Source organism: Lissotriton vulgaris, chromosome 2_1 (genome assembly GCF_964263255.1).
Source record: "Lissotriton vulgaris chromosome 2_1, aLisVul1.2, whole genome shotgun sequence".
In the NCBI taxonomy this organism is placed as follows: domain Eukaryota; kingdom Metazoa; phylum Chordata; class Amphibia; order Caudata; family Salamandridae; genus Lissotriton; species Lissotriton vulgaris.
In genome coordinates, this window is record NC_141687.1 from 970,701,266 (window position 1) to 970,773,354 (window position 72,089).

At 46.6% G+C, this 72,089-nt stretch overlaps 1 protein-coding gene across 1 annotated transcript; it reads right to left on the minus strand.

Moving 5' to 3' along the window:
• Positions 1 to 52,856: 52,856 nt before the first annotated feature.
• On the minus strand, positions 52,857 to 58,704 carry LOC147731500 (uncharacterized). The gene is made up of 2 exons (XM_086958754.1): positions 56,407 to 58,704; positions 52,857 to 53,637 (listed from the first exon to the last, which is right to left on the minus strand). Exons 1-2 carry the CDS (start codon positions 57,904 to 57,906, stop codon positions 53,368 to 53,370), a joined length of 1,770 nt encoding a protein of 589 aa, XP_086814880.1. The 5' UTR covers positions 57,907 to 58,704; the 3' UTR covers positions 52,857 to 53,367.
• Positions 58,705 to 72,089: the final 13,385 nt, after the last annotated feature.

The window sequence follows — 72,089 nt, forward strand, 5'->3', positions numbered from 1 at the left end:
ATGATGGGATTAGTAAGTGTGCAGAGAGAGTGGTGAGAAATTGTATGGTATGCCTGATGCATAATCCTGGCAAGGGAATCCCCACACCCGCTGCTCACTTCGCTCCTCCTTCTTGCCCCTTTGAAGTGATTCAGTTAGACTTCATTCACATGGATCGTTGCAACAATCTAAAGTACGTCCTAGTGGTAGTTTGTGCTTTTTCCAGATGGATTGAAGCATATCCACTGAAGGACAACACTGCTTTGTCTACTTCCAAAATTCTTCTCAAAGAATACTTCCCCAGGTATGGCATGCCACGGATTGTATGGTCAGATAATGGAAGTGAGTTTGTAGGGAAAGTTATGCAGAGTGTGTGTGCCGGTCTAGGGATTAAACAAAAGTTCCACAGTGCGAACCATCCCCAGTCTGCTGGTTTAGTTGAGGGTTACAATGGTACCCTCAAACTAAAACTTGCTAAGATACAAGCATCCACGGGTTTGCCCTGGCCAGATGCACTACCTTTGGCTCTGCTATCCACGAGAGCGACTGTACATTCTAGAGTAGGACTCAGTCCATATGAAATAGTGTTCGGTCGTCCCGCCAATGTTTGGGGGGTACCTAGGCCAAAGGAATTTAGACAGCTGGAATATCCAATGTTAATTGATTACCTTTTCGATTTGACTGCTAAATTGAGTCTTATTCACCAACAGGTTTTCGATGCATTGCCAAAACCACCGGAGAGTCCAGGTCATCAGCTGAAACCTGGGGACCACGTCGTCATTCGTAATTTTGCAAGAACGAAAAATCTTCAGCCCAGATACGTTGGCCCCTTCCAGGTGTTATTGGCGACGAGAACTGCTATTCGTGTGGCCGGACGAAAAAACTGGATCCACACGACACACGTCAAACGTGTGCCCCTGCCACTTCCTTACGACAACTGGGTGAAGAAAGGAATCGGTGCCTCTGAATCTGAACAAATACCCAGGTTTATCCCTTTCAGCGATGCAGAACTAATCACTGACACATCGAACTCTGGCTCTCCTCCTGAAACTGCTCTTTTGAACTCTGAACATTTGACACCTGCAACAAAAGAACATTTGCCATCTGCGAACTTGAACATTGCAACATCTGCTGTTTCCAGATCAAACAGCTCCTGCAAAACTGAGATACAATTTACGATCTCGTAATATGGACAAATAAAGCAGGAAACTGCCTATGTTATACATTTGAATTTTGATACATTGCCTCCAGCCAGGAAGTTTGCTAACACTTGCTAACACTTTGCATTGTTTTGTTGTTTTAAAATTGCCTTGCCGTCTGGGTAGCCGTAGGGTCGTGGCTGTGTGCCTAGTTGAATCTGCGGGGGTCAGACACTAGGTCGATCTTTCTGTTAGTTCTGGGAACTCCCAGGGCTGATAGAGGTATTTTCATCTACGTACACATCATCAGTGGTCGCGAGCGGATTGTAGAAGATGGAGCTTCCTGAGCTGCAACGAGAGAATGTAATTTATGTTCGCAGAAACAGACTTTACAAAATTCTTCACAGCAAATGTTTTCTAATGCAATGTGCCATTACATTTTTGATTGTTTTGATAATGTTGGTGGGTGGAATCGTCTTAGGCGTGCATTTAATTTTTACACCGGTAACAACTACAGTACCTCCCCTGGATCCTGTTTCTTCCACTGTTTCTTCTGTACATTCTTTTCACTCATTTCCTGAACACGAACAAGCTCGACGCTCGGAATTCATTAATAACACATTTGTACAGCTCTTGCACCAACACCAACTGGTAGTTAACACTACAGACTGCTGGGTGTGTGGCTTGATACCCCACACTATGGATAAAGGCATTCCCTATCTAGTCTTGCCTTTTAGCTATAATGGATCATTTCAGGCCTTTCAGACCATTTTTGCCTATGCCCTTGAGACGTATCCTCCGCGTCCACCACGTTCCACTAAATACAACTCTGATTAGAGACGTCAATAATACTCCATCTTACCCTAGAGATGAATTACGGGTATATTTGAGTTGGAATTCTACAGAGTATCGCCTTAGTTTGGGAGAAAGCAAGCGTAAAAGCTCCACTCCAGTCTGGGTCGTTCCTCACCGAGGTCAAGTCTGTTTGCAGGGAAATGGGAGGAATCCGAGAGCTCAGCTAGGGAAGAGTGAGTGCGTTGAGACTTACGTGTTTCCGTCTAACTCTTCCCCTGCCTTTCTTACTGCTAGGGGTACCTACTTCATCTGTCAAGACAGAGCGTATACATGGTTGCCTGCTGACTTTTCAGGTTCATGTTATATTGCTCGACTGTTGCCTCCAACGTACACTGCTTCTTCAGATTATCACAAGACCAGAGTAGACGTCAGCTAACACGGGTAGTTGAATCTACTATTACCGAAACTGCTGGTGCCCTTAGCAACTTGACAGCTGAGCTTCAGGCGGATCGTCTCATGACGTTGCAGAACCGTATGGTTCTAGACGTAATACTTGCAGATCGAGGTGGGGTATGCAGAATGATCCAATCGAGCTGCTGTGTTTTTATTCCCAATAACGCTCCAACTGTCTATGAGGCGATCTCTAAGCTACACAAGATTTCCGACTCTATACACGTAGACAAGGGAAACTGGTCCTTAATGGAGTGGTTTTGGACTCTGCTATCAGCGTGGGGATGGAAGGTTCTGATGGTCATTGGTGTCATCTTAGTATTCCTGTTCTTGTGCTGTCTGATTATCCAGTGTGGTCCAGCTTTGTGTAGTCTCTGTGCTGCAACCTGTTTCAGAAAACCACCTGCGTTTGGAGAAAAGGCGCGAGAAAGGATGATGATACAGCAACATGTCATTGACCTGATGAGCATAGAGTTAGACTCTGACATAGACTAAGTAATTGCCTATGTAAGGGCAAAAGGAGGGCCTGAGGTTCCCTGACGATTTGAACCCGTGTTTTCAACATTGTCGTAAATACATAATTTTGGTATCAGTGAACCGCAAATGATCCATTTAGCATATCCTGGTGTTTTCGCTATGCTACGAGCAAGAGTACCCCTGTTACAAACACATTTCTGATCTACCCATGGCATCCATCTTAGATTATGGCAGCCATTTTGTATTTCTTGCCCTCACATAGACAATGGACACGCAATGACCTCTGACTACTTCATTTCGATTAAGGACACGTAGGCTTTAGCCGGCGATTCACCTCTCTAGTGACACGTGCACCTTAGGACAGAACACGCCATGGCTGCATGACTCGACAGAAGCTGCCTCCTCTGCCTGAGGCCAGTCCTGCTATACTGGTTCTCGTGTTCGTTGGCCTGATCATGATTAGGCGGCCGAAGCTGGTAGCCTTGCCCATTTACGACCCACAAACATCTCTTATCCTGCTTTTCTATCTTCTACACCTGGCTCTGCTCCTTTCCTTCTGGGCCTTTATTAGGGGGAGGTAACGAAATTTACGATGAGGCGGTCCGGCTCTTGAATGAAAAGTTGACATGGGATTATGATGGAACAGTGGGAACCCCTCGTTCGTAATGTTCTGACATCAGATATTGTTGACGATTCCTGTGCAACGCCAAATATTTATTGTTTAGGACGCAAAGGTTTAGGAATGTACTATCGTGTAAAGAATTTGCCTGAAGCCTAATATTTAGTATATAAGGAGCAACCCTCTTTGTACAAATTGAACAGGCTCCTAGATTCTGCCCGTGTGTAGTTTCTGTGACTTCTGTGTCCCTGCAGTAATAAACCTTTGGTCTTTGACGCCACCATCGAGAAGCCCGTGTTTCTGTTTATTTGTGCACCGAGACAGGTAGAACTCCGGGGTCTTCGGGTGTTATCCCTGACACCTCTGGACGGAACCAAAAAGTCCAGAACTCCAGAAATAGCAGGATCCGGCCCATGAAGGTGGTGGTCCCCAGGGCCAAGAACGGCCTAGGAGGTGCTTTAAAGAAAATTATTTGGCCTCTGGGAGGTGGTGTCTTTGAGGCCTCCCCGTTACACATAAAATATCTCAGAGGAAGTGGTGGTCTCTGGGGCACAGGGTTCGTGAAACCCCCTGTTTTTTTTGTAATAAACCTCAGGAGATGGCGCACAACATGGGGCATGAGGGGTCAGTGAGTCCCCCTATTTCTTTTCAATAGGTCCTGCGGAGGTGGTGTCCCCGTGCCACAAGGTGGGGGCCTGTGCACTCCTCCTATATTACTTCATTCACGCCTGCATGCCACCATGACCTGGCTCAGTTGGGGACCAAATAATAGAGAAGCAAAGGGAGTCTGTGATTCTTTTTAAAAATATTTTTTTTTTTACTGTCTGGGTCCCCACAAGGGGCTCAGGGAATTCCTACAATTACCTACTGCCGACCGGCCGTAGATTGTGTATATATATATTTATATATATATATATATATAAATATGCAAGAGAACATGCGTCACCAGCGCCGAGAGGAAGAGGATGCGGACAAGGCAAGACAAGGGGAAATGCCGCAACCGCAAGAAATGACTCAAACAATGCTGGGAATACCGACAAAACAAAGGGGCGCCATGGGAAGCCGAACAACTCGCTCAAACAAGACGTACTAATGGATGCTGAAATGGTAAACAAAACAATTGTTAACTTATCCAAAAAACATTTGACTGACTATGAAAAGAGAACTCTTTGCTTGGGGCTTTCCTTCTGTCCCTCCACACGTTTTAATTATACGGACAGAAGGATAGAAACTTTTAAGTTTGTGCGCAAACTTAAATTAAAGAAATGGCGCAAACCTAAAAGATTGGGGCATAATGCAAGAACTGTATTTAATGAGGACACTGGCATGAATAACCTTGATATTGGTGATGTGGATGCTTTAATGACCATAGCAGAATAGGATAATACCAACGTTAATCAGAACACACACACCAGTACGACTCAGGTACTAAATAACATGGAATTAGAACAGAGCGCAGCAGCCAGACCTGATTTTAGAGTGAAATCTTCCTTCATGCCCATACTCCCACATGACAGCATAGACACCTTTCATGAATGTGTGATCAAGGGCCTCACTGATCTCAGACTTAAACATGGGAGAGATGATAAGAGGAATAACAATAATCTGTCTGTAAATCAACGTAAGTTTCTTAAAACCCTTTATGATGACACCACCATAATAATCCGCCCAGCAGATAACGGAGGTAATATTGTGATTCTAGAAAGGGACGATTACATCAATGAGGCTATGCGGCAATTGACTGATAACAATTTTTACATACCTGTGACCACTCCTATCTACAACCAGAGCATCACTTCTATCTGGGACAAACTTACGGAATGGAAAGATAAAGGCCTACTCTCATGGGAGGAGTACTGCTATCTCAAGAGAGACTATCTCAAACTCCTGATTCTGTATCGTTTGCCCAAGATACACAAACATGATACTAAACCTCCAGGACGACCTATTGTGCCCTCCATAGGGAGTGTTGGGGAACACATTTCCAAATACGTTGACTTTTTTTACGAGAATTTGTTTGCCAGCTACCCAGTTACATCAGGGATACTAAAGACTTTTTGTGTAGAATTGAGAACCTCATCTTGTGTCCTAATTATTTGTTTGTGGTTCTTGATGTCCATTCCCTTTACACTATCATAGAGTGCCAACAGGGCATTGAAGCGTGTGAACATTTTCTGTCCAATCAAGCCCTCAGATATCGAGAACATACTAAAATGATTGTTGAAATGATACTCTTTTGTCTCCAAAACAACATTTTTTCCTTCAATGGCGCCCTCTACAGGCAGATCAAGGGTACTGCGATGGGGTCGTGCTTTGCACCCAGTTTTGCGAATCTCTTCATGGGGTTCTGGGAACAGGAAATATTTGCAAGCACGACCCTCTCAGATGACCTGACCAAAATCATCATGTGGCTACGCTACATTGATGATTTGTTCATCGTGTGGAATGGCACTAGGGAGGAAGCCAAGTCTTTCATTGACAAATTGAATAATAACAAATACAACATCCTCCTGACAGGCAACATCAGTGATACCATGACTGAATATCTGGATGTCAAACTTGAGATAGTTAATGATAAGGTTTGCACTTCCCTGTTCCGTAAAGCCACTGCGGGCAACAGTGTCCTACATGGCCTCAGCATCCACCCTGAACCATTGAAATGGAGTATTCCATATGGTGAGCTGCTGAGGGCCAAGAGAAATTGCAATTCTAACACTACATTCAAGGAAGAGAGTGCCAACATTGTAGACAGATTTCTGAAACGGGGTTACCCCCAGTGGGTTCTTACCAAAGCACTCAAACGGGTGGCAGGTGCAAACAGAAGTGACACCCTCTGTGACAAACCGGATGATAATTCATCCGATGACACGAATATCACACGCATGATCCTGACCTTCAATTTTGACTCTCAGAAAGTTAAGAAAATCATTACCAAGAACTGGGACATCCTCAAAACCGATGGTACCCTAGGGAACTCAATACCTGACAGACCCAATATCACGTACAGACGCAGCAAAAACATACGAGACCTAGTGGTACGAAATGATGTGACAATTTACTCATCTAGTACACAACATGAGTTAGTTGGCTTCCATCCTTGCGGCCATTGCAAAGCTTGCAAAAATAGTAAATACAAAGATACAGTGACCTACAATGGCGTGACAAAAAAACTGACACAATTTTTGACTTGTGGTGTGACTTTTGTCATTTATGTAATCATGTGTCCATGCGGATTGTGGTACGTCAGAAGCACCACCTGTGCTGCCAAAAAACGTATCTTGGAACATCTACAAGCCATAACTAACCATGATCCTAAATATCCTGTTGCTAGACATTTTGAACAGCACCATTTTTCCAACACTTCAGACTGTAGTTACATGATTTTGGAACATATCCCAGCGAAACTAAGAGGAGGTGACAGGACTCTTGCCCTCAGAAAGAAAGAATCACGCTATATAATTGACTTTCAAAGCAAGACCCATGGGGGTCTTAACATGGATGAGGAACTGGCAATACATTTAAAAGAATGACCATAATTATATTAAGTTTTGATATTTTTGCTTTTTTTTCGTTGGAAGGTTTTCTAAAACTGTATTTACTTAACAGATAGACAATGTTTTTTAACTGATATTGCATAACTTCTTTATTCTCTCTCTTATTCCTTTCTAATCTTCTTTTCTTCTTTCTCTACAGGAGGTAAGAAGGGGCCCATTCACGAACATTCACTTTCACAGGCGTACCTACCCTTTGCACTCCTATTCAGAGATCACGTATGTCACGTTTATTTTCACTATTGTGAACATCTTTTTGACTGATACTCTGACTTATGTTTTTGGACCTTTGCCTGAATCACTCCACTCATGGGTGCAGTCAATGTATTTATTGTCGACCAGAGAGTCAACCTGAGTTACACACACAGTGTTGTAGTTCGTAACAGTATGTTAATTTCATTGACATATCAATTTTCCTCTGATCATTAGGGCACTTGCCATTGAGTCTGTGAGGCATTATGTTAGTTTACGGTGTTATATTTAATTTGGTTATCATCTATATTTCTACTGGTCAATAACAGCGACAATGTGTGTTTAACTAAGAATTTGTGGAGTAGTTTAATTAGTACATACAACTCTTTACGTTTGATTCTCAGTTATAGCCTTTTTTACCACTCTAAGATGGCTGCCATGCAATGTACCTTTGGTCCTTCTTTGATGTTCTCACATAACTTTATTACTGTGGTTTGGTCTCTGACACCTCTACACGTGAACAAGCTGCAAGGCGAAACGCGTTGTGTGGATTAAACCTGTGTTTCAACTGAACCGTGTTTTTGGACTCATTTCCTGAGAGCGTACTAACGACTCTTGGCAAAGGTTTGGATATATATATATATATATATATATATATATATATATATATATATATATATATATATATGAGCAAACAGTTCCAAAAGGACACTGCGCACTGCAGCTGTAATTTTCAAAGATTATTTATTACATGAATGCAACTCTGGGCAACCTGACAAACACGTATCAGTCTCCTCGCCTTTGTCAATGTCAGTATTTTTACAAAAAAGGCTGCCTTATAACAACAATTAATTTCATTGGTGTAGCAGCTGAAAAGAAACATCATGAAGGGACTGTTTATTATGACAGCACTCACAGTGTGAAAAGTTGTCGGCCATCTTACCATTGGCAATGGATAATACAATGAATCGGTATTGAACAATGATCCCCTCATATATTGAAGCATTTACAAATACATGATGGCAGTTTTAAACGCAATCGGAAAATAATGCAAATCATGTTACACAAAAACTGTATGTAATTCATAAATACAGCCTTGCTCTGGATGAGCTGTGTAAGAGTTTTATTGATCGATTACCCATAGATACTAGATCAATTCAGACAATAAAAGGCAAATGCCCGAGCATGATCAAATAGATTCATCACAAACATCTATCTAAATCTCAACCCACCTTACATGGTGGTCTCCTATCAAGCTCTGTGTGAGCCTAGTTAATTCTATTCAATCTAATCATGTTTACCTCACTTAATCAATATCGCCTCAATAGTGGGATGCCATATTAAATTAATTGTGTGTCCATGGTTCAATTTTATTATTTAACAAACCTCATTAGCCTAGCCGAAGAATGACCACAGCCCTTCTTCGCTGTTCAGATCCCCATGGAGCCCGGGTGCGTAAATCCACTATGTATTTAGCCTCCAACTGCCTCAAGAGTCTCACCCTGTCTCCTCCTCTCTCTTTTATGGGAATTTGATCAATACAAGATTATAGCAATGTATCACTCTTGGCCTAGTGTGCCGTGGAGAAATGCCTCGCCTCCAGATAAGGTCAATCCTGATTGGTTATTGGCCTTTTGTGCTCAAGAAATCGTTTTTAGCCGGGTGTATCGTGCTACCAATATACTGTAGTCCACTTGGACATAGTAGACAGTACACAACAAAATTTTAATTGTAGTTGAGCAGCTTGTTGCTGCGCATATTCTCTTTCTTCCCAGGCACATCATATTCCTTTACTTTTCAGCAGTTCTTGCAGGCTTTGCACGTGGTGCACGGGGAAAAACCTTTGTTGGCTGACAAGTTTGATGGTTTGTCATCAAAATTACGCTGTACAAGAATATCCTTCAGGGAGGCACTCCTCCTAAATGTAACTTCTGGTCTATCGGAAATCTATTGGCCAATTATCCCATCTGTCTTGAGAATATTCCAATGTTTCTGTAAAAGATCCCTGATCCTCAGGAACTCTGGAGAGAAAGTCAGGATTAACCTGACCTTTGACTGCTGATCCTCTGAAAGTAAATCCACAGAGGGTCTGCCTGCTAATAAATCCTGCCTTTCCTTCAACGTGACCTTATTCACCCCCTCCCATAGAACAGTATTGCCATAGCCCCTTTTAGAAAATCCTACCAGGGACTCTCTTTTAATATATATACCTATATAGTATTATAATTGCATTTATATAGCGCTTACTACCCCTGATGAGGCGCCAAATCGCTTTTTTGGCGAGTAGCACTCTACTCCGGGACCATAAAGGATTAGTGTTGAATTAGTATATTGAAATATGAAAGTAATTAAAGTGATGGATAGGTTAGTTAGTTATTTGGATTCAGAAGGATCGGCGAAGATAGAAGAGGAAAACAGGTTTGTCTTTATATAGCGCTTGGTACCCCTGATGGGTAGTAGCACGCTTCGCCGGAAAGCCATAAAGGATTAGTGGTGAATTAGTATGGTGAAATATTAAAGTAATTTGCGTGGTGGATATTAGTCAGTTATTTTGAGTGAGAAGGATAGCGGAGGGATAGAAAGGGGAGAAAGATTTGCATTCATATAGCGCTTGTTACCCCTGAAGGGGTGTTGAAGCGCTTTTATGGTGAGTAGCACGTTACTCCGGAACCCATAAAAGGATTAGTATTGAAAATTAGTATAGTGAAATATGAAGTCATTTGAGTGGTGGATATGTTATTCAGGTATTTGGATAGAGAATGGTGGCGGCAGGATAGAAGAGGGTAAGAGGTTTGTATTTATATGGCACTTGCTACCCCTGATGGGGTTTGAAGAGCTTTTTTGGGGGGGGTGAATAGCACGCTACTGTAGAACCCCATAATGATTAGTGTTGAATTAGTATAGTGAATTATGAAAGTAATTTGAGTGGTGGATATGTTAGCCAGTTATTTGGATTCAGAAGGGTTGGTGGGAGTAGAAAAGGGAAAAGGTTTGCATTTTTATTGCGCTTGTAACCCTGATGGTGTGTTGAAGCGTTTTATTGGCGAGTAGCACGCTACGCCGGAACCCATAAAGGATTAGTGTTGAAAATTAGTATAGTGAAATATGAAAGTAGTTTGAGTTGTGGATTGTTATTCAGCTGGATATAGAAAGGTAGTTGATGGATAGAAGAGGGAAAAAGGTTTGCATTTATATAATGCTTGCTTACCTTCGATGAGAGGTATATGCTTCACCTTCCCTATAAAGCCAGGAAAAAAAGCCTATCCCCTGGTTGTGGCTTGTGTGTGGAGGCGTCCCAGCACCATACACCCATAGACAAAACACTCCCAGCTTCCAAAGTTTAAAATGAGGAACACTATCAAACAATAAGGCATGAAGTTTACTAATTTAGCAGGCATCCAAGATTATGTATTTCAACCCCTCCTGGGTCTTGATCACATGATATAATGGATGATCAGCTGATTGGCTTTTTAAAACATGAACAGAACACATAAACAGTGAAGAACTGGGGTCTATGTTAAAGCCAATATATGGTTCATTGACTTCCAAAAAGATTGTACTCAACCCATCTCTTTGAGCCCCTGCTTGAGTATGATCTCACCTCCTCAACCAGTAACCCAATTTCTCACACATCCACTAATTATGCAGGCATCTTGCAGCCTGAAACGAGTTTTGCCAGGCTGAAGATCTAACAGTTCTCTGGACAGCGACATCATCATGATGGCAAAATTCTGTGAGAATCCTCCAACAGATAATGAGGAGCAGGGTCAATGATAGAGTCAGACCTGAAACGCCCAGCTCTCACGGTATTTTAGTGACGCCTCACACCACCCTTTCCCAACTCCTACAGAGTGAGGTGGGATCAGCTAATCTTATTGACCCCACCACACTCGAGTGACGAGTTAGAAAGGTCCTCCTCTCATTGACTGAACAATGTCAAAGGTGGCCAATGACAGGGGTGGCAGGATCCTCTATTTATTCTTCCCTCCCCAAAGCCTCAAAATCGTTCCTCGGATATTGTGCTTGTCCTTACTAACACCCGATGGTGTTGCATTTACTGCTGCAGTCCAGGAAGTGCTTCATTGAATGTTCTGGTGCCTGTGTGTATGTATGCTTGTAAATGAATTCACACATTTCTGCTGTGAATGGGTGTCTGAATTTCTGTGCGTGTGTGCCTGTGATTGCATGGGTGTGAGCATTTGTGTACGCGTGTGCTTGTGAGTGCATGGATGGGCGTATCTGAGAGTGTGCATCTTTGTGAATAGTTGGGTGTGTGTGTGACCTCCCCACTACTTCTCTAATTAGTCAGCCACCACGACCCTAAATGTTTTGTGTATTCCAGCTGGAAGGGCAGATGGCTCTACCATGGGAGGATTATTTTATCCTCATGCACATAGAGATACAAAAGGCAGTCCGTCGTTACACGTGTGCGAGTGAGGAAGAGGATGCTGTCTTCTGAAGGAAACCTAGATAATATTAAGGGCCCCACAGCGGTAATGTGTGGACGACTATATCTGGGAGCCATTCGCACATCTGTGCTTGCAGGAAGATGCTTAAGAAGCAGACTACAAACTGCTTTCCAACCTCTAATTTGCAGCACAATGGTGCACGTCCCCGCTAAGTGAGTACTTAACAGACTGAAATAGCCAGAAATCCGCGAACAGCTCCGCTGTGCCAGTTTCATTTGCATGTTAAAGTTTTACACGCTAATTGCCACCGCAGAGAAAACATCTTTTATCCCTCCCTGCTGAAAACCTCAGGAGCAGTTTGACCGCGCGGGGGCTCACTAAGTGTTCCTCGAGTCTCTGTATTTGTCTTCCCTCCTCCGGAGACGAGCGTCCTACCTTTAATACGTCTCTTTTACAGTCCTGCGGCAGGACACCGGCTGCTGTCTCTTAATGACCGCTGTCCCTTTCGCCGCCGAGCGCTCCGGAAGAGTCAGCCTCGCGACGCCGAGCATTCTACGCGGATGGAGCTGGGGCCCGGGCGCCTCTTGACAGCTGCCTTCGGGAGCTGAGATTTCTGTCAAGCGCGTGCAGCCGTCAAACCAGCAGAGGAGATTGGAGAGGGAGACAGAATGAGGGGGGTCAAGGGGCGAGAAGAAAGAAACAAAGATGCAAGTTAAAGTGAGGACAACACGTGATGTAGTGGAAGGCAAATAGGAAGCAACGTGGCAACAGATGAGAATTAACTTGTTATGCATGGCTCTGGTAGAGAGCCACTCTCGTTTATATCAGTTTCCGAAACTGATAACTCACTGTTATGATGTAGCAACAGTTCATATCAAAACTGATTACCCACTGTTGCTACGTCATTAGGGCCTTCCAGGCCAGGCTGCCACGCTTCTTGTCTGCTTTGAATGGAAGCAGAAAGCACAGATGCAGGAGGAGGAAGTAAGGCAGGGAAGAAGGTGTGGTTGGTTGAGGGTGGCAGGTGAGGCATTTTATTTCACTTTTGTGACAGACTGGAGAAGCTACGTTATATATGGCTCCTCATCACTCCTCTGCCTCAGTGTAGTAACAGTTGAAATCAGGGGCAGCTGATTTTGATGGCAAAACATAACATATAATTATAAATGGTCAAAAAGTGAATTACGGAGATGTTTTTCAGTTAGGAGTTCTGAATGCCATCGTAGACAACTCAAGCTTCGCTCTCTTTGTCTATGTGACTGTAAAAGGAGTCGAAGACAACCAGTGACCAAAGACCCTTTTTGTGTTGCCCGGCGATATCGCCTCTATGACCCACCAATATTTACTCAATGAAGAAGCAGGCGCTGGAGACTGAAAGACAGGAAACGAGGGTTTATTCTCTCCGGAGGAGAACACATCAATTCAGACAGCAAGTATCGTCACGAGGTGCTCTACCTGCATCTCTGAGGCCTGGCCTCTTATACTCAGGTTTATGATCTTTATTGCACGTAACACATTCTTGCAACACTTTGATATATGAAAGAACATCCTCGTAATCTCCCCCTCAGACCCGTTCCCACATATATTTACAGTTGAATTCCCCACCCCGGTCACAACAGGTGATGATTATCGCGCAGCAGGACATTCCGCCGATTCACGGAATGTGTGAAGTTTGATCGGATCTCGTAGGGTGGGGGCTTTGATCGGCTCAAGGGTCTTTTGATGGGAGGGGGAGGCTTCCTACTGCACGGGGTAATAAACAGTATCCGCAGGGCCAGGTGGTGGCTTGGGAACAAGGAAGACAGACGGGCACACAGGAAAGGGAGGTTTGCGTCAAAGGGCCTGAAACTATGAAAGGAATGAAGGGAGGTGTCGCGCTGGGAACAGGATGGGATTCTGAGGCAGATCTGCGCTGAAGAGGGGTTTATGACCCAAGGAGAGCGAGGGGGTTGTCAGCGTGCGGGGGATGCCTGCGAGGTTAGGAGAGAGAGAGACGCGCTGGCTATCAGCGAGGGGTAGAAAGGTCATGGTGCCTAAAATGGCTGCCGCCTACGCGCACGAATGAGCTTGAAAGGGGCAAGATGGCGCCGATAATGTTGACGTTTGCAGTCTAATCTTTAACAGTCCTCCCTTTTCAACATATCTTAGCCAATCTTGCTTACTCAATGTCAATCTTCATCAAATTCCTAACCTCGGCATCATATAGTGCTCTCATACGTTCGTTTCCAGAGTCCACAGTCTTAGGGCAAATACAATTTACGCATAATGTACACAGAGGTGGCAGACATTGAACTCCTAAGCATAAACCGCATACCACAACTACAGGAATCAGGATAATGGTGAATAGTCTCCAGCCCCAGTTCTTAACGGTGTTCCAGAACCACCCACCAAGCGACCATTCTTCTTGTTCTTGGTGGACTTCTGAAGAGAGTCTATGAAGATGTTCGATGGCTTTGTACACTGAGGGTGAGTTGTCTGGTATGTACGTACAGCAGCTGGACCCAATAATGCGGCATGCTCCACCACGGTCCGCAAGAACAACATCTAGGACAAGGCAGTTCTGGAGAGCCACCAAGCGGACCGCTTGAAGCTCGGCGGTGTTATTAGCAAGGATCCCAGCTGTGATGTTCATTGTTGTCTCGACTGCTTGGGTCAGATGTCGGATGGCACGGCTGTTTGCCATCGGGCCCCAGAGGGGGACAAGTCCCTTCATAGCATCGAGGAACTGTGCTCCCGTGGAGTCGGCTTGTTTAATGTCCTTGGCTCGTTTTTGTCTGTGATGATTTGTTGGTGCCACATATGTCGGAGGAAGGATGAAGGAAATGAAACAAGTGCCCCCCCAGCCTTTGGGGAGCCAGGTGTAAGCCTTCGTGCCGCAGACGAAATACATGTTTGGGGATGCCACAAAGGAAGGTGGGTCGGTGGAGTCCAGAGTTCTGGAAAACCGGCAAGCACTGTGGCCTACCAGCAGAGTCCCAAGCCCTTCTATGCACATGTGGCCGGTGACGTTGATAACTGACAGGGCCACAGTCAGAGTGGCAGCCATTCGTTTTCGCAGGTAGGAGAAGGTGGTTCTAGTTGGATTATTGAACACCTGCATTTCAATTTGCTCTTCAGCAGGAATGTCCAAGTGGATTGTGTTGTTGGTGGTCTGCGGGCAGAAGTGTGTCTTTGTTCTGTTCCGCCAGGCCCCATGGTAGAAATGCGTTACGGTTTTGCTGGAGGTGGCATTGTCCTTATAGCTTTCTTGCAGAAGGATCAGCCAAGCAAGACAAGAGCCGTGAACTGAGAAAGGTGAAGGGATGAATGGTATCGAGTGTCCAGTGGCGTGGGGTAGCAACCCACAGATCCAACAGTTGGTGGCATTGGTGGCAAGGTTGTGCTGGTGAAGTAGTTGTATGAAAGAGTTATTCCAAAATTCCTTTCGCCTCTCTCTGAGTTGGGGAGAGAGCGAAATCAAATAATGCTCCTTCATGGTGGTAGGCTGAGCAGTAGTCAGGAATGTTTCGTGAGCAGGTGTATTTTCTTCCACAATCCAGAGTGTGGTCATGAGGAGAAAGCAGAAAAGGATTGTGATGAAGAGTGCAATTGTCTTTGAGCTGAGGAGTCTGTCTGCTCTTGGGTTTCTGTAGTGGGTATTTCCTGTTGCTTCCATCATCTTCTTATCTGGTGCTTCCATCATCTTCAAGGTGCTCGGTGGTGGGCAGAACCTCAGACTTCGTTTAGCTTCTCTCCCGGTAACCCTTGGTTGTGTTTAGGTCACCGTTCTGAGATTCAACTTAGTCCGTGGTCTGCTTAACCGGAGCTCCCTCCCTTCGACGCAGGAAATACCCTTCTCTGGATGGTACAGTAGGATCAGAGAATTTTGAGAGTTCAAGTGCTTCGGTATCAGGATAGCAGGTCAGTGACGGTCGGTCCTTGTTCAGGAGCTCTTCTTGGTTGTCGATGTTTTCTGTCGTGGCCAGGGTCGAGGAGATCTTCTTACAGTGGTGCGCATGCACCCAGTTGCGTTTTCCCTCCACTCGAAGTGCTGTTCGGGTGGTGATGAGGACTTGCCAGGGGCCCGTCCACCTGGGTTCCAGACTCTTGGCACGCTGGAAGTTCCGGATCAGGACGAACTCCCCAGGTTGGATGGTGTGTCCGGGACCCCTGGAAGTGTCAGGGATGGCATGCAGCACCTGTTGATGGATAACGGACAGTGTTTTAGTCAGTTGGCATAAGTAATCAGACATTAGGACGTCCGGGACGTCATGAATGGAAGTTGGTTTCGGTGCAGACCAGACATTCATAGGTCGGCCGAATACAACTTCGTATGGTGTCAAGTGGTGTTTGGTAGGGGTGGAACGCATTGAAAGTAATGCCAGTGGGAGTGCGTCCGGCCATTTCAGTCCTGTGGTAGCCACTATTTTGGCCAATTTTAGTTTCAGTGTGGCATTATGTCGTTCAACTAGACCAGCAGATTGGGGGTGGAAGACTGCGTGGAACTTTTGTTTTACACCCAACCCTTTCAAAATAAGTTGGATAACTTCGGCTACGAAGTGGGGGCCATTGTCGCTCCACAAAATTCGACAAAGGCCGTAACGGGGGAAAAACTCCTTCAACAGAACCTTTGCTGTGGCCATAGCAGTGTTGTCACGGGTTGGGTATGCCTCCACCCATTTGCTAAATGCGCATACCACAACAAGTACATATTTCAGGCCTTGATATCTGTCTAGTTGGATGTAGTCCATCTGCAGGACTTCAAACGGGTGATTTGGGACCCCAAACCCTCCCCGGGGTACTACAGTTCCCTTCCCGGGGTTGTGTTGTAGGCATATCAAGCATTGTTGGACCAGACGTTTGGCGGAGTCCGTGATTTTATCGTTGTGCCAAACTCTGGAGACAAGTTCAATCATGGGGGCTGATCCTATGTGGGCAGGGGAGTGTGCCATAGTCAGTATGGGAATCAGGTACGAGTCAGGTAGCAACCATTTGTTTGTGTCTTTTGTCCGCCAGCAGCCTTCGTCATCTTTTAATCCCACCCGTGTCCATTCTGTTAGTTCGTGCTGTGTGCTAGCCATTTGAATGTCCCTAATAGTGTCCCTAGCATCAGTCCATTTTTCTGCTTGTGACCTGGTCACGTACATATGTGTTGTCGTCCTACTTTCAGCTGTCGTTCGGGCAGTGATGTCAGCTAGTGCATTTCCTTGTCCTATAATGTCCGTCACCTTCTTGTGTGCCTGGCATTTGATGACTGCAAGCTTTTTGGGGAGAAGGACGGCTTCGATCAAGGCGGAGACTAGGTCCCCGTGCAGAATGGGGGTGCCGTGTGAGGTCAAGAATCCCCTCTCCCTCCAAAGGAGCCCAAAATGGTGAACCACCCCGAAGGCATACTGGCTGTCGGTGTAAATGTTCGTTGTGGTTCCTGCTGCTAGAATGCAGGCTCGTGTTAGGGCAATCAGTTCCGCTGCCTGGGCAGATCGTTGCGTGATGCGGGCTGTCTCGACCACAGTTCGAGCCGTGGTGACTGCATAGGCAGCTGAAGTGGTGCCGTCGGGGAGTTTGATGCAAGAACCGTCCACCCACAGCTCTCCGTCAGGGTCAGGAAAAGCCGTGTCTCTGAGGTCAACCCTGCTTCTAGTCTGTTCGTCCGTAAGGGTCACGCAGTCATGCACAGGGTGCGCATTGGGATCGTTTTCTGGTACGGGCAGCAGAGTTGCCAGGTTCAGTGTGGTGCATCTCTTCAGAGTGATGTGGGGTGCGAGCAGAGTCAGTTCGTATCCAGTCAGTCGGGCACTCGTCAGGTGTTGCGTCTTGGTTTGGTTTAGGAGGGTGTCAACTGCATGGGGTACTAATACCGTGAGGGAATTCGAGAGCACGATCCCCTCACTCTGTCGGATAGAGATCGCAGCAGCAGCTACAGCTCGAAGGCAGGCAGGCAAGGCTCTGGCTACAGGGTCAAGAGTGGCAGAGAAGTAAGCGCACGGTCGTTGCTTTGGGCCAATGGATTGGGTCAGGACAGATAAAGCGCACCCTTCCCTTTCGTGAGTGTAAAGGGAGAAGGGCTTCGTGTAATCGGGAGTACCTAACACAGGGGCCGAACAAAGGGCGTCTCGTAGTTGCGTGAAGGAGGTCTGACACTCAGAGGTCCAAGGGAGTGGGAAAGGGACGTCTTTAGCTAGCAGTGCAAGCAGCGATTTTACTGTGAGGCTAAAGTTGGGAAACCACTGTCGGCAGAAGGAGGTGAGGCCAAGTAGGGAGCGAACCTGTTTTTGGGTCTTAGGGATAGGAGTTTCAAGAATGGTCTGGATCCGGTTGGGGGTGAGTTTCCTTCCGTCTTTGGACAAAAGGTGGCCTAGGTAGGTGACCTGGGGTTGGCAGAATTGCAACTTCTTCTTGGAGACCTTGTGGCCATTTTCCGCAAGGAAGTGTAGGAGTTGGATGGTGGCTGTGACAGCTAATGGAGTGGTATCGGCTGCCAAAAGGATGTCATCGACATATTGCACTAACACCACTCCGTCGGGTAACTGGACTTGATCCAGTTGTCTCTTGAGGGCTTGGCTGTAGATGCTGGGGCTCTCTGTGTAGCCCTGGGGTGCTCGGCAGAACCTATATGAGCGGGTTTTGAGGGTAAAGCCGAAGAGATATCGGCTGTCTGGGTGGATGGGGATGGAAAAGAATGCGTTTTTAAGGTCAATGACAGTGAAGGCGGTGGCAGTAGAGGGAATCAAAGTCAGGATGGTGGTGATGTCTGAGGCCACGGGGTACTGGGGTACCACCACCTTGTTGATCTCTCGAAGGTCAATGATAAAGCGGTACGCTTTCTCATCTCCCTCTCCTTGCTTTTTGATGATGGGCAAGATTGGGCTGTTGCAAACGTTGCTAACCACTTCCTCTACCACTCCTGCATCTATCAGTGACTGAATGATCTTTACCAATGCCTTCTCGCCCTCGGGCGATATCCGATATTGTGGAAGTCTTGGGAGTGTTGCATCTGGCCGGACAGTAATGTGCACTGGGTCAATCATCATGCGCCCTACATCCGAATCCGTTTTGGCCCACAGATACGGAGGCAGAGTGTCAAGCAGGGATGTGTCAGCATCGGTGATGGAAAACATGCGTCTGGGAGGGCAATGTCTAAGCAGAACGGGGTTGTCGTAAAGGAAAACTCGAACTCCGTCTTGAGAACATCTAATTGTGGCTCGGAAGTGTTTCAATAAGTCGAGTCCCATAATTGCGTCAGGGCTATTGGAGGAAAGCAAAAACGTGGTGTCAGTGGTGTTGTTTTCTAAGTCAAAGAGGATCGGGGCGGACAAAGGGTTAGTGGAGGGCGTTCCATCGAAACCTGTCGATGTTATTAGTGAGCCAGACAAGGGTGCCCTTGGAATCAGTCGTTTAGATAACGCACTACGTGTTGCGCCAGTGTCTACCAGGAATGGTGACTTTGTACCCAAGACCTTAGCAGTGACGTAAGGGCCTTGCTGGTCAACATGGAGCTCGACTGGATCCCTCCCTTGCCCTAGGCAGTCCTATGCAAAGTCATGAACATCATCGTAGTCGGATTGTTGGCATTGGTTCTGTCTGGGTCGGTCAAATGTGTTTGGCCTGCCTGATCTATCGTTAGTTGCGTCGTTTGGGGGCCCTCGCTGCGGTCCCCTATTTCTCGGTCCACTTGTTATATCCCTAGGATCTCTATTTCTGATGATTTCCAAAAGAACTGGGCACTGAGATTTCCAGTGGCCCGTTCCTTTACAGAAAGCACACTGGTCCTCTCTAATGTCTGTACGCCCAATGTGGGGAGTCGAAGTGCGGTCCTTGGGAGGTGCAGTTTTAGGGACGTTCACCTGATGGTTTCCCCGATATTGGTCTCGTCCTATAGTCACCCCTTGCAGTTGAGCAATCATCACCCTCTCCTTTAAGTCTTTCTTCTTTCTCTCTGTTGCTCTATCGTTTTCGTTTTTCTGATGTTCATAATATTGGGCCATCTGGAGGATAGCCGTAGGTTTGGAGGCTGCCCAGCTACTCTCGCTGGCCTGCAGTTTCTGTGAGACCTCTGGTGATAGACCCTTAACGTAATTCTGGACAAACAGATGGTGTCCGGTTGCAGTGGTCAAGTCCTGGCCGCTGTAATCAGAGAACACCGTTTCAAACCGGGAGAAGTATTCCGATACATCCTCCTGAGGTTTCTGGCGACAGGCCGTTACTATCGACCAGTCCACTTTCTTTTCGGGGATCAGGGTTTTTAATTTCTGTACGATTTTATCCGGGAGGTCTAAAATGGCTTTCAAAGGCTTTTGTCCGGGTTCTCGTTGTTTATCTATGCCATCGAGTTGTGACCAGTTATGTCCAAACAGCTCAACGTGTTCGACTTTCCGGATTTGCTTCCACACATCAGCTGGTAGGCATAACCCGAAAAACAAGTCGATGTCAGCCAGGGTCATAATCGTTGATCCTAGGGCTGTACCCAACTCAGTATAGAAGGCAGTGGGGTTTTTACGTAGGTCAGGCAGAGATTTCCGGAATGTCAGAATCTCTTGCCGGTCCCAGGGCTGGTAGACCCAGTTGTACACTACCCTCCCTCTTGCATCTTTGTTGTTTGCATCATCGTGAGTCCCTTCACCTCGTGGAGGGACCCAGTAAGGGGCAGCCTCTCGTATCGGCATCATGGCGTTAGATTGTTCAGTCTGAGGTTCGGTCACTACAGGCGCCGTAGGTTCAGTCGTCGGTTTTCGTTCAGTGAGGTGGCGGAAAACCTCAAGCGTACGCGTAAGGAGGTCCGTCACATCACACTCGCCCTCATCTCCGATATCGACCTTCCGGTACAGAGTCGTTAGGCTCTGGGGACCTTTGTCTCGATACCGGTCCTCGTACGCGTTCAAGACATGGTAGCACAGTTGTACAGTAAAGTGTCGCCTGTAACTCCCTGTATACGAGTTGAACACATCCGTGATGTATTCTTCATCTTCCCTCCTTTCCACCAGTGTCCTTGCTATCTTATTAACCCCTGCTCGCTCATCTTTGCTTAGCCTGTTTGTTCTTGCAGAACCAACCCTTTGGGCCTCGGGGTCGCCTAACGTTGTTGTTTGCGTAGTATCTAATGCAAGGGGTCCGGCCGGCACAGAGGCCCTGGGGGCCGAAGCTGTGGCGCTACTCTCGCTTGTACCTGGGGGTGGCGGGTGTTGAGCTAAGGGTTGGGAAGGGGCATATGGAGGGGGCATGTAGATGATCGGAGGACCTAGCAGCAGATCATCGTTGGCTCGTTGTTTCGAGGGTAATTCAGGGTAGAGCGTGGAGGATGTTCTCCTCTGGCTTGACATTTCTATTTCTAGTTTCAATTTGGCTTCCTCTCTTTCTTTTATCTCTTCTTCTAATTTCTGAGCCGCTAGGTGGGCTGCTTTCCGCAGTTCCTTTCCCAACCTACTCTCAGTTCTCTTTTTACGTTGTTCAGTTTCTTTGCGCCACATGCCGAAACTATCAAGCATAGTGGGCGTCGTCTTGTTTTTACCAAGGGCTGTTTCTAGTGCGTTTAATTTATCATCATCGAAGGATCCTATCAGTGGCCATTGACTTTCTCGATCCCTTTTCGTATATTTATGCCACAGCTTGCTATAGGCTATAGCGATCAATCCATGCTTCATGAACATGTCCTTATTAGGGGTGCCTTCCAGCGGAGCCGGATGGTTCATCTCTAATAAGCGGTCCGGGTTAAACAGGCTACTAACCAGTGGGGAGAAGACAGGCATGGCGGATCGCAATGGGGATAATAGTCAGCACTACCTATCTTATCACTGCGTGCAAAGACTAGACAGAATATTTCTATTCTACGTTGTTTGTAGGCAGTGAATACCTCAAGAACCAATATCGGGCAATCAATGTTTGGTCAATAAATAAAATAAAAAAAATGGTCAATGGGGAGAATGAGTAGGCCCGCAAAGGTCTGCGTCACCTACCCTTTCACTATCTGCAAAGAGGGGGGCCTATTCGTTCCTGTTTGCAGACAGAGAATCTCCAGAAAACAATCCGTAACAGTTAATCAATGGGGAAGGGCAATTGATCAGTGGGGGAGAAAGATAGGTCCAACGGACGCGTACCTATCCTTCACTGTTTGTAAAGGAAGAGCCTGTTGTTTCTCCGTTTGCAGACAGCGAATCTCCAAATAAATTAACAAAAAGTAATACTAGTATTTTCCATCAATTATCAATTATTTCGCGATTTGTCGTGTTTACACGACCTTACCCGGACCGCATGGACAGTTTCTTGTCTTCCGAATCCAGCGCCCGATCGTCCTCTTCTCTTCGTGCTCCTCGTGGCACTCCTGATGGTTCCCAGTCAGGACCGTAGATCACTCAAGAGAGGTCCGTTCGGAACCAGTGAAGTTCGGATGATCGGCTGTCAGACGAGGGTCTATCGGACAGGGTACCTTCCGATCGTTGCAGTCGTTCACTCTGTCGTCAGGACCTCTCCCACTGGATCCACGAGTCGCTGATGGGCCCCACGCTTGGGACGCCAATTGTAAAAGGGGTCGAAGACAACCAGTGACCAAAGACCCTTTTTGTGTTGCCCGGCGGTATCGCCTCTATGACCCACCAATATTTACTCAATGAAGAAGCAGGCGCTGGAGACTGAAAGACAGGAAACGAGGGTTTATTCTCTCCGGAGGAGAACACATCAATTCAGACAGCAAGTATCGTCACAAGGTGCTCTACCTGCATCTCTGAGGCCTGGCCTCTTATACTCAGGTTTATGATCTTTATTGCACGTAACACATTCTTGCAACACTTTGATATATGAAAGAACATCCTCGTAATCTCCCCCTCAGACCCGTTCCCACATATATTTACAGTTGAATTCCCCACCCCGGTCACAACAGGTGATGATTATCGCGCAGCAGGACATTCCGCCGATTCACGGAATGTGTGAAGTTTGATCGGATCTCGTAGGGTGGGGGCTTTGATCGGCTCGAGGGTCTTTTGATGGGAAGGGGAGGCTTCCTACTGCACGGGGTAATAAACAGTATCCGCAGGGCCAGGTGGTGGCTTGGGAACAAGGAAGACAGACGGGCACACAGGAAAGGGAGGTTTGCGTCAAAGGGCCTGAAACTATGAAAGGAATGAAGGGAGGTGTCGCGCTGGGAACAGGATGGGATTCTGAGGCAGATCTGCGCTGAAGAGGGGTTTATGACCCAAGGAGAGCGAGGGGGTTGTCAGCGTGCGGGGGATGCCTGCGACGTTAGGAGAGAGAGAGACGCGCTGGCTATCAGCGAGGGGTAGAAAGGTCATGGTGCCTAAAATGGCTGCCGCCTACGCGCACGAATGAGCTTGAAAGGGGCAAGATGGCGCCGATAATGTTGACGTTTGCAGTCTAATCTTTAACATGACATTGTTGGAAAGGGGAGTCTCTGGTTGGCGCAGTGCAGCACTGGCGACAAGCAGGGACCCTCTCTTCCACGTCAGGGCTAAGGGTTACCTTCAAGACAACCTCTGCTTACCCTCTAGGTAGTGTGGCGCAAGCAGTCTAGGCTAATCTCTGGGGCACATGGGGTTAAACATTTGCAATACCGTACCACCACAACCAACCCACCATACAATGACACCAAACTGTATTTGTAAAAATATATTCTCTTTATATACTTTTTAGAAGCAGGCTTGTAAATACAGTCTTGGTTACTTTAAAAACGGTTCCAGTGATTCTTAGCAAAAAGTCACAGTGTCTTAAAGAATGCAATGTTTTGGGCCTCCTGCCCGGTTCTTAGCAAGATTCAGTGCTTTCTAGCGCTTCAAGGCGCTTTCCCCCGTCTCCGCTCACTTCCTCGGAGAAAATCGGGCCCGGCCTGCCAAAGCTCACGCTTCCCGCGTGAGCAGCGAAAAGGCACGACCAGGTCCGCTTTTGCGATGAGTCACCCTTCGGGGCGCGACTCGAGTGGAGGGGGCCGCGGGCCACAGGGAGCGTTAGGAGGGGCCTCGGGGCCAGAAGCAGTGCGAGCCTCTGTCTCAGGGGCGGCTTGCGCTGCAGGGCAGACAGCAGCTGCGGGGCTCCCGGGGTGCCCAAGTTCACACAGCGCGGTGCGAGCTAAGATTGCAGGACGCTCGCACCGCGAGGGGGGGGGGCAAAAGCACAGTACCTTGGAATTCTTTGGGTATCCTGAAGCGGACGGCTGCAAGGGGAGCTGTCCCACGTTGCGTTGCTTCCCTGGCGGGCGGCGGTGCTCGATGGGGTCACAGGCCCTCTTCTTAGTGTTCGCTTCGGTCCTGACGGCGGCGGCTGAGTGTGGCGCAGTGGCAGTACGGTCCCCAAGTGCGGGCCGTACCCAGCCAAAGTGCCGGTCGCAGTGATGCCCTTTCAGCGGGGCAGACGGGCAGGACGCTGTTAGAGGGAGAGGACAAAGGGCGGCAGTTCGTCTTTGCGGGGGAATCTACTGCGCTTGAGCCCAGTAGACTTCGATGCTTGGACCGGACGGGTCCTCCGTTACTTTGCTCTCGTGGGGCCAGGTGCAGACGCAGTCACGGTGCTCGGGCCAGCGGCGGGCTGGGCCTCACGTTGCTATGGCGATCTGCTAACCCACGGTCACGGTGTGCAGGGGGACTAGATGCTCTCGTCCTTCTCAATCAACGCTGCAGCGATAAGCAGCACACACAGCTGATGCCTTGGTCAGGGAGGGTAGCGCCCACTGTTCCTGGGGCGCTGGTCAGGGGGCAAGTTCCACAGCAAGCCCTTGGAGATCTTTTTAGAAGTTTGGCACAAAGTTCAAAAAGCAAAAGTCTCTGGTAGTCTCTTCTTTCTCTCTCCTTCTGCAGCAAGGCACCAGACACAGGCCAGAGACAGCACTCCTCCTTGTAGTCCTTCCAGGTCCTTCTCTTCGGGCAGAGTTTCTTCTGTAGCGCAAACAGGATCTAATTTACAAGGAGCAGGGCTCCTACTTTTATACCTCATTTCCTTTGTCTTCTCAGGCCCGGGGGGCCTCTGCATAATTCCTTTCAGTCTCTGAGCACTTGATGGGTGTACTCTGGCTGTTGCTTTCAGTGTGAGGGCAGGCACATCAGACGCTCCGCAGGAGGTGGAGCCAGCATTGTGTGGCCAGGGGCAGCCAGGAGTACCTTGATGATGGTGCTTCGCCCTTCCTGGGCCAGGGGCAGGCTGAGTCATCAGTCGCTCCCCAGGGGGGCAGAGCCAGCATTGTGGTGGCAGAGCACAGCCTGATTAGAAGTCCAGGGCCACTCCTACCTCCCACTAAGGTGTAATCCTTGCATTCACCACCTGTCATCCCCCAGCCCTGTCACTCACACATCCCAGACAGTCAGATACACATACTAGCAGAGGCGGGCTGAAATGGTTAAGCAAGCAAATGCTAACTTTCTAAAAGTAGCATTTGCAAACACAGGATATTAAAATAAACTTTACTAAAAGAAGTATTTTATTATTCTGAGTTTAGGAATACTAAACATTATTTTCTACCATGCTCCCTGAGCCTGCTGGGATTATAGAGTGTAATAATTCCAGCAGCCCATTCTGGCCTAAAGGGAGCAGGTAGCCTTGCAATAGTGAAAAACGAATTTGGTTGTAGTTCACTATTAGGACATGCCACACACATCAGGGCTTGTCCTACCTTACACTTACAATGCACCCTGCCCTAGGGCCTACCATAGGGGTGACTAATATGAAGTTAAGGGAAGGTTTAGGGGCTGGCAAGTGGTGCACTTGCCCAGCCAGCATGACAGTACCAGACTGCACACAGGTTCTGCAATGGCAGACCCTAGACACATTTTAAGGCTGCTTCTGTGGGTGGCGCAACCAGCGCTGCAGGCCCACTAGCAGTATTGGCATTTACAAGCCCTGGCACTCCTGGTGCACTCTATTGGTGACTGATAGTAAATCCAATGACCCAATCAGGAATATCAATTACAGATACACTTTGTACAGGGAGAGCATATGCACTTTAGCACTGGTCAGCAGTGGTAAAGTGCCCAGAGTCCTAAACCAACAAAAACAGGTCAGAGGAAATATAGGAGGAAAAAGGCAAAAAGTTTAGGGATGACCCAGGAGGAAGGGCCAAGTCCAACACAACCCCCTTCCAGCCAAAACGCAGGGTAGACCAATAACTACCTTGATGGTCTTCACTGCTTTGGGCGATAGAACAAGGACCTGGCCCGCAACTGCAGGGGCAGACTCCAGTTCTACGCCAAACTGAACCTTTTTCAATTCCTCTGGGTATGCTCTCAGGGTCCACACAGCCAACCCGTGTGGAACCCTTCTCTTCACCCGTGGACACCACCTGGGCAGCACCTAGCCTTAATTCGCTCACAGGTGTGTCCCAACAGGCAGACACAAAAATGTCACAGTGGCCACTGACAGTAGTCAGGAATGAGACCCAGGCCTTATGCCTCTCAGGGCTCTCAAACCTCTGTGGCCTTGGAGAGCGGGGGGCAGTAGCCCCAGGTGCTTGGCACCCTTTGTCCACTCTCCCTTCTGTCAGGTCAGGTATGACATCCTGGCACTGACCCACCAGCCCCAGGCCGGTACCTGGCGGCAGGACCAAAGACTGGGGTGGCCTCTTCCACACCCGGCCCTCGTCCTTGGGGCTCTGTACCCTCCCACCTGGAGTGGTACCCCCTTCCAGAATTGTCAGGGCACCTGTGGCAGGTGACCTGCACAATTCGCCCACCAGTTCAGGGGTGCTATCCTGCAACTGGGGGACCAGGTCAGGGGGGACACCCTGCACCTGGCCCTTAAACCTAGGGTCTAGACCCTCTAGTTGAACCGGGGTCAGAGGCGAGGACTTCCTCCCTCTGCACCCCCTTCCAGAGTACTGCCCACTCCCAACTGGAGTGGTACCCCTAGAAGCGACATGGGTCAGGACACTGATTACAGTGGTCCCACCCTCCAGGTCAGACACCACCTGAACCTGGCTCTCCAACTCAGGGACCCAACCCTGCAGTTGAACACTTGCCTGGCGCACCAGGACTTCCCAGGGAGCACGCATGCCCCCCCTGAGGGTGGCACATAGCTCATGTGCGGTGTGACAGTCCGCCTGGCGCAGATCTCCCAACCCCTGTCCATCTGACAGTGCGGGAAGATCCCCCAGGACAGAAGTGGTGTCCCCATGGTCATTCAGTGGGGACACAGCCCTGCTGGCTGGCCCCTGACCCACTGGTTCTTCCACTGGGGACTCTTTCCCCCTCTCGCCCCTCCTTCTGGACTTCTGCACCCTCCCAACTGGAGTGGTACTGCCAGACACCAGAACTACTGGAGCTCTGTTTACAGAGCCTCCACGTTCTCTAGACACTGGAGGATCCCCCTCAGCGGGTGACTCATCCGGACAGCCTAGGCTCCCCACCTGGTGTTCCCTTAAAGAACCATCCAGGCTCTGAGACTGAGGTTGGGCACTACCAGGACAAAACCCATTCTCACTCCTTCCCCTCAAGGACAGGACGTGAGGCCCTACACCCCTCTCACTACCACAGGACCTAGCTGGGCTACTCTGCGCCACTTCCACCACTCTGGGCTGGAAGACACCTGAGCCACTCCCCACAGGATCACACCCCAATGCCTCTCCAGACCCTCTGGAATCCACCACAAGGTCTGCCTCCAATGTGAGCTCCCTGGGGTCAGAGAACTCACTCTCAAACAGGTGTTGGCATAGCTCTGGAAAACTGGGACTTAAAGTATGCTCTCCCACAATTGGATTACACAGCCCCCTAGCAGGGTTAACCAAACTATCCTCCACCTCTCCATCCAGCGCCTCACACACATACTCCACACCATCCTTCTGAGACTGGCAAGACAGTAGCGGGCTGTCTCTGTCACACAACCCACACTCTTCCGGGCGGTCTTTACACTCACCCACCAGGACCTCAACCATGGGGGAATCCCTCCCACCACTAGGACCATGAACTCCTACGCCAGCTACCCTATTCCCTTCAGGGACGCTGCGCACTACTGGAGCTACCTCATGCCCTTGAACCTCCTGATGTAAGTTAACCCCCTCCAAGTCAGGTGCCTTATCTCTAGGTGCGCGCACTATGCTGTCAGCACTAGATACCTTAATGTTGCTGCCACCATCTGAGCTGGACTCCACCTCCAACTCAGCAAAGCTCAATCTCTGAGCTACACATATTTCTTGTTGCTGGGCTGAAGCCCTCCTGGCTTCAAGCCCCTCGAGCTCCATGTCAAGTTTCCTCATTCTTAAGTCACGGGCAAGCTGCATTTTCATTTCTTCCAGGGCCAACTTCTTAGTTTCTAGCTCCAGTTGCCCATTTATTTCCAGCTCTGCCAACTTCAATTCATGATCTCGGGTTGCCTGTCTGTCCGCCAGCTCCTCTGGCGACAGACCTCGGCCAGAAACACTGCTACCCAATGGGGAGGTTGCACCCCTCCAGTCTGGAGTCAGGGGTCCCTCCAGCTGCTGTTCTGCATCCTCAAATTCAATATCTTTTCCAGGGGCATTCCTTGCCTTGACCCAGGCCCTCATCGCCTTTTGGAACTGCTCCCTTCTGGAGAGTCCGGTCATGGAAATGTTCAAATTTTTACAGAAGCTCTTGAGCTGTTTCCCGGTATAGTTTTCTAGTTCCTCCCAATCACAGTCAATAGAAGACATGGATGCTGCCTTTTCCATTTTCACTGACACAGGCATGACTTCAAAAACACATGGAGATCTCTTCTAGCAAATCATAAATCCCAAAAGTCTGTGGCTTAGTTACTGGACTTGTCCAACACAATTGCACAAAGTTCCCCTGGGGGGTCTGTCTGTTTCTCTCCAAGGGTGGTTGTATGTGGAGTGTAGGGAAAAGTATCCATTTTTGGAATTTAGGGAAACCTCACACAAAAGGATGGTTTTACGGCTGCTGTCGTATCGCCAAACGATTGTATCGTGTCATCATCGGCTTCCTGCTCCTGCGTCGAGCCGGTGCTGCAATGCCTGACGGGTAGCACTCAGTGCTACGCTTTATAGGAGATCTTTTATTCCGTTGCCGTTATTTGCGTGGGTGTGAGGGGCCCTATTAGGAAAGTTGTGAGCGTGAAGTGTGGTGATTTAAAAAAAAGTTAGTGTGGTCTACTCTGGGCATTTTTATTCCTGTAGCTACACACTTTATTAAAACTAAGAGGGGTATGGGGATTCAACCAATCAATGTGTGGGAGGCCCGTTCACCCTCAAAAGTGATCAGGTCGACATGTTTCATGCCATCACAGCAATTCATCAGGACCATACAAGGGGTGCTCATAAACTCAACCGGAGCCCAAAATGGGCTGCGAGACAAGGTGAATACAACCTGAGGGGCAGGATCTGGGACAGGAGGAGTTCCTGTATCATAGTCCGCCCCTCAGTCGTTGTTGAAGGTCCCCACAGTCTGCTTAGGTGGGACCTGCGCTATCGACTGGAGATCTCGGTAGCGCTCGGACGTTACCTCTATACCTAGGTCCACTTGACCGGCGCCGCTCGGTCGCGAAGCAGCTGGACTGTAATCACTGTGCAATGGTCAATAGTTAATGTATGGACACTGCAAATGTAAATTCGCGATCCTCACCGCTGCGTCCAATGTTGGAAAGGGGAGTCTCTGGTTGGCGCAGTGCAGCACTGGCGACAAGCAGGGACCCTCTCTTCCACGTCAGGGCTAAGGGTTACCTTCAAGACAACCTCTGCTTACCCTCTAGGTAGTGTGGTGCAAGCAGTCTAGGCTAATCCCTGGGGCACATGGGGTTAAACATTTGAAATACCGTACCACCACAACCAACCCACCACACAATGACACCAAACTGTATTTGTAAAAATATATTCTCTTTATATACTTTTTAGAAGCAGGCTTGTAAATACAGTCTTGGTTACTTTAAAAACGGTTCCAGTGATTCTTAGCAAAAAGTCACAGTGTCTTAAAGAATGCAATGTTTTGGGCCTCCTGCCCGGTTCTTAGCAAGATTCAGTGCTTTCTAGCGCTTCAAGGCGCTTTCCCCCGTCTCCGCTCACTTCCTCGGAGAAAATCGGGCCCGGCCTGCCAAAGCTCACGCTTCCTGCGTGAGCAGCGAAAAGGCACGACCAGGTCCGCTCTTGCGATGAGTCACCCTTCAGGGCGTGACTCGAGTGGAGGGGGCCGCGGGCCACAGGGAGCGTTAGGAGGGGCCTCGGGACGGGGGCCAGAAGCAGTGCGAGCCTCTGTCTCAGGGGCGGCTTGCGCTGCAGGGCAGACAGCAGCTGCGGGGCTCCCGGGGTGCCCAAGTTCACACAGCGCGGTGCGAGCTAAGATTGCAGGACGCTCGCACCGCGAGGGGGGGGGCAAAAGCACAGTACCTTGGAATTCTTTGGGTATCCTGAAGCGGACGGCTGCAAGGGAAGCTGTCCCACGTCGCGTTGCTTCCCTGGCGGGTGGCGGTGCTCGATGGGGTCACAGGCCCTCTTCTTAGTGTTCACTTCGGTCCTGACGGCGGCAGCTGAGTGTGGCGCAGTGGCAGTACGGTCCTCAAGTGCGGGACGTACCCAGCCAAAGTGCCGGTCGCGGTGATGCCCTTTCAGCGGGGCAGATGGGCAGGACGCTGTTAGAGGGAGAGGACAAAGGGCGGCAGTCCGTCTTTGCGGGGGAATCTGCGGCGCTTGAGCCCAGTAGACTTCAATGCTTGGACCGGACGGGTCCTCCGTTACTTTGCTCTCGTGGGGCCAGGTGCAGACGCAGTCACGGTGCTCGGGCCAGCTGCGGGCTGGGCCTCACGTTGCTATGGCGATCTGCTAACCCACGGTCATGGTGTGCAGGGGGACTAGATGCTCTCGTCCTCCTCAATCAGCGCTGCAGCGATAAGCAGCACACACAGCTGATGCCTTGGTCAGGGAGGGTAGCGCCCACTGTTCCTGGGGCGCTGGTCAGGGGGCAAGTTCCACAGCAAGCCCTTGGAGATCTTTTTAGAAGTTTGGCACAAAGTTCAAAAAGCAAAAGTCTCTGGTAGTCTCTTCTTTCTCTCTCCTTCTGCAGCAAGGCACCAGACACAGGCCAGAGACAGCACTCCTCCTTGTAGTCCTTCCAGGTCCTTCTCTTCGGGCAGAGTTTCTTCTGTAGCGCAAACAGGATCTAATTTACAAGGAGCAGGGCTCCTACTTTTATACCCCATTTCCTTTGTCTTCTCAGGCCAGGGGGGCCTCTGCATAATTCCTTTCAGTCTCTGAGCACTTGATGGGTGTACTCTGGCTGTTGCTTTCAGTGTGAGGGCAGGCACATCAGACGCTCCGCAGGAGGTGGAGCCAGCATTGTGTCGCCAGGGGCAGCCAGGAGTACCTTGATGATGGTGCTTCGCCCTTCCTGGGCCAGGGGCAGGCTGAGTCATCAGTCGCTCCCCAGGGGGGTGGAGCCAGCATTGTGGTGGCAGAGCACAGCCTGATTAGAAGTCCAGGGCCACTCCTACCTCCCACTAAGGTGTAATCCTTGCATTCACCACCTGTCATCCCCCAGCCCTGTCACTCACACATCCCAGACAGTCAGATACACATACTAGCAGAGGCGGGCTGAAATGGTTAGGCAAGCAAATGCTAACTTTCTAAAAGTAGCATTTGCAAACACAGGATATTAAAATAAACTTTACTAAAAGAAGTATTTTATTATTCTGAGTTCAGGCATACTAAACATTATTTTCTACCATGCTCCCTGAGCCTGCTGGGATTATAGAGTGTAATAATTCCAGCAGCCCATTCTGGCCTAAAGGGAGCAGGTGGCCTTGCAATAGTGAAAAACGAATTTGGTTGTAGTTCACTATTAGGACATGCCACACACATCAGGGCTTGTCCTACCTTACACTTACAATGCACCCTGCCCTAGGGCCTACCATAGGGGTGACTAATATGAAGTTAAGGGAAGGTTTAGGGGCTGGCAAGTGGGTGCACTTGCCCAGCCAGCATGACAGTACCAGACTGCACACAGGTTCTGCAATGGCAGACCCTAGACACATTTTAAGGCTGCTTCTGTGGGTGGCGCAACCAGCGCTGCAGGCCCACTAGCAGTATTGGCATTTACAAGCCCTGGCACTCCTGGTGCACTCTACTGGGGACTGATAGTAAATCCAATGACCCAATCAGGAATATCAATTACAGATACACTTTGTACAGGGAGAGCATATGCACTTTAGCACTGGTCAGCAGTGGTAAAGTGCCCAGAGTCCTAAACCAACAAAAACAGGTCAGAGGAAATATAGGAGGAAAAAGGCAAAAAGTTTAGGGATGACACAGCAGGAAGGGCCAAGTCCAACAGACATCACTCAGAACTCTTCGGTCAAAAACATCTATGGAATTCACAGTTACCCATTTATAATTCTATATATTATCTATGGCTCTAGTAGAGAGTCACCAGCATCAATAACTGGATTAAAATGTGGTAGCTCACTACTGTGTGACTTAGCAACAGTTGTTAACATAAGCTTCTACCTACTGTTGCTACCTCTTAAGTAAAGGAATTCCAGGCTGTTCCAGAGCACGGAGCATAGCTTCTGGAGAGGAGAGAAGGCACAGCGAGCAGTGGGGGTGGCTGGTGCGAGACATCGTTTACAGCACATGCAATACATCGCATTCCATTACAACAAAGTTGTTTCAACTTTAACCACATGCGCGCTGCTCTTATTCTGCTTGTATGCTGACTTTTTAAATAACCCATTGTTCATGACGAGCTGGGCTCGTCATCAGTGTTTGAGGAGGCTACACCATGACGAGCCCAGCTCGTCATCAGCCTCGAAGGGGTTAATGACTTGCATTGTAATGGTATGCTATGTAACAACGCAGTCGTTGTAACAACCACGTTGTAATGCCATGTGATGTATCGCATGAGTTGTAACGTTGCATATTCGTGGCTGACATGAAGCTACCCATTTTTTTAAAAATGTGGGACAGGGAGGAGTGGACATGTTATGTAAGGCTCCCCCATTACTCCTCTCTCCCGGCATAGCGGTTTAAAGCAAAGGCAAATGATTTTGGGGGCATACATACATACGATAAAATTATAAATGGGTTAAAATTGAATTACAGTGATGTTTTTCCCCTCACAGTTCTGAGTGACATCATAGACAACTTGAGATTCGCTTTCGATATCTATTTGATGTCACTAAGAACACTAGGGAGAAAAACATCCGCGTAATTCACTTTTTACCCCTCTATAATTCTACATATAACCGGGTGAGTATGGACTGAAACCCTCAGGGGCCCCTGCCATTCATCAAATGTCTGTCACAACACCAAAACACTGGATATACTCCAGGCCACTGGAATTATGCAGTTGTTAGGTCCTAATTTTGCTGGATGGTTGACTAAATCGTGCAGCAGGGAAAGGCAAATTATGCTGCTTCTCTTACCCCCTAAAACACAGCTCTGTTGAACAATGCATTTATTCAAAAGCAAGTTAGTTATCCATCTATCAGATGGACTGCAGATTAGTTGTATACTCGTAAGGGTTTCAATTTGAGCTAATTAATCATCAGTCTGACACTCGTTACCATTGAAAGCTGGTGGATTTGGGGAATGGAAATATAGGCTCTTTCCATTTTTTAAATATGTATGTGTTATGAACTACAAATACACATTAAAATGCACAATTCATTAAATATAAATTCAAACTCAAACACCAGATCCTATAAAAATCTCTAAAAACCTCTAATACATTCTTTTGCCAGGAGGATAGATAAATAAAACCCCCTTCATCAATCTAATAAAGTAGTATACACCAATCAAACAGTCGGCAACACCTCTTAAACTTGATCAACCTTGTATTTCCTCATACACAAAAAGAGGTGGCCTGCCAAACCTTGACCATTTTGCTGATCCAGGATAAGTAGTCCAGTGGTGTATCTGATTTTCATTCATTAGTGAAGGATTAGGAGGATATCATCATTGGGAATTTCACCAAATATTCAGTCCTGAACAAGGTTTCTTTATATTGCCAATTTCAAGTATGCCAAACTTGGGCGATAACAGGATCAAAGACTTGCACTGATTTTTTAAAAGGATAGTATCTACCCAATGAGATTCCTAATGGGGGCATGCTCAAAATGTATGATTCCCGTCACCCAGATCAGAAGAATATTCACATCTTGGACTTTTTTGGGAATACTAGTCTTGAATGCACACAGTTTTTTAGGTGTATTTTTTAGCAACCACATATAAAGTTGCATTTGTAAATCGTTGGCCCCATGAAGATAATTCTGATGGCACCTCTCAATGATCACCAAGTTTATACATGTCTCCACCTCTGTTTTTGAAAAATAGGAGCAATCAGGTAAACCAAAGAAGTGCCCACGTATCCATACCACTAACCCAATATATAGATTCTAGGATATCTAGAAAACAAAATAGACCTTGTTTATTCACACTTTGGAGTATCTGATAGAAGTAAGGAACCAAGTCCTTGTCTAATGTATCAAAAACAATTGGTGGATATGCTTTTTCGACCTGCACATCAACAAGTGTTCATTGATGGTATAAGCCTCATCAAGTCAATGTTTTTTCATTTTGTATCAGGTGCTTACATGGAGCCAAATACACACCCACCTTGAGTATTACACTACTAGATCTACAGATGTAGTCTAGATACAACTTTATAACATAAACACCAAAGCACACCAAAATGTTGTTACTGTATTGCTTAGTGAATTACACACTGTCTACAGTCAGACATCCACGTTAATTAATCAAATTCCATGTATGCTGTCTGAACACACAGTCCACAATAAAATGATCCGCAGCTGAAGAAATGCTCTGTTATCACTTTTTATTTTTGTAACACGTATAGTAATAAATACCTTATCAAACAATGATTCTGACATGGATAATATGGCTGCCTCTGTTAGACACTAATGAGACCGTCTAAAATGTTTTGGTCCTTTCATACTGGTTAGTATACGCTGGGACGTGCATTTAACATAATGGCGCGGGCTGTAGATGCGGACGGGAGCGCTTTCGGGACCCTGAGAGGTATTCGGTAAGATCCAGCCCACAGCATTAAACCACACATCACAAACTGAACAGGCATGGAATAAATGAAAGATCTACCACAAGCTGCTTGCCAACGGAGGACTTTAATTTAGCCCATAACTGCAGGTCCTAACAAGCTACATACGTTCCCACATCCTGAAGTCTCAGAATGAAAATCAGATGATAGACGATATTACCAAAGTCTATCCCAGTAGTTGTCTTCAACACATCTTCCTCCAACCTATGCCACTCAGAACTATAAACTTTAAAGAAAATGTCTACAAAGGACACCCCAGTGCAGAAATTAGCTAAATGAACTATCAATCCATCAATCAATCAATCAATCAATCAATAAATAAATCAATCAGGTGACTTGTAAAGCATGCCTACTCACACCCCTGAGGGTCTGAAGGTGCTGGGGGAGTTGAAGGGGGGCTGCTGATTCGCCGAAGGCACTGTGGTTCAGTCAAAGAGCCAGGTCTTTAGGACCTTCCTGAATTGAGGCAGTGACAGTGATTGCCTTAGATGGAGAGGCAGGGTGTTTGAGGTCTTTACTGTGAGGTAGAAGAAGGACCTTCCTCCAGCCATGGTCTTGCGGATGCGTGGGATGATGGCCAAGGACAGGTGGGAGGAGAGGAGGTCTCTGGTGGGTGTGTGGAATGAGAGGCAGTGATTATGGTACACAGATCCCGCATCGTGTAGGGCTTTGTTGGTGTATTTGAGGAGCTTGAATGTGATTCTTTTTTTGACTGGGAGGTCTTCCAGGTGGCTGGTAATGTTGCTGCAGCAGCGGATATTGAGGCGTTGGGAATGTTCTGTAGTTTCTTGAGGAGTGTCTGGGTGATGCCAGCGCAGAGTGCATTGCCGTAGTCGAGTATGCTGTTGATGAGTGCATGGGTGACTGTCTTTTTGGACTCGGAGAGGATTCACTGAAGATCTTTTGACGCAGGCGTAGCATGTGGAAGCAGGATGATGAGATAGAATGGATCTGGTGGTTCATGGTGAGCACAGAGTCCACAATGATTCCAAGGTTTCATGCTTGGTCTGTGCGTGTGGGGGGGGGGTCAAAGATCTGCGTCCACCAGGAGTCATCCCAGGCAGAGGGGGTGGATCCCAGGATGAGCGCTATGGTCTTCTCGGAGTTGAGCTTGAGGCAGCTGTCCGTCATCCAGATAGCAGCACCCTTCGTCCCATCGTGGAAGTTGTTCTTGGTGACTGTGGGTTCGTTGGTGAGGGAGAGGATTAGCTGGGCATTGTCAGTGTAGGACACAATGTTGTCGCTATGGTCCCTGATGATGGCTGCGAACGGGCCATGTGGATGTTGAAGAAAGTGAGGCTCAGGGAGGAGCCATGAGGAACTCCCAGCTGATCTCTGTGGTTTCAGTATGGAACAGAGGTAGTCTGACTCTCTGTATTCGACCTGTGAGGAAGGAGCGGAACCATTCAGGACTTTGTCATGGATGCCGGCGCCATGGAGTGTTGTGCAAAGGGTGCGGTGGGAGACTGTGTTGAAGACATCCGAGAGGTCCAGGAGGATGTGGGATGCAGTTTCACCTCATTCAAGGAGGGTGCGGAAGTCATCGGTGGTGGCGAGGATGGCTTTCTTGATGCTGTTGTTGCTTTTTAAGTCAGATTGGGAGAGGTCCAGGATGTGGTTCACTTCAACGAACTCAGAAAGCCTTCTCAATGACCATGGCTGGGAAGGGGAGTAGGGAGATGGGTCTGAAGTTCTTGAGGTCCATTGGGTTTGCAGAGGGTTTCTTCAGCAAGGAGTTGATTTCTGTGTGTTTCCAGTCTTCCGGGCAGTTGATGGAGCAGTTGAGGGTGCAGTAGAGTACGAGGTGATATAGGTGACAGCTCTGTTGAAGATTTGGTACAGGCAGGGGTCCGAGGGTGCTCTGGAGTGGATGCTCTTCATGATCTTCAAAGTGTCATCAGCGGTGAGGGGAATCCAGATGAGTAGGGTCTGCTGGGGTCCGGTATTGTTGGATGAGATGGTTTTGGGTGGGGTGCAAGGGTCTTGGGTATTTAGGCTGTGAAGCTGTCCTAGATCTCCTTATACTTGCAGTGGAAGAAGGTGCTGAGGTTGTTGCAGAGGATTTGGGAGGATGGAATGTCTGCTTTCTATGTACTGCTTTTGGCAAATTCTTTGACCCCGGCGAAAAGCTCTTTGCTATTGAGTGTGTTGGCATTGTTCCTTTCTCGTAGGGCCGCTTTCTATGTTGTTCTGATGAGGCGGTGGTGTGCGGTGGCAGGGGTTTGAAGGCTGAGTCGTCTATCCTGGGTCTTGCTCAGGACTGGACTGGGAACCGAAACCAGCCCTGGCAAAGTGCTTGGCAGCCCCCCTGGGGGAGCTGAGTGGGTGCGCCCAAGGTGTTTGCAAGGGCGGGTTGAGGACAATTTTGTTACCCTGGGCCGGCAATATCGGCCCCCGGGGGTCCAAAACCAAAAACTGACCCCCAGGGTTCCAAAATAGGCCCCCCACCTTGTGGCCCACCGGGAACACGCCCGGTGCTTGCTACTGCCAGTCTGGACCTGACTCTGAGCCACCACAGCCATTTTTGCCCAGACCCTCAGGGTGATAAAAACATTCTTAACTCTGCAGCAGTCCCACCTTCACTGCCTTTAATGTAACTTCAGAGAAACTCGCAATAGTTTTTTCACAGGCTAATCATGCCAGAACTAAAGCATTTTCAATATTATATACTACAAAGCCATAGTCATTGCTTATTTATCTTACGCAACTAACAACCATTGACAAGGTCAATAGTCTTGACTTGTAGTGTAATGGTACTTGTATTATACATCTGGATACAATGATCAAAGCAGCAAAATACCAGTCAGGTGGCATAGTATGCTAAGAACAGGATTTAGGTTACGTGTTTTAAGCCATTCCCTTAATTACATTTGCCACGCACCTTTCTTAGACCCCTTCCACCCCTCGCACCCCCCAGTTCTTTCATCCCACTTAAAGCCCTGTGTACAACCACAGTATGAACAGGCAGGAGCTTCTTTCACATTCAAGGAAGATACTGGGATTGGGAGTATTGGGATTGCAGTGCAGGTACTTCCCTCTAGGTGGAGCCACTGCCATCTTCACTGCCACTGCCCTAGGCAGTCACATGTGCCATACATGTATGGTCTGGAGCGGCCATTTTCCGCCCTATCCGTAGCCTCGAGATACCGCAATCTGTTATGTTTTTCTATGTCGTTAACCCCTTTGAAGATAACTTTGCAGATTCATACATTACTCAGTGCGCGTCATCCAGTTTTCATGATGCATAAATTCGCAACTGCATCAGGGCTAGAGTAGGAGTCGCCCCCTGCTCTACAGGTCCACTTGCTTTTTTGCACACACACGCCAGTTTTGGATGCAATGTTTTGGCTGCAGCCGAGACGGTCTAGCAATGTTTTATTCATCAGGTACACTTTGTTGTGGTATGACCTTGGGAATTAGTGTGCTTATCTATCCTCCATTCAGCTGGCACCCGGATGGCCTTACAGCTCTTTGCCTATTAATGAAATTAATTGTTCTTCTCCGTGTTCCTTCTTTATTTCTGTTGGATGCATTTGAGTATATTTCCTACATAATAGTGCCAATTTCGCATTCCAGTTCTACCAGGTACATTCATATAATGTTTCCTAGACAATAGTATTTCAAGATAACCTTCTCCATTCTATTGGTTAAATTCATGTATAGTTTGAGGCTAATTATCTTTTGGTTTCCCTGCTTCCATTATATGTAGCAGCCAAAAGAACTCCAGTTATCCACTTTGCACTTCTGATCAGACACATCCTTGGGTGTTTTGCAGCCCTTGACAGTTTGCTCAGTATCTTTGCTATGGTATTCCATACATACATCCTTCTTTGCAGAAGCTCTGAGCAGGACATCCTGTGCTCCGTAGGAGACATCTACTGCTCTTACTATGCAGACAAAATGTATGCTGGACTTGAGCAAACACATTGTTTGGTAAATACTTCTTACTCTTGGAAGAATGTATATTCAGTCATTATGTTCTGGTAGTAGTAAGTTAGGATGAGATAGATAATGCTAGGTGTATTTCACCAATACTTACGAACAGCCCCTATTTTTACGGCAGGCTTTATGACAATGATTATTCTCCTTCATGATGTATGTATTCATTTAGTATATAATGCTAAAAAACTATATTTAGAAAGAGTAACACATCTAGTTGTGTTTTATTTTGTGTTCTAAGCCAATTATTGCGTCACATAGCAAACCCTAAACTGTCTCAGATACATATGACCGTTGGCAGGCACCCATCTGTCCGCCATATTCCATTGCACCAGGGGTATCTGGTAAATGCGAGGGGTTAATGGGAGAAGCCAGGATGTGGGAGCATCCTTCTCCATCAATCCCACACTGGATGTTGTTTTTGATGTGTCACCATCTGCACTGCCCGTGTTCTCCAAGCTGCCATAATTTGCACTGATGGAGTTACTAATGCCTGCTCTATCTGCGGAAACCACAGTTAATACTCTGCCCCCTTTGTGGCCTCGACTCTCTAAAGCTGCCATGGTCTGCCGCATCTGGAGCCTCATTAGTATTCCACACAGAAGTCCTGGGTGGGAGTCACATCACAGCACCCAAGCTGTTGCGGCAATGTCTAGGGGCGGCACCATTTTCACTATCCAGGCCCGTGTCTGCTGCATGCACAAGCATGCACTCCAGTCGGAGTTATTTGGAGTATAATTGATCTGCTGAATTGAATGGAGGTATTGATGACCCTCTGCTCTAGCTGATGCTGCAACTATCCTGTGTCCCCACTGCTGGAGCCATAACTGGCCATCAGAACTATACGGAGCCATCCCAGATCATCTGCAACATCTGGATCTGTAAACGACCATTTCCACTGTCCAGAGCTGCTGCCAGCTTCACTATCCAGGGTTGTAGCTGGCTGACTGCTCGCTCTGAAACTGGCACAGGGCAGTCTCTGGATGTCCACCCGTGAGCCTGTGCGGACCAGCTTCATGCACCCAGGGCTCTTGTCGGGGTACCACGCGGGTCGACGGCATCACACCACTTATTTTTACCGGGAGCTCGATAACTGGAGCAAATGGAGCCACATATTCACTCTTTGGCCTCTGTGGGGCGAGATCGGAGCCCATTCGGAACGCGGCTCACGCACTGGCTTCTCTGATGCAATCGCATCTAAAGGGTGAGCGAGGGGAGGCAATGAGTCTGATGGTGCAAGGCACCTTTCGTGATGTCACTTCCTGTTGTGACATCAGTGTCTCCCTAAATCTTTTTTTAGGACGTGCCTTGCAAGCACCATTCCAACAAGAAGTCCTGACAGACACCATCCTCCATGGCAAGATAATAGTGTCTCATCCCATGGCCTCTGAAAGAAAGGGGGAAATACCTCACTGCCACCAGACTGTCCAGTGGCCAATAGGACTAGACCGAGGACGTAGCAACACCCAGAATTCATGGGTGTCTGATGTATGTCCCTCACTGAAGGAGCTTGTGATAGCTCTCTGTGTAACCCTATCAACAGCTGGGTTGGTCAGGCAGTGGAGATACAGTGGTCATTCCTTTTCTTCGGGTTTTAAGTTTCATGCCAACCTTTCCGCAGGCTGTCCCAAGGCCCTGGACACAGCTGCTTGCCGAGATGTTCGTAGTTAACCCATAGTCTAACCAGTGTTTTCAATGGAAAACAATAAGTGCAGGTACTCTCTAAAAGGAGCGGTGGACTGGGGGGTGGTAAGTGAGGCAGGACTAGGGGCGGAGCCAGGGGCGGGCTAGGTGTTCAACCTCTCCTGGGACAGGGGAGAAAAAAACGGCCCACAGAGGGCACTGAGGCACCGGCCCTTCGGCCCATTCCCGAATGCCCGCCTTGCCAATCCGCCCCTGGATATACCCACTCTGAGGAGTTGTCACTCAGAGACTGGCCTAGACTCGAGCCAGAGGCTAGCCCAGCCACCACCTCGCTCCCTGCTCACATTGGCACAGACAAGTGACAGTCAAATGACAACAAACAAAAGCCGCAGCGGAACCTTGCCCCTTCCTTAGGCCCCTTTTGCAATTGCTTTTGATTCTGGTCCCTGGCCCGGTTGCGAACACCCCCCAGGCCCAGACAGTGCCACCACCACCCATAAATCAGATCTGGCCACAGGCCACAGCGGTCAGGGCCAGGAACAAATTATTTACAAATAGCACTTGACTCACCTGCCTGTGGGCGACAGACACTGGCAAAGCAATTAAATTACGGGGTTCCGCTCTCTTTCCCTGATGCCTGCCTCGACCTCGCCTCAGAGACTGAGTCACGCTCACTTTTTTCTAATGCACATGAGCATCACTAGTAGACCCCACCCTAAAAAAACATTGATGTGCAAACGGCGCAGAGGCGGTGACATCTGCGCGTCTGCGCGCTGAGCGCATCCACAACATCATCATGGTCATCGGCCAGGTGACAGGTCAGGTGGTGTAGGTGTTTCATAAGTTATAATTAGTAGGCCACAAAATTATTTGAAATCGGAGCACCAGCATGACTCGTCATGCAGCATGAGAAAATCGTTTGTTGTGCTCACGCCATGCCTCAGTCAAACAGGCGGCCTGATTGTGCTTAATGTAAGCACTGTGTTCTGTTGTTGTGGCCAATTTGGACCGACCTTCACTCACGGTCAGTCCAAATCGGCCCCAACAACTGAAACGGCCCCCTGTCACAAAACCGTCCCCAACCCCTATCCAGCCTACCGGGGGATTGCCCGGTGCCCGGCATGACCAGTCCGGCCCTGATCTTGCTTCACCACATCTCTTCTCAAGCCGTCAACCATGTGCGCCTGGCTCATGAAGGGCTGGAGAGATCCAGCTGACTCTTTAGGAGTGTTGCTTGCCTGGGGCTTTCTTAAGGGGAGCCAGTGTGTCAGCGCAGTTGGAAATTCTTTGATGGAGGCTGCGTGCTGAGGTATTAGCATCCATGGATGTTGGTGGTGGGGTTTTGCTGGGGGTGGTGGTGAGCTGTTCTTCTCTGAGGGTAGCAGTGGGTGTGGTGGTGTACGGGGTTTGGTGAAGGAGAATTGGATGCAGTGTTGGTCGGCCCAAGGGAGCTCAGAGGTGTGGCTGATGATGAAGGGGTTGAGAGTGTGTCCTGCCGAGTGGGCTGGAGAGGTGACCTGTTGTTTGAGTCCAATGATGGGTACCAATGTCCAAATAAAGACCCTTGCTTCTAGTCAGGGCATGGGGGATACACTCTTTAGATAACCCCTGTTCACCCCCTTGGTAGCTTGGCACTAGCAGACAGGCATATCAAACGCAGTGTGTAAAGTATTTGTACCAACACTCACAGTAACACAGTGAAAACACCAAATGTACTCCACAACAGTTTAGAAAAATAAAGTATCTTTATCTAAACTACACAAGACCAAAATCACAAAAATCCAACATACACAGTTCAAGAATATGAGTTTAAAAGAGTTTCTAGGGTTTGCATCAAAATAATCCACAGTTGCGTCACGTTTAGCCCAAAGTACTTGTAGATGCAACAAAAGTTCCAAGTGGAAGCTGCAGCGTTGTAAAACAACAATGCTTCACTCCTGAGACCCCGGGGAGGCAATGCGACAGCCCCGCTGCACGCAGCGGGCATGTTGTGACGAATCCGGCCTGTATGGGGAGGGATGCGATACCTTGTATGGATTCCGGTGTGTAGGTTTGGTAGGAAGCGTCTCGCGCAGGCACGATGCAATGATCTTTGAGACGGCGACGATCTCTGGTGCGGTGACGATGCGCGGCGCATCGTTGATCTTCTCCTCTCGCGGCCCCTCGATGCGTTGGTTCTGCGACGATGTTCGCAGTTATTTGATGCGGTCCACAATCAAGCGATGCATGAACATTTCAGATCTTCTTTTCTTCTTGTCCAGCTCCCCATACAGTAGGCAACAACTTCCAAAGGCCCAACAAATGGATCAAGTACTCTAGGAAGGGCAGAACTCACTCAGCAGAGTTCAGTGGGGAAGTTGGGGTGAAGTCCTTTTGTTCCTGGGATTTCTTAACAGGAAGCCAGCTCTCCTCAGGCCCTTGGAGATCTCTTCAAGCAAGGGGACACAGCCACAGCAAAGTCCTTCCCCTCTCCTTGGCAGCAAAGCAACTTCGGGTCAGCCTTACAGCAGGTCAGTCCTTCTTCTTCAGTCGTCCAGCTTTCTCCTTTGGAGAGGTTCCTTCTTGATTCCAGGATGATCTAATTTTCTGAAATCTGGGGTGCCCTTTTTATACCAATATTCTCTTTGTTCTCTGAGGGCAGGGAGGCCTTGTCTTAGTCAGAACCAGTTCTGGTCAGTCTTGGAGCACTTTGTTTACTTGACTTCTTCTTTCCTTTGAGAGAGAGGGGCAGGGTCGTCAGCCGCCCAGCAGGAGGTGGAGCCAGCATTGTGGAAGGCAGGCAGGGCCCTATTCAGGCCCAGGTGCTATCCCCTCCCACCACTCAAGATGCAGATGAAGCTATTCAGCCTAGGAATGACTCACTCAGCCTCTGGGAGCCACCCCAGTCAATTCAAAAACAGGCCAAGGCACACAGAAAGGTCAGACAAGAAAACAGCCACTTTCAAAAAGTTCTGTTTTCAAACACAGGATTTAAAAACCATCCTTCCTAAAAGATGTGTTATTAAATTCTGAGTTGAGGGATACCAGACTTTAATTTTCTATCTTGCTCCTATGGGCAGATATGCAGGTAAACATTATACACAGCAACTCCCCATTATAGCCTATGGCAAGATAGCCTTTCAATAGTGAAATCGAAATTGGCAGTATTTTACTATCAGAGCATGTCACCTACATCAGTACATGCTCTACCTTTCACATACACTGCACCCTGCCCGGGGGGGGGGGTACCTTGGGTCTTCCATAGGGGTGTCCAATGTGCACAGAAAGGGAAGGGTTAGGCCTGGCCAGTGTGGACACTGGTCAGGTCAGCATGGCAGTTAGCAGCTGCACACAGGCACTGCGGTGGCAGGCCTGAGACACCATTTTAGGGCTACTCATGTGGGTGGCACAATAAGTGCTGCAGGCCCACTAGTAGCATTTGAATCACCAGACCCGGCACACTCAGTGTACTTTACTAGGGACTTACTGGTCAAACAAATATGCCAATCATGGATAACCAATCACAATAATAATTTATGCAGAGAGCATTTGCACTTTAGCACTGATCAGCAGTGGTAAAGTGCCCAGAATCCAATTGCCAACAACCACAGGTCAGGAAAAAACAAGGGAGGAAGAAGCAAAAACTTTGGGGTTAACTCTGCAAAAAGGATAATTTCCAACAGTGAGGTTCTCCAGCAGGAGCACATTGCTCTTTTCATTGAGGTTGTCCAGGTGAAAGTTGAGGTCGCTAAAGAGGATGTAGTCTGTGCAGGCGATAGATTGGGTGCGATGAAGTTGATGATGAAGTCGCTGAAAGGTGGACTGGGTTTAGGGGGTCTGTAGTTTAGGGTTCCGCAGAGGGTTGTGTACTGGTTGGTCTGGAGCAGGATAAAAGCAGGAACAGCTCTTCTGGCACAGATCGCATCCAGTGATCCATGCCGTATCATAAGAAATACCATAAGCCACTTACTAAAAACTATAAATTCCACATTTGTCTCTTGCACTTAATCCATCTTACTACTGCTAACAACCACAAAGAGCCAGTAGTGAGAATCAGAAGTGCCAAAATTGTGAATGTCTCGAGTGTGAGTGCACTGCTTCGCAGGCTGAGGGTCTCCGTATCAATTAGGGTACATTGTCAGACCCATTATGGTTTCTTAATCTGCCCAGCTATCCCTTTACACTCAGCGGCACTTAATATTTCCTAATCATGCTCATCACTTAGAGTGAGACCCCTGAGTGAGTCCTGCCATTACATATCACAATTGGGCCCTTAACATTTCTCTTAATACACTTTCAGCAACTGGATACCATGAATTATCGATGTCAGGCCACTTAGGCGTTCCTACACTGTAAGTGTACTGATGAGACCCCTTTAACCAAATAAATGTCCAAACATTGTTTACTATCAAACGACAAACTACGGATTCTTTGTGGTTGTTCTGCAGTGGGGACACATTGCGCGCATGTCCCTTGATGTTTTTGGAAAACAGTACTTAATTGACGAATTTTGATAAACATAAAAGATCTCTTTTGAGCAAATGTGTTGGATGTATGTTGCATTACTTGCATAGGCATTGAATGCGAACACTGACTTCACAGTCCAGCCAAAGGTACCAGTGGGAACCACTTGTACTTTCAGGAAGTTTGTATTTTCCTGCCTCAGCCAAATGTGCCTTTCTGCCACTGTTTAGTCTCATCTGGCTGTTGATGGCTGTCCTGAGGTGATATGTGTATTGCACAAAAATACAACAGAGTATTGGGGGGTCCTAGGGGAGTTAGTTTATAGACAATGTGAGTACCTTGTCCCCCAACTACTACTACAAAAAACAAGAGAGGTACTGAGAGTCTGTGAAATGAAGAAATGACAGGACCAGGTTGTGTCCAGTATAAGTGTTCAGATCAAACCATTGATCTTGAGCACATGACACTATTATGTCATAGAGGTGAGGATAGGAAGATACAGGGTTTAGAAAGTAAGAACATAGTACCCATCCGCCCACTCATCAGTGGAATTTCGTCATCTGGGTTGGTGAAAAGAAAGGTGTCCTATGGGCTTCTCCTCAGGGAGAGTCTGAGGTAGCCAGATGTTGGACCCTTAAGAACCACATCCAACCAGCAGAGGATAGTGTGTGAGTGGAAGGGGCAAATAAATTTGCAGTGCTCAGAAAAGAAAAAGGAAACTAATCCTAGTGATTAAAAATACCTACTTTGATGACATAAGAAGACTTTTATTCGGTGTGACCATCAAAGTGGTATCGTTAAAAACAGTAAGCTGATAGCATGTAAGGAATTGCTATCTATCACGTGTATTAATCGGTCGACATGTTTCAGCCTATACCGGCTTTCTTCAGGACCTATGATAAGCTACTGCAACATATACTTATCGTGAGTTGGAGCTTGAACATGAACAATCTCCAACAATTGAAGGTGTATCTCCTCCCCAATTGTAGGGAGAAAAAACCTCACCTCGCCTGGCAACAGCTCAGGTTGGAAGGAGGCCACGCACTCTCCGTTGTTACCTCGGGTAGAATCCTGAGCCGAGGGGGAGGTCACGATAAGTATATGTTGCAGTAGCTTATCATAGGTCCTGAAGAAAGCCGGTATAGGCTGAAACATGTCGACCGATTAATACACGGGATAGATAGCAATTCCTTACATGCTATCAGCTTACTGTTTTTAACGATACCACTTTGATGGTCACACCGAATAAAAGTCTTCTTATGTCATCAAAGTAGGTATTTTTAATCACTAGGATTAGTTTCCTTTTTCTTTTCTGAGCACTGCAAATTTATTTGCCCCTTCCACTCACACACTATCCTCTGCTGGTTGGATGTGGTTCTTAAGGGTCCAACATCTGGCTACCTCAGACTCTCCCTGAGGAGAAGCCCATAGGACACCTTTCTTTTCACCAACCCAGATGACGAAATTCCACTGATGAGTGGGCGGATGGGTACTATGTTCTTACTTTCTAAACCCTGTATCTTCCTATCCTCACCTCTATGACATAATAGTGTCATGTGCTCAAGATCAATGGTTTGATCTGAACACTTATACTGGACACAACCTGGTCCTGTCATTTCTTCATTTCACAGACTCTCAGTACCTCTCTTGTTTTTTTTTTTTTTTTATATGTGTATTGCTTCAAACATTGGGCAAAAGGCTAGGGTGAGAGATGTTTTTACCCTGACAGGATTGCCATCTTGGCTGGGTCCAGGAACTTAATTAAAGTTCAAAACATTCCTACCCTGTCACTCACATCTAGGCCTGCCACATCATTGTCTTGCTAGCCAACGAGACACCAATCCCAATGAGAAATGGGAAATGGGATGGCACCAAAGTCACTGTTGAGTGACCACATAGGAGGGTTTGCCCATTATAATGGTCACATCCCTGAGTTGGTATAGGGAGCTCTGCACAAGGGAAGAAATGTTCTGCCTTATTAGTTTTAGGTAGAGAGGGGCACTGTGAGATAGTTTACAGCAAAACATGTAATAGGTACTGCAAATGTGGGTAGGGACGACCCTGGGAACTTTTACTCTATTTGTTAGAAAGTGGCCAGGAGCTACTCACACCCGCACCTGGCACTGGGCATAGAAGTGGCACCCATAGTACCCTGATCAAAACACATCAGGACCTGTGGAAGACAGAAGGACCGCATCTGCTGTTGAACATGTGAAGAGACTCCAAGGGGTGGACCTGCTTCCCACTTGTGCCTAGGGCAGAAGAGTGGACTCCAAGGGCTAGTTGTGTAGTGTATTGTGAAACTCAAGGAACAAAAAAGCTGCAAGAAGACCAACTCTCTGATGAGTCCAGCTGACCAGGATGAACTAGATTTGCCCTTGACCCTGCTGGTGGCTTGTGGGAGATTGAGTCCTAGCCCCCAAAGTTGTGCCAGAAAGGTCCTGGACCCTTGGCTGGAGACAGTACACTTATCCTCTTCAAAACTGCAAGACTGGACACTTAAAGCTTTTTCTGAACATTTATCCAAAAAACAAGAAGCTACAACTGAACTACCGCACAGCCACCGATGTTGAACTGCCAGTCACGCTCAGCTTGCTGACTTCCAGAAAAGTTTCTAAGTCCAAACATAAATGGATCAATGCCAAGCAGCAGCCTTCCATTGTTGATGCATCCCTGGGCCCTAAGAGTCCAGAGCCTCAAACTTCCTGCCAGGCCGAGGCTCCTACGAGGATCCCCTGCTTTAGCTGGCCATGGTGAACAAGCCTCTCATTGTAACCAGCCTGCAGCCCAAACCGATGCCCTCATCAATGAGGTCATTTCTCCAGAAGAACGACTAATTCCGATGGTAAACTTTCTACCAAAACAAACCTCGTCTCTGTATCCGATCTGCACTTTATTGTGGTTGGCATTACCTTTTGGCTTTCACCTGGTCTAGTGCGACCAGATACTGGCAGTTGGCTGTTTGCGCTTTTTGGCACTACAATTGTTTAAAACTCTTCACTAAAGTGGGATATTTATTGTACTGTATTTTCTACTTTCTAACTCTTTTGGTGGTGATAAATGCTTTTCTGTGTGTTTTCTGTCTGTTCTGTGCTACAGCTACCAAGGTTTGAGCCCAGGTTTAAATTATTCAGACCAAACTGGGCCTGGTGTAGACCTGGTATGGCATTGTGGCATTTTTATTTAGTGAGGACATCCATCCCTTCCAACTAATAATCCACTTTCCTCACAATGCAGAAAATGAATACCCTCTGACAATGGTATGAATGACTGAGGCCACACATTTTTTATTAATGTGGCAGAAACAAATCTCAAAAGGTTTTATGAAACATGGTTTGGGTTTATGTTATGTCTTGTTTTTGTTTGTACATGCTAGACGGATGTCAGTTTTTAGAATGTGTGATGCTTGTGAAAAAAGTGGGGTCTGCACTCTGTGTTCGTCACTTTGGAAAATTAATTCTGGAATGGGCTCTTTAAGAGTGACCATGATCCTGCTGGGGGCGCGGGGGTGGGGGGAGGGTTGTTCCTAGGACTAAGTCTACATTTGAAATCAATTTGTAAAACGTGTCCAGATGGAAGATTTATGTAGATAAAACCACTTCATTACCATTTAGGGCATGTGTCACCTTGTTTTAACATTAGTGATGTAGATAGGATCTGTGTGTCATACTTCATGTTGTGGTGGTATGCATTTTAATTATCCATGCTGTGTTTTTGGTACTGCCATGTATATTGCATTGCCTGTTGGTGGAGGAGGAGTTTGTTATGCTCGTCGGAGTGAGGGTTGTATATTTCTTTGGTTTGGGTGAGTGTGGAGAGATAATGTTACCTTATTTGTTTCAAGAGTAACAAAGGGAGATGTAACATGTGTTGTCTTTCCATTTAGTTTTTCTTTGCCCGGAAAAGTGAGGCCATTGCTTAGAATGTATAAAGCATGTGAATGTGTGGTGCCTGAGTTTCATTTTGATCATTTGAGAAATCTCATTTGTGGAAAGGCTGAGCAAGAGTCATCATGCTCTTAGTGGGGCGTATTCTTGACACTATGCTTGGGTCTGCATTTGAATTTAACAGGAGATCCAGGTAGTCAGCGATGAGTCAACGTAAGTGCAGCTAACATAAATCTTAAGAAAACCAAAATACATATTGAATTTATTTTATTTCTTATTTATGCAAATGGCTCCTGTCGTGGACCCTCATTTGGAATTTGCTCCTGGATATGCAAGAATGTCACCATAGTTCAGCACCATGGGTGTTTATACCCTAACGATTAGGGAGCACTGTGACATTCATCTCAAGGCCATGCCATAGTCACTTTCTGTGACCAGAGCAATAATACAGGCAGCCCTCTTTTGGTCACCTTCATCTTACAATTTAGTTAGTTTTTGCGGAAAGGCTAACCACCAACCAGTGTCGAGAGATTGACAGGGCAAATTTTTACAGGTGAGGGATCGGGATCATGTGCAGTCATTCCTCAGCCGTAGAGGGCTGGGTAGTAGTTTTAAGGAGGCCCTTGAACTCAATGGAGGCGGAACCTGTCAAACATTCTGTAATATAAACCATTCTTACTATGGAGACGGCCAACATCTTATTACCTGGTTGAATAGGGCTATCCACAAACTCTCAGTGGCCTCCCATCTTCCCCTGCTGTAAAAGTTCCAAATGAGATAAATGTTCTCAAAGCACTCCAAAAATCACAATTGAGTTTGTGGTATCAACAGGGTGTTTTCACATCGGTTTCCCAATTTCACCCTCGCCAACACTATGAGGGTGGTATGCTTATTCAAGTTCTACTTTTGTACTTTGACTTGATCTATGTACTTTAAATTGTGGGAGTCACGGCATCACCTACAATTGATTCTATATGGGAAACATGTTAGATGGGAGATAACTCCTTACAAACAAAGTACTTACACTATACTTGCTTTTATCAAACATGAAAGATTGGATTGTGCAACAAAAGCAGACACTTTTTTTACTGCAATAGTACAGTATCATCATGATACATGTAAATCCTCCTAATTTGAATCTGCATTTTAAAACATACGACTCTAGCTAACAATTAAACGAAGTCTTACTCCCCTGTAGGGTAACATCAACCACATCAATTCATGCAAGTATTTTACTTTTGTTACCTGTAGACCTGATCGGTAGACCTGATCGGTAGAACCATACGGATGGCACTCAAATATGTAACAAACAAAGATAAGACAAGGTCATATATATTTTTGTATTAATATGTGGGGATATACTGGTCCCTCGATAGCCATATTTTTTGGCTCACATGCCAAATTGAACCATTCTTTGATGGGTGGCCATTAAGATTGGGATCCACAAAGATGGCTGCTGTAGAAAGTAGACATGGCCAAGATCTCTTGAATTTGGAGTCCATCGTCGTCGTATACGACATAGATGTACAAAAAATGCAATGATTTTACTTGCATTACCTGCAGTAATACTCAGTAGAGCATACGGATGGTACTCAAATATATACCAAACAAGCACAATGTAATATATATTTTGTATTAACATGTAGAAATACACAGGGCCCTGAATAGTCATACATTTCTGGGCTTACATGCCAAATTGTACTATACTTAGGAGAATGGCCATCAAGATTAGGATAAACAAAGATGGCCATAGAGAGTATACATGACCAAGACCTTTGAATATGGTGTCTGTCATTATGTATGACATGGCTGTGAAGAAAATTCAGCATAAAAAAATGTTACAAGATGGCGCTGATACAGAACACCAAACACCCCACAAGATAGTTTGACGAGAGAACTCTCCCTAAGGTAAATGTTCAGATGAATAAGTACCATTAAAGGGGAATGTAAGACACTTTGAGAACAGGGGCTAGTGACGAGGTGGACACTTTGATGACGAGAGCCCGGATGTGGGGAGCTGGTATGAAGGGAGTGGAGATTGATGATGCGAATTGATACTTGGGATTCTTGGGGTACTGGTGTGACTACAATTACAGCGGGATCTATGATATAATGAAAGTGTGGGGATTGCTGAGTGAGGGTATTATGATTGATGATAAAAACACCAAAGTGATTGAAAGGTTATTGCTCTCATGATCTAACCAAGAGGATATAGCATGAGTGCAGGTTGATTGTGTGGGTGCGAGTGGAGACTGACTATACAAGTCGCCACATGGGACGCGAGGTGTGTTCCGGGGCGACTATAATTACAGCAGGAATCTTTGATGTAATGAAAGTGTCGGAATTACTGAGTGAAGGTGCTATGAGTGATGTTAAGAATACCTCAGTGGTGCTCTTACGACTGAGAAGTTGTCTCCCTCATGACCAAACCATGTGGCTATAGTATGGATTAAATGTGTGGGTCAGTGTATGGGAAACTGTGTAGGTACAAACTGAGAGTTTCTCTCTTATAATCAGACTAACTAATGTGACATATGAGAAAGATGTGCTTACAATGGCCACAGTTGGTGCCTGGAACACACCATCCTGGTTGGATTGATAACTAAGTACATAAAGGACAGGGGGTATGCGAGTGAAAATAAGTGATAGTATGTAACGGTTGTATGTCATGAGAATGCTTGGTATTACCACGCGTGCCATTACAACGCAGGAATTACAACGAAAGTCGTTACAACGACTTTAGCTGGAGGGCGCTGGATAGTGGAATAGGTTAATTTTCTATTCCAACTCCAGCCCACGTTGACAGTAGGGAAGGAGTTGGATAGAAAATTAAACTATTCCCTATCCTAGAGAACCCTCCAGCGAAAGTTGACTTTTGTTGTAATTCCTGCGTTGTAATGGCAGTGCGGGGTAGTCCCCGCGTTGTCATTGCTGTTCACCTATGTAACTGAAGTCTGTGAGAGACAGTGATGACCTAAATCTTTAGTGATGAGTGGGATATTGCTGATACTATTGAATAATGTTTTCATATAGAGAGAAGTGAATCTGAGCTCTCTAATACGTAGCTTACGTTCTAATATATTGCATTACAGATAGGATGTGTTATCCCTAAGAGGCCCACTTACAGCACAATCAGTGGGTAGACACAGTGAGGAAATAGATACTGTTTGCTACACAAACAACAAACTAGTACTATAAGAAGGCAATATTACAAGGCTTTTTCATCTGAATAAAGATATTTTACATTTTGATGGCAGAATGAAACCTACTATGGCATAACATAACAGGTATGCAAATATTGAAGTCATACTGAGATTTGCTATGGCTTATCAGAACAGGACCAGGTGATTCCCAAATGGAATTGGGATACGAGCAGGGAATACTGCTTTAGACCAACATATCACCATCTATGTCCTCACTGGTTTTGGTGACCAGATCCTTTAGTACCAGAAGAGAAATGTTACATTCCTTCTGGATTTTTTAGACATTGACTATATGACACCCAGAAAATGAAATAAGTTACCTGTGGTTAGATGTACGACTCTTTTTAGCTGTCGCAAAAGGAAAATAGGCCATTTGCGACCACTAAAAAATGGTTGTAGCATGTACAAGCCCTACTTTGCGAGTCGGTGACCAATTACCGACTGGCAAAATAGGGTTTAAGAGTCGCTATTGGGAAGAGGTGAATCATGGGTGTCCCTTTCTAATAGCGAGTCACACTGGTATGTATGATTGTTTTGCAAATGTGGTTGCAAAACAATCGCAGTTACCACTTACTTCAAGTAGGTGGTAAGCCTGTCTCGTATTGGTAAGGGTCCTAAGTGGACCCCTTCCCCTTTGGGAATGTATGTGAACATATTTTTTAAAAGCAGGCAGTGGTCCCATGGACCACTGCCTGCCCTTATTAAATGGAAAGAAAACTACATTTTTTTCTTTTAAAGGCATCCCATTTTCCTTTAAGGAAAATGGGCCACATGTGAAAAAAAAGTTGCTTTATTAAAAAGCAAACACTCTCCCCCGAAGGTCACCATCCCTGTGATTGAAGACCATTCCAAATGGGTTGTGAATTGTGACCTGCCTCATGAATATTGATGAGACAGGTCATTTGCGACCCCATTGGGAATCACTAAATGCGTCTGAGACACATTAGTACATTCCGTTTTGTGAGTTGTAAAACAACCACAATTTGCGGCCTGCAAAATGGAATCGTCATGCATCTGGCCCTAATACTTTAACTTTGGGTATAACACACATTTCTATTGACTAGATGGACTAAAGTTAGGCATAAGTTGAAATTTAGGACAAATCCGCTAACCTTCTGAACACATGGTGACTTTAGGTCACTGTGTGCGTGGGGGTGTGGCGGACCGGAATACCAAGCGCGGAGGCCGTATATAGTGGGCAATGTTTGATTTATTTCCGTACGGTTGCTCAAAACAGGGTGATTAGCAAGAGTCAATGATCCAGAAATGAAAGGCACAGCTCCACGGGTGGAAGAGGGGTCCAGGTCCGGTAACGATGTCAGCGGGTTCTCCGGGTCTTCTACTCTTGGGGATGTCCTCGGAGGTACCGGGAGAAAACAAAGAAAAGAAAGGAGCCGTTAGTCCTGCCGGACTTCTCTCGTCGAATCCCTGTTACCAGCACCGGGAAGTGTGAGGGGTAAGAAGACGAAAGTGAGGAGGGGTCGGAAGGGTCAGGGTAGGGATGGACACAAGCTGGGTATCGAGAAGCAGTAGGGGTGTAGGGTGGTGGGACGTGAGGATTAAAGGGTTTCTTTACAAAGTGGAGGAGTGCTTTACAATATTTACACAGTGCTCCGAGTGACGACGTGAGCCTAAAGGGTAGTTCAATTATACAGAAAGGAGTTATTTACACTGCACCTAATGTGCTATCAGAGGGGTTCGTGTCACTCACCCGCTCCGCCGCAACTCTCCAAGTTGAGTTGCGGCCGCTCCCCAGCAACCTCCGGTGGACTCCACCAATCTTCGGACCACTCTTCTTCCTCTTCGCTCGTCCTCTCCTTCACCGCTCCAGTCGGGGTCTCCTGCCACAAGCTCGATCCGACGCCGGACTGTTTCCTGGGTCCGGTATTTCTAGTGTCCTGGTCACGTGAGGGGGAGGTACTTCCGGGGTCAGGAGGTAGTGCTTCCGTGTTTCCGCCGTTCCGGATTGGGTCCTGGAACAGAGGATAGAGGGTTGGACATTTGGTGGGTTGGGTTGCTACTATGGACGCTCTGGCCGGGTTCTCTGTCGTACGGGAAGGACTGCAATACCGTGGTGTGTGACGGGTATGTGGGGCCGCCGTATCACATCCCCTTCCCCTAGCTGTCTTTCTAGTACGGGTTTGGGCCATGGGATAACGGGAGAGGAAATCGGCATTGCCCTATTCAGTCCCTTTACGGTGCAATGTCCGAAATCTGTATGGTTGCAGAGCTAAGAACCACCGGAGGACCCGGTCGTTATGGCCTTTATTACGGGCCATCCACTCCAGGGGGGCGTGGTCAGTATAGATGACAAACTCCCTCCCTTCCAGATAATACCTTAAACTTTCCACCGCCCATTTAATGGCCAATGCTTCCTTCTCTACAACAGCATAATTGGTTTCGCGGGGATACAGTTTACGGCTCAGGTATAAAATGGGGTTCTCGTTCCCATTTTCGTCTTTCTGTGAAAGGACCGCCCCTAAACCCTGGTCCGAGGCGTCTGTCTGTAGGAGGAAGGTCCGTGAATAATCCGGACTGACCAATACCGGTTTGGAGGTTAATGCTGCTTTGAGTCGAGAAAAGGCTAACAGTAGAACAGGGTTGGGATTCTTTAGGAGGGTTTCTGTTTTTGTGGACTTCCTTAAGAGATCAGTGAGGGGAGCTGCAGTCTGGGAAAAATTGGGTATGAACCTGCGGTAATAACCTAATAGGCCTAGGAATGCCCGGAGGTCTTTTCGAGACTGGGGGAATGGAATGGATTGAATGGCCTCAACCTTCTTGGCCTGTGGACGTATCATTCCCTCTCCTAAGAGGTAGCCCAAGTACTTCACCGAGGTAGCCGCTAGCGTGGTTTTTGCAGGATTAATGGTGAACCCAAAAGAGCCCAGGGACCCAACGACTTTGTTGAGGTGATCGAGGTGTTCCGCCCAACTATTGCTATAGATTACAATATCGTCGAGGTAGGCCCCGGCATACCCTGAGTGTGGTCTTAACACTTGGTTCATCGCCCTTTGGAAGGTGGCGGGTGCCCCGTGTAACCCGAAAGGTAATACTGTGAATTGGAATAAGCCGTCTGGGGTAGAAAAGGCAGTTTTCTTTCGGTCTTGGGTTCTTAGGGGGATCTGCCAGTAGCCCTTGCAGAGATCTAACGTGGATATGTATCGGGCCTTCCCTATGCTCTCGACCATCTCATCGACCCGCGGAAGGGGATAAGTGTCGAAGGTAGATATTTTATTTACCTCCCTGAAATCTATGCAAAACCTCACGGACCCGTCAGGTTTAGGCACTAGAACTATGGGGGAATTCCATTCACTGACGGAAGGCTCAATGATCCCCATACCCAACATTAGTTCGGTTTCTTGTCTGATCACGTTCCTACGGGCTTCAGGGACCCGGTAGGGTCGAAGCCGTACAATCTTACCAGGCTCTGTGTGTATGCTGTGTTCTGTGATGGTCGTGTGACCTGGTGAGGAGGAAAACACTCTCTGTAGGGGTTGTAGGGTCTCTCGGAGACTCTGTCTCTGTTCTCCGGTCATCTCGGGGTCAAAGCATGACTCAAATAAGAGAGGGGTTGGCATGTCGCTGGTGGATAGGACAGGTCGGGGTCCCTCCCATTTTTTAAGAAGATTGACATGGTACACCTGTGTGGTGCCTCGAACAGGATCGAGCTCCAATTCGTAGGTGACCGGGGTCACTTGGCGAAGAATCGCATAGGGTCCTTGCCACTGCCCTAACAGTTTGTGATCTGATGATGGTCTCATCAGAAGAACTAGATCCCCATTGTTAAAGGAGCGAGGTTTGGTACCCTTATCATATTGCCTTTTCTGGCTAGCTTGTGCGTTCTCCATATTCTGGCGGACAATGTCACGCAGCTGGGCGAGATGTGTTTTTAGATTTTCGACATATTCTGGCAGGGGTCGGGTTCTGTCAGGTTCGGCCTCCCATGCTTCTTGGGCCATGTCAAGAAGGGTGCGGGGTGGTCGACCGTACAGCAACTCATATGGAGAATATCCGGTGCTGCTCTGAGTTTTGCACCGAATGGCAAACAAGGCCAACGGCAACATCTCCTCCCACCTCTTTGCCTCTAAGGCCAACATTTTCTTCAGTGTTAACTTCAGGGTGGCATTGTATCGCTCTACCAACCCATCTGTCTGGGGGTGGTAGGCGGAAGTGCGGATCTGTTTTATGCCGAGGTTTGAACAGACTTGTTTCATTAGGGATGAGACGAACGGAGTGCCTTGATCCGTAAGGATCTCCCTGGGAAACCCTACTCGTGAGAATATGGAGATGAGGGCTTTAGCTATGGTCTGTGTTGTAGGTTGGCGTAAGGGCACTGCCTCAGGGAAGCGAGTGGCGTAGTCCACCAGAACTAGGGCATAACGACAGCCACTGCGGGAGGGAAGTAAGGGGCCTATGATGTCCATTCCGACCCGGGTGAAGGGGATATCAATGAGGGATAGAGGGAGTAAGGGAGCCCTGGGAGGACGATATCTACTGTTTCTCTGACAGACTGGGCACTCTCTACAATATTGTCTGACCTCCTGATGTACTCCTGGCCAATAAAATTTCTCCAGGATGGACAGACTGGTTTTTTCGTCGCTGAAGTGACCCCCTAGGAGATGGCTGTGGGCAAGGAAGAGCACCTTCTCTCTAAAGGGTCCGGGAATCAACAGCTGTGGTGGTTGGTTTGGGTTCCCTTTTCTATAGAGTAGTCCGTTCTTTTTAAAGAAATAGGGACATACGTGAAGGGGGTCTTCCTGATCTAAGGCCTTTCCCCAGGCCTCTTGTAGGACGGGATCTTCTTGTTGCGATGCCCGGAATTCTCTATCTGTTTGCCAGGGATGGACATCGGGAACCACCGGGTAGGCGGTGGTGTGGTTTCGCTTTTCTTGCCTCTTCTGATTACGGGATTTCCGGGCTTTGGTCGGATCTTCAGCCAGCGGTTGTTCCCCGGAAAAGGGTGCTTCTCCCCACCATTGGTTCAGGGAGTCTGTAGTGTCCTGTACCAATTTAGGGAGACCAGCATAATCACTCCCTAGGATCACTTGCTCAGGAAGGTTCGGTATCAGACCTACAGTGAGCTCAGTCCCGGGATCAGCTGGGTGCCGTACTCGCACCTGGGTGGTAGGGTACTTTTTAGTGTCTCCGTGTACGCATTGGATGGCGACGGTTCCTGTGGGTGGTCTTGGTGGGGTCGGTAGGTCCTGGGGCCGTAGAACGCTCTGGCGACAGCCCGTGTCAGCCAAAGCTAGGAGTGGATGTCCGTCTACATACACGGGACAACGGAACGGTGGGGGTTTTTCCCCGGGTGTTGCACACACATAGTTCTGTACCAGGCCTATCTCCATGGGTTCGTCTTTCTGTGGACATACACGTGCTATATGTCCATAGCCGCCGCAGTTGTAACACTGTGGACCCGGATTGGGTGGTCTGTATATGAGCGGTGGTGGCAGCAGGGAAGGCGGCTCCGTTTTCCTTGGAGGGGGGGGTCGCTGGGGTCTGACTGCATTGATATGCGCTCGGTGGGGATGGTCATCTCTGCCCCTGGATGTTTCTTGGGCTCGACTGTATGCACTCGCGATCTCCACCGCGCTGTCGAGGGTGAGTCGTGCATGTTGTCGTACCCATTTTTGGGTGGCCGGATGTAGGGATGCCAGGAATTGCTCGAGATATATTTTTGCTAGAATATCGTCTTTTGTGGAGGTGTCGGGACGTAACCATCGATTGGCGAGATCTTTAATCCGGAAGGACAGAGCCCTGGGGGTTTCTTGGGGCCCTTCCTTGGCTTGGCGTAATTTCACTCTATAGGTCTCGTCATCTATGCCTAGCCTTTCCAGGATACACTTCTTGATGTCATCATAGGGTGTGTTGCCTTGTATATTGGCTTGCTGATACGCCGCTTGGAGATCTCCGGTCAGTAGCGGTCCCAAATATTGTCCCCATCGATCGGCTGGCCAGGAGGCGGCCTGCGCTAGTCTTTCAAAGTTCGTAAAAAAGTAGTCCGGATCGTCGCCAGGAACATACTTTTGTAAGACTACTGAGGGGAGGGAGGTTATGGGTCGTTGTTGTTGTTGGCCGAGGACGTCCGTTAATTTACCCATGGCCTGGTCGTGAGCATCCCCTTGGCCCTTGAGGACGTCATGCAGTTGCCCCCGGTCTTCCTCAGCAGTTTTCAAAAACTTCTCCATCAGCTTTCCCAACATCTCTTGGGACTCGGCCATTTTCTGTACGACGGCCTCCATGCCTCCGGATCCCACTTCTGACACCAACTGTGTGCGTGGGGGTGTGGCGGACCGGAATACCAAGCGCGGAGGCCGTATATAGTGGGCAATGTTTGATTTATTTCCGTACGGTTGCTCAAAACAGGGTGATTAGCAAGAGTCAATGATCCAGAAATGAAAGGCACAGCTCCACGGGTGGAAGAGGGGTCCAGGTCCGGTAACGATGTCAGCGGGTTCTCCGGGTCTTCTACTCTTGGGGATGTCCTCGGAGGTACCGGGAGAAAACAAAGAAAAGAAAGGAGCCGTTAGTCCTGCCGGACTTCTCTCGTCGAATCCCTGTTACCAGCACCGGGAAGTGTGAGGGGTAAGAAGACGAAAGTGAGGAGGGGTCGGAAGGGTCAGGGTAGGGATGGACACAAGCTGGGTATCGAGAAGCAGTAGGGGTGTAGGGTGGTGGGACGTGAGGATTAAAGGGTTTCTTTACAAAGTGGAGGAGTGCTTTACAATATTTACACAGTGCTCCGAGTGACGACGTGAGCCTAAAGGGTAGTTCAATTATACAGAAAGGAGTTATTTACACTGCACCTAATGTGCTATCAGAGGGGTTCGTGTCACTCACCCGCTCCGCCGCAACTCTCCAAGTTGAGTTGCGGCCGCTCCCCAGCAACCTCCGGTGGACTCCACCAATCTTCGGACCACTCTTCTTCCTCTTCGCTCGTCCTCTCCTTCACCGCTCCAGTCGGGGTCTCCTGCCACAAGCTCGATCCGACGCCGGACTGTTTCCTGGGTCCGGTATTTCTAGTGTCCTGGTCACGTGAGGGGGAGGTACTTCCGGGGTCAGGAGGTAGTGCTTCCGTGTTTCCGCCGTTCCGGATTGGGTCCTGGAACAGAGGATAGAGGGTTGGACATTTGGTGGGTTGGGTTGCTACTATGGACGCTCTGGCCGGGTTCTCTGTCGTACGGGAAGGACTGCAATACCGTGGTGTGTGACGGGTATGTGGGGCCGCCGTATCACAGTCACTGACCCGGGTGATGGTACATCAGCAAACATACTACAAAACTCCTCCTTAAAACGTTATAACATTTTCAATTGTAGTCCTGAGGAAGTCTGCTGCAACACTGTCAGCTTTTGCAGTTGTAGCCCCAACACTATGAACTAAGGTGAAACACCTGTTGGCGAGGGCAAAAACTGGGAAACAATTGCTATTTTCCTGATACAAAGGAGGGCTGCCCGCATTCCCAGGCCCTAGATGCAGATCTTACCCACATGCTATGGTCCCAACCCTCACTTTATGACTATTGGCAGTCCATACATAAGAGATAACAGAATTGCATGATATAAATACCTGGGAGGCGTGCTCTTTAGGCATCTTCAAAAGCTGTGCTCGACATAAGGTACATGTCCGCTTTGCCAACCTAGTGCTCCTCCTAGCTAAACTTACAATTAACCTTCAATTGCACTTCCCTATGGCCCCTCAGTGGTGGCCTGGCATGTGCTGTGCACAAGTGGGGCACGGCAGGGGGAGTCGCCCTCTGCTACAAAGAGGTTTGCAACCTTGCCAAAGCGAACTATCTCCTCCCAAAAAGCAACCCTCTTTTTGCAGTTCTCACAAAGATTAGGGAACAAAGATCTACCCTCATAATTTGCATGCATCACTTCCAAGATCATCCATGCCCTGGAGTGGGAGCCTCTATGTTTGAGCAATATACTACTTGTACCTTTGTGGGTCCCTTCACCACACTGCTGCTGGCCTCTTACCTCGTCTACATACTCTGCACAGACATGTCCTGCTGCAGCCTTCTGGTCCATCCATCCCTTTTCTGTCCCAGTACACAGACTCCCACCAGTTGCATTGCTGTGGCAGTACACCCCCACCACTTCTATAATCTCATGGCCGCGTCTGCCTGTGTATTATTGATTCATCTGTATTCTATCTCAAGCTTTCTTTGCAATGCACTGTTTGTGATGTTGACTGTTCAATTCTGCCACCTTAATGGACTCCACCAATTGTAACTGTTGTTTATGAAGTAAAACCCAATAAACACATTTATCAACAAAAAAGGGAGGCCTTTGAAGGATTATTTTATGACAGCGTCTTGAATTGTCTGCCCCAAATGTAATGTAACACAATCATGGGAAGGACACTTCATGGTGAACTCTCAACAGGGCACTGCCTTCTTTGGACTAAAAATAGAAGAAAAAAACTCAGGCGCTCATTTAGACCATGGTGGACTGTTTGTGGGTGGACATTGGCTCCACCACCATGGGAGAATATTCTCTGCCCTACTTAGTACTGCTGTGAAGGGAGGCACTTCCACAGCAGCTACCTCAACAATACTATGTTTCTGCCCATCCCCCTTAATGTTGTCATGAATGCAACATGAACAGATGACCTTACACCACAGATTGGAGAGGGTACAGCGTTTCAGAATAAAGTTTCGAGGAAAGTTATTTAATATATTCAGTGCTGAATTGCACACATTGAGATCTATATTGCTTTTATAAGGCACAAGAGTATCCCACAAAATTGACTCATGAAGCTTTAGCTAATAGTACCCTACAAGCATTCATCCCCAGATACACTTTCCTATACATATTAAAACAGAGATATTGTATCAAGGGAAAATAAAAAGTGGTACCTGAGGAGTGTCTCCCAATAAGGTAAACATTGGCGAAGGCCCTCCTAGAGACATTCAACTGTTCTAATATCCAGTCATTGTCAAATACTGACCCCAATTCCCTTTGCACAAGCAACCATCTCATCCTGGTTATGGGCTTTACATTTCAGCTCATAGGGCCATATGTAGGTAGCTAAATACCGGTCGGCAACGGCCGAAATTTTGTAAATTTTCAGTTAGGACTGGCATTTAGGCATTTGAGATGTAGGAGGCCAAATTTAAGGATTCAGTAAATATGAATCGGTAAATACCGAATCTACATTACCGAATTCTAAATGATCGAATCGGTAGTTACCGAATACTTATTTACCGAATCGGTAAATAAGAAAAGGTAAAAATGAGAATAGAGATGTAGGTAACTTCTAAAATACTGAATTTCATGAAATTCAGTATTTAAGAGTCGGTACTTACCATGGATTGAAAGCAGGTGGTAACCAGGTGCAGGCCATAAAACAGGCCCCAAAATGCAATAGTGTGATCAGAATGGCGGCTTTCAATGTGAGAGCAAGGCGGCTATGGCTACAAGCAGCAGGAGAGAGGCACTGGAGACTGGAGAAGCAAGTTTACAGACAGCGGATCACACTCTTCCAACTTACTGAGGCAGAGATCCATGAAAGGCTACACCCCCACACCATCCTGGACTTGATAAGGGACTTGTACCCAATTCTGGAGCACCCAACACCAAGGGTGCACGCCATACCACCACATGTGCAGGTGCTCTGTAGCCTACACCTGCTTGCATCTGGCGGTTACCAGGGGGTCATAGCTGCGATAGGTGGGGTGTCCTAGAGCTGCCTGTCCCATTTCTTCAAGAAGTTCCTGGAGGCCATGATGCAGAGAATGCATCATTACATCAGCTTCCCTGACACACATGCGGAACTGCTGAAGACCAAAACTGACTTTTACCAAATGGCACAGTTCCCACATGTGATCGGCTGCATTGATGGCACACACATCCCTATCTGCCCACCTACAGCCACTGAGTACATCTACAGGAACAGAAAGTCCACACACTCAATAAATGTGCAGGTAATCTGTGATGCTGCCAACATAATCAGTGACATTGTGGCCAAATTCCCAGGAAGCACCCACGACTCCTACATCTTTCAGAACAGTGGGATCTACACACGCCTGACAGCGAGGGAATTCGGAGCAGGATACCTGCTAGGTAAAATGCTGTGACACACCCTGATAGGTACTGCAGATATAGGTGTTGTTGTGCATGTGATTAATGGCCCTCTCTTTTCCACATAGGCGATAGCGCATATGCCGTCTGCTCATTCATCCTGACACCCTACCTGAACCCATCATCCCCGAGTGAGAGATGGTACGTTGTGGCACACAAATATACTCACAATGTTGTGGAGCGCACCTTTGGGCTGTTAAAAAGCAGGTTCCGCTGCCTCCACAAAAGCGGTGGCGCACGCCAGTACTCACCCCATATCTGCCGTAAAATCATTGCAACTTGTGCAATGCTGCACAACCTTGCCACTAAGAAAGAAACAGCAGTAGAATTAACAGACATTGAGGACGACCATGATGAATTTGAACGCCCTGAGCCCAACACAGCAGGAGTGGCGCAAGCAACAGATGGGAGACAGAGACGGTCAGAGATCACATGCAACTATTTCTACGAAAGTAAGGAGACACAGCCAGTTGTAGTATGTACACAACATAGTTTTATTTTTTGGCACTACGCCAGTACACAGAGGCCCAACTGTGCCAGTCCAATTGTAGCCATCCATTATGGAAGTCCTGGGTTACTTCACCCATTCCAGGTCAGGGAGTGTGGGCATCATCAGTGTTTGTGGGCCCACCTACCGGTGCTGGATGCTAATGGCTGGCTGTCCTCACTGGCTGTGTGTGTAGTGCCAGCCCCATGGAGCCTGCTGTTACTCCGGGTGTCAGTAATAGGGGGTTAAGCTGCTCCTACTGGTGCTCTCCTCGCTTTCCCCCACATCCAGAGCAACAGTATTTGCCGACTGAGCAGTCAGCAGCACCTCAACTGCACTTGTCACCCTCATAAGGCCCCTGGATACTTCACTGCTGCTGTGTGCAAGTCCCCTCCTACATGTTAACGCAGGGCCTGCAAAGCAGGGTAGTGGCAGTGGCTAGGCTGTTGACTGCCCTTGTGTGTTGTTCTGACCTCTGCCTTTCCTTCCGCCGTGTTGCCCTGTCCTTGTCCAGCTTGTTGCACAAGAGCAGCACAGACTGGGACATGTCCCGCATGCCCACAGCCATCTCTCTCATTCCCTCAACCATTGAGCTGATGCCCTTATTTATGCTTTCAACATTTACATTTAGGTGCCTCATCTGTCGGTGGACCGACTGGATGGCCTTCCCCTGCATGCGCTGCACCTTGACCATACTGGCCTCCATTCCGCAGAAGACTCCAGGACCCTCGCCATGTTGGTATTGACTGCTGTCTCTGGCCCTGTGGTGCCTGTGTTGGCTCCCTCGGCGGTGGACTGCTGATTTGCATTGCTGTCCTCAACTGCCACGGTTGACCTATCACCCCCCACCATGTCTCCTGCAGAAGACTCCATTTCCCTGAATGTTGCTACGACATGCCTCTTGGTTTTTTGCACTGCAGGTGTTGTTGCAGCGATGACGCTACCAGTTCAGGTGAGGACAGGAGTAGTGGTGAGCCAAACCGCTCTGGGGAGGCCAGCAGCTGTGGTGATGCAGGAAGGTCTAGGAAGGCCTGCAGCTGTGGTGACGCTGGAAGGTCACTCAGTCATCAACAGCACAGCCAGTCTTGGGAGGCTGGCTGTGCTGTTGATGCAGCAGTTTCCTGTGTGGTTTGCCCTGCACTGGTACCCGCCTCCTGTGTGTCTTCCCTCCGTGGTGCACTCCCTTCCTTGTCCTTGGGACGCTTGCGAGATGTCTCGCCTGTGGACAGAAAATTGTACATTAGCACTGTGGTCCTGCAGTCCTGCTTATACAATTACATTCTCATCATTGAAACGCTGTCGCTATTGCCTCAGCTTGCTCATCACTGATATGTGTTGCATGCCTTGTTGTTTGGTGTGCTGTCTGACATGGTAGGTGTTTCAATGACTACATCTCCCATAATGCATTGCTGGTATATACTAGTACCTGTATTGGAGTGGGGTTGACACTACCACATTGGGGAAGGGGAAAGGGTGGGGTGATTACTGTGCATGCTTCTTACATTTTCTGGTGGCAGCTCGGGCTGAGCTGTCTGCATCCCCATATCCCCCACAGACGCTGTATGGTTCAATGGTGGACTCCACCAGCTCCTCAAGCTCAGTCAGGGCAGGTGCCCTGTTCCTCCCTCCCCCTGTCAGGTTTGCTTGTTTGTGGAGCTCAGCCATCTTTCGCTTTGTCACGCTCCGGAGGTCATACCACCTCTTTTTCAGGCCGTCAATGTCCCGTGGGGTCACTCCAATTGCATTGACCTTTGTCTGTATTGCCAGCCAAATCTTCCTTTTGGCAGATTCTGCCACCTGCAGGGACTGCTTCCGAAACAACTTGTGGTGTTCCTTGACTACCTCCTCCACAAGAACCTGGAGCTCCATGGTGCTGAATTTATCCTACCTCTTTCTCTCTGCACAATCCCTGTCAGTGTATTTGCTTGCCATTTTGCAGTTTTCCAGGAGTAAAAGTTTCTCAAGGGCTCAAGGACTCTGCTCTGCTCTCCCAGCCTCTCTAGCAGCCTCAGATTGAGTGCACCTGCATGGGTGTGGCCACTTCCTGGTTGGAAGGAGTGGTGGTTGCACCGGATTGGCTGATTACTTAATTGTTTCTGTTTTTGAATTACCGATTCTGTATTTCCCGATTCGGTATTTCCCGATTCAGTAATTACCGATTGGTATTGGGTTTTCGGTATTTCTTTACCGAATTAGACAGATTCAGTAATTTTTTACAGATTTTTTAGCTACATCCCAAATACCGATTTCTAATTACAGATTCGGTAAAATTTGTTAAAAATCGGTATTTAAGAATCGGTATTTCGGATTTACCTACATATGACCCATAATCTGAAGGCGCTCTGGTATCGTTTAACTCTTTCAATTTTTAAAGAATTTGAAATAATTGTACTCGAAATAATTTTGCTCTACCCTTTTCTAATTAAATGTTTCTTAGACACTGGAGTTTGCAGTTAGCTGGTGGATTTGCAGAGCCAGGAAAAGTACCATGGACCTCAGGAACCCTCTAATGGGTGTAAGTCATGAAGATGGCATTTTTGGGAGACTACTCCTGACTTCCCAGAGTTTCTGCCAAAATAATTTACGTATATGTGATCCATCGTGTGAGAATTTAAAGTCAACCACATCTATATTTTTTCATGTCCTTATTTAATATTAACCTATGCCACAAAATATGCAAGTCGAGCATAGTTAAAATAAGGAGTACATAAATAAAGGTAAACTCTACAAATGTAAAAAGAAAGTTAATTCTTAACAATTTATCAACAGTTATCAGGAGCATGCATTTGATTTCTCTGCTGGTCTTCTAGAAAGGTGAACAATCAAATTCTCTTATATTCCTCCTTAAGTCAGCAATGATGAGCACACCCTCTAGCGGGATCGGTGTACAGAGTTTGGGTATAAGGTGCTCAGCTGACAGGCACAGTGTTTCAAGAATCAAAAAAGCCTCTCAACCACGGTTCCCTCTAGGGTGCGCGCATCAACATGCATGCACACCAAAGTCACCCCAAATGCACAGTGCCCCATATGTGCGCGCACAAACAGCACATCCCTCGAGATTGTTTTTCTTAATACTGCGCGGCTGCGGTGTAGATTGTGAGCCTTTGTGAAAGTATTCTTGTTAATCGCAGCGCCGTCATGCGCTGCAATTAACATGAATACTTTTACAAAGGCCAACAATCTGCCCCATAGCGGTGCTCTATTAGGAAAAGGAATGTGGAAAATCTAATGCGCGACATGTGCTTTCAGATAATTCTGAAAGCACACGTCTTGTTTGATCCTGCATTCATTTGTTAATAGTGGGCTGATGCGGGGTTGGACATGGGCTTTTAAATAGTAATCATGCTAATTGCAGTGCACACAGGCGCTGCAATTAATATGAATACTATCTCAAACGCCCACATTCAGCCCTGCACTATTTGCAAAAGGAATGTAGAGTCATACACAACATGTGCTTTCAGAATCATCTGAAAGCACACGTAGTGTTTGACCCTGCATTTCTTTTGTTAAAAAAGCTTGGCTGCGTGGATGACAGCTGCCAAGGTTTCAGATTGTCATGTGTCACATTTTCATAATTTGAGTGTAATTATGAGTGACATTACAATAACTATGAGTGATATTTTATCCTTGCAAGCAAAATTAAGCAATGAAACTGAGGCAAAAATACAAATATCAGAAATTACACCCATTTGAACAATGAGAAACTCTCAGAAGATCTTAAAAGTACAGCAAAGCACCAAAAATGCAAGGGCAGTATCCGGAGACAGACTGCGTGACTGCATTTCTCAGTAACAGAGGGCAGGTAGGCACTGCAGCTGCTCAGAAGATTACCTCTTTGATCTGATCATTCATGAGGACACACTAGCCTAAAAAGCAAATTTTGTAGAATAGCAAGTGCAACTAGAATATTAGACCATCACTCACTCTCACATCAGGCTGGGTCACCCAATGCACTTGAAAGTCTGCTCCACTTCACCGAAAGATGAAATTGTATCCATTATCTGTACAAACTTCAAACAGCAACTATAAATAGAAAGCAATTGTAAATGTGTTCTAGTGCTACGTTAACGATTTCTGATTAATAATTAAAGGAAGCAAAGGCAGAAAAGTGATGTTACAAAATTTATATGATGTTTAAAATTCTATTTCATACGATATCCGGGCCTTTCAGACACTTAAAACAACAACTGGCCTGTATTTCTTTCGGGGAAAGGGGGCTACCCTACCAGTTGTATGATGTTAGTACGCATTCCGTTGTAACGCATGCCTTTTCCACGCATGCGTTACAACGTGAATGCCACTACCACGAAAATACTTTACAACGAAAATGCCTTTACCATGCATAGTTAAACAACGATTTTCGTTGCATAACTATGCTTGATAATGGCATTTTCATTGTAAATGCTTTTTACTATCCCTGCCCCAATTCCTTATATGTTCCCTAAAAGCATTAAAAGTTAGTTTAATTTTTAAAAAAATACTCACAGTTTGTCATAGACGGACTTCTCCTTCTTCAATGTTAAGTGGTCCCTTTTCTATTTTTTTTGTAAAGAAAGTACGTGGACACACATACGTTAATACGTCGTTAGGGAGGCTGGCTTATTTCATGACGGACGAAAGGCACAAACCATCGTCTTTATGGAGAAGTGTGACTCACCGGTTAGAGCGGCAGACCCTGAGGCAGAGGTCTGGCCCAGGACCAGGGTTCAATTCCCGACGTGGCAGGGTCTTGGGCTCAATGTCCACGGACTCGATAATTCTCGCCTAGGTGCCTACTCTAATCATTGGTACCACACTGCAACTCTGGGCAATAGCTTGCTTAATCTCCACAACGGCCCCGAAAGCGCTAGGATGCCTGGCCTCACCTTGGAGGTGCCCAGTAAGGGGCATCTCACAGGGAAAGCCAGGAAGGGTTCCACAGCGATATACAGCGCCAAGATACCGTCTAGGTTATAGTGTGCTTTACAAGTATACACACATTTACATTTACATTATGGTAAGTGTTTTTTCTTTTTTTAAACTCACTCTTTTTTTGGGGGGGCAGCCCCCTAAGTCCCACAGCCCCCTTTTTTTTATACCTTTACCACACATTCCTTAACTACGTATTTCGTAGTAAAGAAATGCGTGGTAAAGGCTTTACATGGTAACCACGCGTGCGTTGTAAAGCATGCGTGGTTAAGTACAGCGTGGAAATGGCCACGTTGAATTGGCTGTTTCCCACCCTACCGGAGGCAAGAGCACTTGAAATACTAGACACAGTTTAGTTTAGAGTGGTGCTGTACCAGACGTTAACAGGGTGTGTGCGCCGGGGTTTTAGGAGACTCCATAAGCAGCTTCATGATTTGAAATACATGCTAATTGTTAAAAAAAAATTACAAATACCACTTACCATCCTACCACCGCCTCTCCCCCATTCCCTCTGGAGCAGCCTGGAACAAGAAAGTAAAGAACCCAGCCTCCCAGAATACCCTGGCCAATCACAACACTGCATTAGCAGCGTTGTGATTGGTCTGAGCACGTGGTTCGGTGCTCAGACAGGGGCTGGCAGGCAGGGAATCTTCTCCACCCAGGCTGTAGTGCAGCCTGGGTGGAGAACCTGTACAGTGCACATGACGCTTTGGCCGGCCCAAGAAGGACAGACAAATTATCATATACACACTTTTGGTGCTGCCACCACTCCTCCTCCACATGAGGCTCAGGGAGCTAAGCCCCTCCAGGCCCCTTCAGCTGCAAGCTGAATACAAAAAGCAAGATGATAATAACAGAACATTATTATCATTTTGCTTTTATGTATTCAGCTTACAGCTGAAGCAGTGACCAGACTCTCCACTGCCTTAGGGGAGGAGCAGCCACTGCTAGAAATGTGGGAATAGATTTGTCACCTCCATCACTAGACATCACACCACTGCATAAGAAGTTATTCTTGCATAGTTAGATAAAAAGAACATTAGTTCACCTACTGAATAGGTGGCAAAGCACAGTTGCAGGCTTTCAAATAGGTAACAAGACATAATATCGTAGTAAAAATATAGAATGGACTTAACTTAGAATTAAAAATATAGAATGGACAAAATATCGAATGGACACAATATAATAGTTAAAAAAATCGAATTGAAGGTAAGGAATATCGATTGTCAAAATATCGAAGTCAAATATTTTAAGTGTTTTGTATGTTAGTGTATGTGTGAAAAGTGTATATTATTTTTGTAATGTATGTTTATTTTTTTTTAAGTAATGAATTTTATGTTATTTAATTTTAGTGTAATTTAATTCTGTAGCGGGTTGTGGGTTTATGGGGGAATAGGGTGGGAAGTAATTTAATTATATTAAATTCAATATAAATTTTTAGAAATTATTAATAATTTTTTATTTAATTTTGCTTTTTGTTCTTTAGCGGGTTGTGGGTTTATAGGGGAATAGGGTGGGAAGTAATTTAATTGTAATTAATTAAATATTTGTATTTATTTATTGGTATTCATTTTGAATTATTGTTAAATCATTTTTAATTGTTAATTATTTTTTATTAATTGGTAATTAATTTTTAATAATTGATTAATTGGTAATTGTGTTAATTGTATTAATTTATTTACCGTACCGGGTTGTGGGTTTATAGGGGAAAAGGGTGGGAAGTAATTTAATTGTAATTAAGTAAATATTTTTTATTTATTTATTGGTATTGATTTTTAATTTATTGTTAATACATTTTTAATTGGTAATTAATTTTTTATTATTTGGTAATTCATTTGTATTAATTAATTATTTGATAAATATGATAATTGTATTAATTTATTTTCCGTAGCAGGTTGTGGGTTTATAGGGGAATAGGCTGGGAAGTAATGTAATTGTAATTAATTACATATAAAAAGACTTTTGGTGTATTGATAATTAATTTACTGTTAATGAATTATTAATTGGTATTAATTTTTATTATTAATTCGTTTTTAATATTGCTAATTAATTAGTTGTTAATTAATTATGAATAGGTAATTGATTTTTAATAATTAATATTTATTTGTGTTTCTAATTAACTTATTATTACATAATATTACATAGGTAATTAATTGTAATTAATGATTTATTGGTATTGATATTTAATTTATTTTTAATAAAATATTAAATCATTACTTTCCCTACTGTTAAACTCACGGGAGTGGGAATAGTAATTTTTACTCCTACGCTATCCAACACTTTCCCTACTGTTGCACTTTCTGGAGTGGGAATAGTAATTTTGACTCCTACGCTATCCAACGCTTTCCCTACTGTTGCACTCTCTGGAGTGGGAATAGTAATTTTTACCCTCCCACTATCCAATGCTTTCCCTACTGTTGCACTCACTGGAGTGGGAATAGTAATTTTTACCCCTACGCTATCCAACGATTTCCCTACTGTTGCACTCACTGGAGTGGGAATAGTAATTTTTACCTCTACGCTATCCAACGCTTTCCCTACTGTTGCGCTCCCTGGAGTGGGAATAGTAATTTTTACCCCTACGCTATCCAACGCTTTCCCTACTGTTGCACTCACTGGAGTGGGAATAGTAATTTTTAGCCCTACGCTATCCAACACTGTCTCTACTGTTGCACTCTCTGGAGTGGGAATAATAATTTTTACCCCTAAGGTATCCAACGCTTTCCCTACTGTTGCACTCTCTGGAGTGGGAATAGCAATTTTTACCCTCCCGCTATCCAACACTTTCCCTACTGTTGCACTCACTGGAGTGGGAATAGTAATTTTTACCCCCACGCTATTCAACGCTTTCCCTACTGTTGCACTCACTGGAGTGGGAATAGTAATATTTACCTCTACGCTATCCAACGCTTTCCCTACTGTTGCACTCACTGGAGTGGGAATTGTAATTTTTACCCTCACGCTATCCAACTTTTTCTCTACAGTTGCACTCACTGGAGTGGGAATAGTGATTTTTACCCTTACGGTATCCAACGCTTTCCCTACTGTTGCACTCTCTGGAGTGGGAATAGTCATTTTTACCCTCCCACTATCCAACTTTTTCTCTACAGTTGCACTCACTGGAGTGGGAATAGTAATTTTTACCCCTACGCTATTCAACGCTTTCCCTACTGTTGCACTCACTGGAGTGGGAATAGTCATTTTTACCACTACGCATTCCAACGCTTTCCCTACTTTTACACTCTCTGGACTGAGAATAGTTATTTTTACCCCTACGCTATCCAATACTTTCTCTATTGTTTCACTCTCTGGAGTGGGAATAGTAATTTTTACTCCTGCGCTATCAAACGCTTTCCCTACTGTTGCACCCTCTGGAGTAGGAATAGTAATTTTTACCCTCCTGCTATCCAACACTTTCCATACAGTTGCACTCACTGGAGTGGGAATAGTGATTTTTACCCCTACGCTATCCAACGCTTTCTCTACTGTTGCACTCACTGGAGTGGTAATAGTAAATTTTACCCTCTCGCTATCCTACGGTAAAAATATTGTATATGTTGTATTAATATTACGTTCATAATATATATATATATATATATATATATATATATATGTATATATATATATATATATATATATATATATATATATATATATATGTATTTAAAAATCAAATTGTATGTTTATTTTTTTTACTTTAATTATTTATTAATTTTAAGGTTAAGTTTTTTAAGTATGTTTAAGTTAATTATATTTTTTTATTTTATTAATTTTCAATTACTTTTAAGACATTAAAAAAATCAATATTTTGACTAACTATATTTTTTACAACAATATTTTTGATTCGATATTTTTGTACTTACCTGTTTGGAGATAGGAATTCAATATATTTGCATTCTATATTTTTCCTCGATATTTTTGTAGTTCTATATTTGTGTAATCGATAATATGTCAGTGATCCAAATCATCAAGACCTAATTGAAACTTTTACAATATATTTTGCTATCAGTCCAGCGTGAATGACTTCTCATTTGTGTAACCCACTGGGTAACAGGAATCACATCACATAGATATGACCAACAAATGTATGTACCTCTGGATTTGGAGTGTTTTGCACATATTATGAATTTATGGCACATGCAAAATAACCCTCAATCTGTTGCCTAATTTGTAGATTTCAACAAAAAAATCTTTGTAGATCAAAGGGATCAAAAGTAATAATAACATTTCAACACGTGGTGCCAAAAGTAGCAGACTCTTTGAAAAGATGAACTCGTCACTTTTTAAGTGATGATATCTGTATTAAGGTGTTACCATGAAAGCAATGTTGTAAAATTTCTATCCAGACATTAATGTCCTCTAAAAAGGCAAATTAGTGAAATATTGTTTCACAGAATGTTGAAATTATACCATTTGCCTTTTCTTGCCACACTAACTTAGTCAACTTTAATGCATAATGTATTCCTCCATTGCCACTTATTTCCAGTGGCCCTGGCCATAGGTCCCAACTGTTGGTAACTAACAATATTTCCACAGGCATCATTATAATTTTGTGCTTTTGTGATGGTGGTTAAACCATGAATATTCAGCATATGCATCAAAACCAGTTAACTGGTGTAGATTGCTTCACTGTTCACACTGGCAGGAAGCTTGACTACTAAAAGCAAGTTCTCAGTAACAGGTGCATGGTCAAAGAAATAAAATGCAAATTAGGTTGCCACCTACACCCTAAATAGATCAGACGTGTTTGGTAAAGATAATGTTGCAAAGTGCCCTAATCTTTCCAGTGTAGCAGAATTGCTGTAAGAACTGGTCCATGAATACACAATAGGAAAACATAGGACAGTATGAACTAGCAGAAGAAAAATCCAACTTATATAACCCTATGCATTGGTAACATTATGTTAAAAATGACCATCTTGTGTATGGTATCCCACAGGTGTT

What these genes read in the sequence shown, in the direction of transcription:
- LOC147731500 (XM_086958754.1), bottom strand. Translation starts at nt 57,906, where the DNA reads ATGGAGGCCGTCGTACAGAAAATGGCCGAGTCCCAAGAGATGTTGGGA. An exon ending in ATCAGGAAGACCCCCTTCAC is followed by an intron (nt 53,638 to 56,406) that starts GTATGTCCCTAT and finishes CCTCTGTTCCAG; the next exon opens with GACCCAATCCGGAACGGCGG.